Here is a 72,089-nt window from a genome sequence, read left to right on the forward strand (position 1 = left end):
TTTACCGCTGAGCCACCTAAGAGACATGTGCTAGCCGTCATGAGAAAGGAGACATGACCCTAGGGACAGCAGTGAGGCTGGGGAGTGGCGCCTTGGACCACAGAGAGGGGTGCCGTGGGCCCAGAGCGTGGCCTTATGGCCACAGAGGATTATTCCTGGGCCTTGAAAACTAATGGAGTTTGCCCTGTTTGATTTCAGAACTGGTTGGAACCAATTAAGTCCATTTTTTCCTTCCAGTTTCTCTCATTTTGAATGGAAATGTCTTTAACTGTTACGCTATGCCTGTCCCGTTGTGTGTGTTGGGAACAGACATCTTGTTTTCTAGTTCTAGGTCCACAGATGGAGAAGAATTTTATCCTAGCATAGGCCTTTATTTAGATAGTTTGGATGATGAGATTTGGGACTTTTGAACTAATGATATTTAGAGGAGATTTTTGGACCTGAGTTAATGCTATAATGAGGTGAGGCTTTGGGGGGTTTGGAAGAGGGTGAATTTATTTTGCATTTCAGATGTGTTTTAAATACAATTGTCAAAAGAAAATTTAGAGAACTTTACTTGACATGAATATTTTATCAAGCAAGAAACTCTAAGCAGAAAGGGAGACTTCTAACTGAAAGTGATTTGAAGCTCAGAGAGACATGTTGTTTAATACAAGATGGCTTATAACATGAGAATGGAGAAGTTGTTTAACTGATACAGTGATTGGTTATTCCAGTGGGAATTTCCAGATGAAAGAGGACTTGGATAAAAGGTGCTATACCGCTTCAGGGAGGTGACTTACATTTTATTTATGATTATCAGAGACAGAAGGAAATATCTAAGTAGAGTTTCACTTATATTCATGAAATAAGCTAGATTACGTTTTGCTTACATGGCCTAACCGATTTTGTCTGCTCAGGGAATTTTCAAGTCTAGTCTCCATTTTATCTTACTTTAACACAATGAATTCCTTACCTTCCCCCCATCCCCTAGTCCTACCCAAACCTTAGACTCACTGTATTTATGTGACTGGGAATCAAAGATAAAGAGAAAAAAATGTACCTTTATGTGGGTAAAAAAAAACCCACAAAACCGCAAATGATTTCTCATCAGAAATATGAGAACCAGAGGCAACGGAATGACATCTTTAAAGAGATGGAAGAAAAACGGTCATTTCTAGAATTCTATATTCTGGGAAAATATCCTTAATATTAAGATAAAAATGTAGAAGACTACTTTTAGAATACCTTTAAAAATGTTGACTATTTAAAAGAAAAATGAAAATGTATGATGGAATTTATAAGTAAGATGTTATAATAAGAGCACCAATATGGGGGCAGAAAATGGAATTAAACTGTTCAAAGTTTCTTACCCATTTACTTCAACAGTGTTATAGCAATCCTTGGTAGGCCATGATAAGAATGCAACTACAAAGTGTGAAACAAAAAATATATCTAAAAAGCTGATAGAAAAAAATGTTCACAAATCCAAAAAGAGGCTGATGAGGAGAAACTAAGAAACAAGACGACAGGTGAATAAAGTGTGCACGGAAATATGGCGAAATGTCTAAACTGTCCAATCAGGATTGAGAAGAAAACGTATAAGAGCCATACCTTATATATGAGGAAATACAGGTAGAAGTCAAAAGGAAGAACAATACGTACCATGAAAATGTTAATCATAAAAAAGATAATGTGAACAAATTAAGATCAGATGTAGATTTCTGGACCAGGGATATTACCAGCAATAAAAATGAACATTGCTTAATGATAAGATGGTTAATCCATCAACAAGATATAATTATGCTAAATATATATACATCTAATAACAGAGCTTCAGAATACGGGGAAATAAAAGAACCAGAACAAAACAAAAATTGTCAGGACTAAAGGGAGAGATTGACAATTGACAGTCATAGCTGTGGATTTTACCTACCTCTGACAGGGATGGATAACACAAGTAGAAAAATATATATAATGATAGAGATTAGAACCATACTATTAGCTACCTTAACTCAACTGACTGCACTCAGCAGGATACACATTCTTTTCAAAGGTACTTGAGACATCATAATAAAACAAGAGTCATAAGACAATCAGTGATAAAAATTATAACCCAGACTCAGAATCCTGAATCTTTTAATTAGCATCCATTCCCAGTTTGGACAATAGTAGACACTTTTCATTCAAAAGGCATAGAAGAGGCACAGAGTGTTCACTGTGGGCAGTTGAGTCTGACTCTTTGCAGCCCCATGGACCACCAGGCTCCTCTGTCTATGGAGTTTTCCAGGTAAGAGTACTGGAGTGGGTTGCCACTCCCTAATTCAGGGGATCTTCCCAGTGGAGGGATGGACCCGTCTCTCTTGTGTCTCCTCCATTGGCAGGCAGATTCTTTCTGGTGCCACCTGGGAGCAGTCATAGATATGGAAGCCAAGAGGAAGCAGTCGGCACTGCCCAGTCCCACGAAGAAGCCCATCTGAGTGGCACAGCCCAGCGAAGTGACAGTCTTCTCCGACCACAGGATATTGGCCAGTATGTGGGCGCCACCACAGCAGTGTAGCCAATTTCTACTCCCGAGAGGCTGCCCAGGAAAGAGTACATGGGTGTGTGGAGGCGGGCTTCGGTCTGGATGGCCACCATGATGAGGACATTCCCAGTGATGACCCATGTATACACCAGGCTGACCCCAAGGAAAGACAAGACGCGCGGCTCTGACTGGGAGGGATAGGCCAGGAACACGAATTCCGTCCACACTGAGCGGTTTCCTCAGGATATGGAGTCAACAAATTTTCTGTCGAGAATTATTAATACAAAGAAAGATGAGTCAGATTAACAATACATTAGTTCATACTCTGAGCCATGATGCAATCTAATTAAGACTGGAGTTAGAAACTAGAAGTATTAAGACTTATTATCTTTTTCCTCCCTTTTTAACAAGTTTCTTCACATAAATAGCCACAGCTTAACTTCTAACAATGTCACTTCCCTGGTGGCTCAGATGGTAAAGCATCTGCCTACAAGGCAGGAGACCTGGGTTCAATCCCTGGGTTGGGAAGATCCCCTGCAGAAGGAAATGGCAACCCACTCCAGTATTCTTGCCTGGAAAATCCCATGGACAGAGGAGCCTAGTAGGCTACAGTCCACAGGGTTGCAAAGAGTCAGACACGACTGAGCAACTTCCTTTTCTCACTTCTAACGGCCAAAAGTTGGGCTAAATAGTGTAAGCATGTTGAGGAAACATGGCAGAGAACTTTATGGAATTCAAAGCTATTTTCAGTAGATGTGGAATGAAAATTCAATTGCTTTAGTAAATTCACAAGAAGGTGTCAAGAAATTCTTGAGAGCCAGGGCTGTTGAGAATAGGAAGTTATTTATTCATTCACATGTTTACACACAATGCCTCCTGAGGTATTGGCCCAGGGAGATACACAAATGTGACTCTGAAAAACTAGTGATATGATGGAAAATGAAGGAAGAAAAAAACCAATGGCTAAAGGGCCGACATAGGCCTAATGTTGACAGTGTCAGGCATCAACCTCAAAAGCCAAAGCCCTCCCAACTCCTGGGTGTTCTATCCATGTCCAATCAGGGAGTTTTATCACAGGGCTCCTCCTGGCTTGTGGCGCTATGGGAAAATATGTGATCATAAGCTGTCAGAGAACTGAGCACCCTTCCTGTGAGTGTAGGGATGAATTGGAAAGACCAAGCCCGTTTCCATCTGCTTTTCCTCTCATCTAAGAAGCTAAAGTAACATCCAAGAAAAACCATCTAGCTTCCTTGAAAACTTTCTAATGAAGAGTCCTAACTCTCAAAGGGCATCCATTCCTTTACTTTTCCAAGACCAACTCATTAAAGAAGATGGAAGAGGCCTCCTTTGGTGGCCCAGCGGTGAAGAGTCCCCTGGCCAATGCAGGGCACACGGGTTGATCCCCGCTCGGAATGTCCCCCTTGCCGTGGGGCAGCCAAATCTGGGCAGCACAGCTGCTGAACCCACACGCGGCGGCCTCGGAAGCTGTGCGCCCTGGAGTCTGTGCTCGGCAACAAGAGAGGCCATCACAGTGAGAAGCCTGCGCACCACAGCCAGAGGAGCCCTCACTCACCACAGCTAGAGAAAAGCCCGCACAGCGCCGGAGACCCAGAGCAACAAAACAAATAAATACGTAAATCTTAAAGAAAGATGGGAAAGAGGCAACGTTCAACCTTAATCCAAATTTCCCTAGTTTAATATGTATTATTTACTGTGAGCTTTAAAGAGAAATCATATCCAGAAGCACTGCTCTGATAAGTGCTATTCACATAAACCAGCTTAGGGTGATTAGAGATCGTCATAAATAAATGTCAAGAGCCCCTAGGGCATGAATGCCTCTCCTTTTCCAACAGTTAGCAAGCAGTGCCCATTTCATTCATTCTCTTCCTCTCTTCTGAACTTCATTAATGCTTTGAATGATTTCTAATGTTACCTAGCATATTCAACATCATATTATAACATGAGGAGGAGGAGCAATGTGTGAGTGTGAAATTAGTTTTGATTTTAAATGATGTGATTTTAGTGATTCCATCTCCTGGCTCTGTAATATTAGGCTATATATAATGTCTTTGAGTCCCAGTTTTTTTTATTTGAAAAATGGGGATAATAATTATGCTTAGTGCTTGAGATCTTAATGTAAAGTGTCTACCGCCAAGATCAGTCAGTAGTAATAACAACCTCATAATGGATAACCATGATTATTATTTTTAAGTTCCAGGGCAGCCATTCTCTCTTATTTATACATTTATTTCCCATATAAATCAAGCCTAATGTTGCACAAAGATTAGGCATTCAATAAATCTATGTTGTATGGATGAACATACTATGCAAACATGTCTTTTACCCTTTTTCCCATTTTATCTTTCACTTTTAAGATTATTTCATGATCAAAACCTTTGTATAAGAGCCCTTTATGGAAAACAGCTTGGTATCCAACATTTGAGTTGCACTCTGGAAAAGATTATGTCACTCAGAAACATAATATGTAAAAGGCTTCAGCAAACATGTCTAAGGCTTGTCTACCATCTGTGTTATGATACAGGGCTTTGGGATAATGATTTTAGTATAGTCAGTTACACTCATGTCATCTTAATGGTGCTCTCCAGGATCTGTAACAAAATATTTATATGATAGAGTTATCTACAGGTCATGAATTCTTAGTGCTGGAAAAGACCTCAGAATGTGTCTAGTTCAGTCGTTTGTTAGATACTTGAGTCTCCTATCTCTATCTGAACATCAGGTCACCTTCAACGTTTAGAAAATCTCACTTCCTCCTGACTTGCCTGTTCCACTGTTGGATGACAAAGTTCTCAAAAGTTTTGTCTTGTAATGGCTGAAATCAGTGCTTAGCTGCTCAGTGTCCGACTCTCTGCGACCCCATGGACTGTAGCCCTCCAGGCTCCTCTGTCCATGGGATTCTCCAGGCAAGAACACTGGTGTGCATTGCCATTTCCTTCTCCAGGGGATCTTCCCAACCCAGGGATCGAATCTGCATCTCCTCTGTCTCCTGCACTGCAGGCGGATTCTTTACCTGCTGAGTCATCAGCAAAGCCCAACGGAAGCCCCTCTACCTCTGTGCAACCTCTACATGTTCATGCTGTTCTACACAAGGGGGCCATGTCTACATCAAACTCTAGGAATCAAAGAGCTCTTATCACGCAGTCCAGTAAATTTTCCTCCTACTTTCCTTTTTTCTGTTCCTCACATGGGCATAGTTTTGGTGTGTCTCACAATTTTAGCTCTGGAAGTGCTCTCATTTTAAATACCTTACCTAAAAGTGTACTGCGTGTGACAGATCACAGAAGTGGTCAACCATAAAAAGATCTGGGTATCAGCTATCTGTTCACTGGCAGTCTATTTCTTTAATTTAATCAAATTAAATTAATTCCTGTGTTTGATTGTTTTCATGATGTCGTCAGACTTGGACTGATATGTAACTCTCTGGACACTAAAACTCTAAACGTTTTTTTCCCCTCAGAGAAGCAGAGCATCCTCCATTATTCCTTTAACGTTGGTCCGTAGCTTTAATCTGTTGAGACTGACATTTAAAAAAAAATACTTCGATCTGTGATGCCACATCTTAACTATCCTTCCTATAGTCAGTCACTCACATTTTTTAAAATAAATTGATTGCCAAGCCCACATACAATAATGATCAAAATGGCACAGTTGTGCCCAATGGTTATATATCTCACCAAGAGAGACAGGCACTGTTAAAGAATCTGGCATATACTTGCACAAATATAGTATATATTTATATATATATTATGACAAACAGGCTTCCCAGATGTCTCAGTGGTAAACAAGTCTGCCTGCCAGTGCAGGAGACACAAGAGACTTGGATTCGATCCCTGGGTCAGGAAGATCCCCTGGAGAAAGGAATGGCAACCCACCCCAGTATTCTTGTCTGGAGAATCCCATGGACAGAGGAGCCTGGAGGGCTACAGTCCATGGGGTCGCAAAGAGTCAGCTGAGGGCCCATGCGCTTCATGGCGTTTATGGATATCTAGGTAATGAAAACTGTGACTGAGCATTGTAAAAAAAAATTAGTGTGTTGATAAGATTGTGCAACATGTGACTCTGGCATAGTTGTGATTAAGAGTTTCTTCAAAAATCTTCCTAGAGGATGCAATATTCAATCTTAGATCCAAAAACATAGAGATTAAGAGAGGCAGGTAAAGCAGTGAGGTTTATATTGTAGACCGGTAAGATAGTGAATTTAATGGTTCAAAGAGAGTGAAATGTGTTATATCAACATATTGTCAACTTGCTATTCCAGGTTGATACTAAATATACTGCATAAAACAGAGGCAAGATAAGAGCACTTGGCATCATCCCGAGAAATCTACCCCAGGCTGGCATCTGTTCTTTTAATCCACACCCGTCTCAGTGCCTCCAAGTCACATCCCACTTTACATTCTTGTTTCCTTCTTACTTCTCCAGCAAGACCAGCCCTAGTTGGCAAAAGTGTCATGAAAAACCTTGTCCCTGTGCAGTCAGGAAATACAGAAACTGTATGCTGGACTGGCTTTCCAATTGTCTAGTTAGCATCATGTGAAAAAGTTGGTAGATTTAGCAAAACCAGACTCGCGGTAGAATCTCAATCTATTATTGTCACCTGGGCAGATCATCTTACATTAATTTCTCTTTCCACCTATTTAAAAGATATAAATAATAATACTTACCTAATGGAGTTGTGATGAGATTATATGAGATGAAGTATTTAGAACACTTGGTGTGATGTATGAAATCTTTTAAATTGCATAATAAATGTTAATTCTTCTCTCCTTTGAATCTTTTAAGGGGATGATAATAATAACTTCTTGATAGCAGAGGATTAAATGAGGTACCTTATCAGGAAAAGTTTTTTTTCTAAATCCTTAAACTTTATCCAGATTTATATTAGTCATTCCCTCAATATTTCTTGGACTGAGATTAGTAATTATCATTTTAAACAGAAGATTAAGCCTTCCAAGTGAATTCAGAGAGCACTGCTAAGTCATGGGGTGAAATAGTTCTGAAATACTTGCAGAGCCATTACATGCTTTCCTAGGGAGCATCAGCAAGTGCTAAATATGTTGCAAATCTACAAGGAGGTAGAAAAAACTTACCTTTTACCTTTAGCATGAGAAGGGAGTGCGCCAGTGTTCTCTGTTACATTCATAAAAGACGGGACCTAGCAGGTGATATCTTACCGTGCGATGGCTGGAGGAAGGAGGACCGAGCCCGGAGAGACTGCCCAGTGGACTGAGACTCCAGGAACCTTCCTAAATTAGAAACCACGGCAGCAGTAAATTCCCTTTCTGTCTAGGATCTTGTCTCATAAATTCCATCTCCCAGAAGAAAGTGGTGTAGTGATTGCCTAGCTCCTCCCCTGTTACTGGATAAATAGGCCAATTAAAACAGTCTCTCCACTTGGGATACCGGTCAGTGGAAGATCTGGGGTATGTTTGTCAGAGTAGAGGCCACTATTAAACCCTTTATCAACATTCTCAGTGCTTGAAATAATCTTCCAAGAATTAGGAAGTTACATAATCAAGGTCATTTGAACCTCCTGTTCCAAGGAGCATCCTCCCACCAGATGATTACAGCTGGGTTCAGCCCAAGTGTCAAATTATTATCAAATTATTATCACCCTGGAGAATTGAGACCATATTTTGTATCTTATCTAGCTTTCACGAGAACTAGCATATTGCTGTATATTTAATAAGTCTTCAATGAATATTTACCTCAATGAATACTTACCATGGTATCTTTCTTTAACTCTGTGAGCAGTGACACTCCCTTAGGTCTTAGCAAATTAGCTTATTTCTTGAAAAAGTGTTGCTTGGTCGTATGTATACAAATGCTTAAATATCTGTGTGTGAGTGTATGATTCCATGTGCCCCATTTATTCAAGGGCAAGTGCTCTGCAAGGGTCTGGAGTGATTAATGTAGTTCTTGGTGTGTGTGCATGTGTGTGTATGTGTGTCTGTGTGTGTTTCTGTAGGACAGTCAGATCTCAACAGCCAAACAGGGCTGAGCTACCTGAGTCGCTCGGCTACTCAGCGGCTTTTGAGGTATTTTTTGTGCCAAGGATTGCAATAATTACAATAGCTAAGTCTTATGTTGTACTTACTATTAGTATATTTCACACACGTTGCATATATTAACTCATTTTATCCCCACAACAATTCTAAGAAGCAGGTACTATTGGTATTCTATTTACATATTATGAAATGAAAGTACTCGGTCGTCTCTGACTCTTTGTGACCCCATGGACTGTAGCCCACCAGGCTCCTCTGTCCATGGGATTCTCCAGGCAAGAATACTGGAATGGGTTGCCATTTCCTTCTCCAGGGGATCTTCCCGACCCAGGGATTGAACCCAGATCTCCCACATCGCAGGCAGACTCTTTCCCGACTGAGCCACCAGGGAAGCCACTCACATATTATATTATACTATTTAATCCTTATAAGAACTCTGCAGAGTGAGTGCTATCCCTATCTTATAGGTGAAAGCCAAAGGTAAAAGACTGACAGAATTTGAATAATTTATGAAAGGAGATGCAGCAAGCCGCTGAGGTGAAGTTTGCTTAACCCTAAAGCGTATTCTTTTTCCTTTTCATCAAGCTTCATCCAACCACATTGCTCTCAGTCACCTCTTAGCGAAAGCAAAACCTGGCTCTTGGGTTCAGGATGGGGGACCCATGTACACCCGTGGCTGATTTGTGTCAATGTATGGTGAAAGCCACTGCAATATCATAAAGTAATTAGCCTCCAATTAAAATATATTAATTAATTAAAAAAATACTGGGATGGGTAGCTTTTCCCTACTCCAGGGTATCTTCCCAGCCCAGGGATTGAACCCAGGTCTCCCGCATTACAAGTGGATTCTTTACCAGCTGAGCTAGAAGGGAAGCCCAAGAATACTGGAGTGGGTAGCCTATCCCTTCTCCAGAGGATCTTCCCAACCCAGGAATCGAACCGGAGTGTCCTGCATTGCAGGCAGATTCTTTGCCAACTGAGTTATGAGAGAAGCCCAATAAGAGAGTAACATCATATGAACTCTAAGAACATGTGCTGTTTGATCATCTTTGTGCTAGTTTGTCTGCCCTGAGGGATTGTCATATAATAGTCTTAGGTGCAGTTTTTTCAGGCATTGTATCAAGTCGGTTGTAGGTGCTTGAGGGGAAGGGCCAGATGTATTGTGAACTGTGTGCGCGCAGTGATGGTGTATCGTTTGGCATTGAGTTTTCTTGCTAGTTTACTTCCCACCTCAGCAAACACAGTGCCTGAAAGCGCCCACCTACATATTCTTTCTCTGCCTTTTGTGGAATTGTGATCAAGTTTTCACCATATATCACGGCCATTTGAACTGTCATTTTGTGAAGGTGTATATAAAATAAAATTAACTTTAAGACTTCTGAAAAAAACAACAACAACCTGGCTCTTACGTCAAAGATGAACCATGATGTTTCCTACAAGGCCGTGCGACGGCTGCCCCTACTAAGCTCTAGCCTCTTCCTGGTTCTTTGCTCCCACGACCGTGTTTATTGCAGCTCCTTCTCACCACGCTCCTTCCCAGCCCCTGGACCTCTGCGCAGGCTCTTCACTCTGCTGGGGCTCCCTCTTCTCTTTTCTAATAAATTAGCTCCTCTTACCCTCTGTCCCAGTTTCATGACAAGTTTCTCAGGGAAGGTTTCCCTGACCTTGGTAATGTCAGGGTCAAGAGCACTTTTTGGAACGTTCCTTTTTGGAATCTTCAGTATCCATCCATCACTGTAACTATCACTGCTATACATTTATAGGGTAGCCTCTATTTCCACTGGGCGTGTGTAAGCTCAGTGAGGGAAAAGGCTGAGTCTTCTTTCCCCCAGCTTGTGTGCTACTGTGTCTATGATGGAAGGTGTTTTCAGCCTTGCTGCTGTTTTCAACTTGGGCCGGATGATTCTGTTGTGAGGGGCTGTCTTGCGCGCTGCAGGCTGTTTCTCAGTGTCCTGGACCCTCCTTACTTGGTGCCAGTGGCATAGCTTCTGCTCTGTTTGTGACCAAACCTTTCTCCAGACATTATCAGTGTCTCCCTGGGAGGCTCAGTTGCCCTCAGTTGAGACCCTTTGGGCTAGGCATATGGAAGGTGCTCAAAACTCTTTGTTGCTGGGACTTCCCTGGCAGTCTCATGGTTAATACATCACACTTCCAACGCACAGGGCACAAGTTCCATCCCTGGTCAGGGAACTAAGATCCCTCATGACACAGAGAGTGGCCCCAAACCCCTCAACTGTTTGTTGAATATTTGAATAAATAGCTCAAGTCTCCCAGGACTGGAACTCTATGGGAATGAAATTTTCAACTCAAGATAAAGATTGAGAGGTTAGTATACGAACCCAGAATTGTAGTTAACTGAGCCATGAACGGAATACGTCTTTCTATCCACCTAAGATTGTCTGATGCATTTTCCTCAGTGTTGTAAAGATACTTCAGTTAAAATCAGAGCACCTTCTTCTCCATTCATTTCTAAGGAAGCATCAGTTCTTTCTTACCAGCTCTTCATTTTAAGTAACAGATTAACTTCTGTGTGAAAGTTTTCTTCAGAAGCAAGTTAACAGACTCACAGACATAGAGAACAGACTTGCGGTTGCCGAGAGGGAGGAGAGGAGGGAGAGGAATGGACTGGGAATTCGGGGCTGGTAGATGAAAACTACTGCATTTAGAGTGGGTCAACAACAGAGTCCTAATGTAGAGCACAGGGAACATTTTCAGTATCCTGTGATAGACCATAGTGGAAAAGAATATTAAAAAAGAATCTATAAAAATAGAAGTGAGTTGTCTGTGTGGATCCTTGTTTGGGGGGAATGAGGGAACAAGTGAACAGTTCTAAGCTAAGATCGGGGTTCTCTTGACCCGGGTTTGCATCCTGATTTAAGCCATCGGCTGCCTGTCAGAGCCTGGGTGCATTGTTGGAGCCGTTGCCCCCAGTCCCCAACTCCCATTCATTAACCCTCAGGGGAAAAACACTCGGAGTAGATGAACGAAACCCACATATTTGGTTACCTAAGAATGTGTTTCCCATATTTTATCAAGAAACCATTAGGAAACACTGCAGTGACGGACCAAGGCCTGCATGGAATGAGAAGTTTGTTGCTGCAATAACTCTACTTCTCTTCCCTGATTTTCAGGGACTGGACTTAATTAATCCCAAAGGGAGTTTGGGTGAAGAAGTAAAGCTTGCTAGTATACTTTCCTTCAAGAAAAGTATTTTTAGAGAGCAACTTGAAAAAAAATTAAAGACTGTGAGTGGGGATATAAATTATTACTGCAGAAAAATTCCTTGTGGAATTCCTATACATGCCATCTTTCAGGAACTTTCATGTCCTAGTTGAGACAAGCACAAAGCAAAAGTAAGGACTTCAGAGAGAGGCTTAGCAGAGGGTCGCTGGGGATGTGACCTCAACAGCTGAACCCTCAGAACTAGCAGCGATAACGGAGGAGCATCAGTGAGAAGGAAGATGAACAGGGTCTGTTATCTCAGTGTGGCTCAGTATGAGAAGAGTGGTCTGCACATCTGTGATATGGAAACTTGAGTTTATGTAGAGTCACTGGATATTTGTTCCAAAAGGATATTTCTCACTCTCTATAGAAGTTCTGATTGGGTGGCATTGGGTAAGGGATGTCGGGAGCAACAATTTCCCCAATTACTGCTGGTGATTCTGATGCAGGAATCCAGTTTACTGAGCCCTTAGAGATACATTGCTCTAGAGGAACTCAGGTTTGTACCACAACCTATGTCTGCTTATTTCATTATTTTGTATTAGGCATTTTTAAAGAGCCTTCTCATAGCCAAAATACCTGTCCCTGTTCAATGAATTCTCTGTCCAAGACACCTGATACAATGGGTACTTTACTGGGACAAGGCAGGACACATCCATCTTTGTATTCCATGCTCACATGGCTCAGCTTTGGGTGAGTTTGTGCAGACTAGACTGCTTGCTATCATCATCTTACTTCTCTTTTAAAAAAAGTTTTATTTTATATTGGAGAGATGTGGGTTTGATCCCTGGATTGGGACGATCCCCTGGAGGAGCACATGGCAACCCACTCCCGTATTTTTGCCTGAAGAATCCCATGGACAGAGGAGCCTGGCGGGCTTCCGTCCATGGGGTTTGAGAGTCGGACACGACTGAGCGACTAAACACAGCACAGCACGTAGTTGACAACAGTGTTGTGTTAGCCTCAGGTGCACAGCAAAGTGATTCAGTTATACATACATATCTACACACTACCTATTCTTTTTCAAATTCTTTTCCCATTTGGGTTATTATAGAATCTTGAGCAGAATTCCTTGTTGTATACAGTAGGTCCTTGTTGGTTATCCATTTTAAATAAAGCAGTGTCTATATGCCAATCCCAAACTCCCAATTTGTCCCTCACCACCACCTTTCCCCTCATGCTGGGAAAGATTGAGGGCAGGAGGAGAAAGGGATGACAGAGGATAAGATGGTCAGATGGCATCACCAACTCGACGGACATGAGTTTGAGTAAACTCCGGGAGTTGGTGATGGACAGGGAGGCCTGGCGTGCTGCAGTCCTTTGGGTCGCAAAGAGTCGGACACGACTGAGCAACTGAACTGACTCACCTTTCCACTTTGGTAACCAGAGGTTTGTTTTTCTAACTCTGTGAATCTGTTTCTGTTTTGTAAACAAGGCCATTTGTATCTTTTCTTTCTTTCTTTTTTTACATTCCACACATAAGCAATATTATATAATATTCATTTTTTCTCTTCCTGACTTATTTCACTTAGTATGATAAAGTCTAGGTCCATCCATGTTGGTGAAAATGGTGTTATTTCATTCTTTTTAATGGATGAGTAATATCCCAATCTCAAAGAAAGGCAATGCCAAAGAATGTTCAAACTACCACATAATTGCACTCATCTCACGTGCTAGCAAAGTAATGCTCAAAATTCTCCAAGCCAAGCTTCAACAGTACGTCAACCAAGAACTTCCAGATATTCAAGCTAAATTTAGAAAAGGCAGAGAAACCAGAGATCAAATTGTCAACATCCGCTAGATCATTGAAAAAGCAAGAGAGTTCCAGAAAAATATATACTTTTGCTTTATTGACTTTGCCAAAGCCTTTGTGAGGATCACAACAAACTGTGGAAAATTCTTAAAGAGATGGAAATACCAGACCACCTGACCTCCCTCCTGAGAAGTATGTATGCAGGTCAAGAAGCAACAGTTAGAACTGGACATGGAACAACAGACTGGTTCCAAATAGGGAAAGGAGTACATCAAGGCTGTGTATTGTCACCCTGCTTATTTAACTTATATGCAGAGTACATCATGCAAAATGCTGGGCTGGATGAAGCACAAGCTGGAATCAAGATTTCTGGGAGAAATATCAATAACCTCAGATATGCATATGGCACCACCCTTACAGCAGAAAGTGAAGAGAAACTAAAAAACCTCTTGATGAAAGTGAAAGAGGAGAGTGAAAAAGTTGGCTTAAAGCTCAACATTCAGAAAACTAAGATCATGGCATCTGGTCCCATCACTTTGTGGCAAATAGATGGGGAAATAGTGGAAACAGTAGCAGACTTTAATTTTTTTGGCTCCAAAATCACTGCAGATGGTGACTGCAGCCATGAAATTAAAAGACGCTTGCTCTTTGGAAGAAAAATTATGACCAACCTAGACAGTGTATTAAAAAGCAGAGACATTACTTTGTCAACAAAGGTCCATCTAGTCAAAGCTATTGTTTTTCTAGTAGTCATGTATGGATGTGAGAGTTGGACAGAGTTGGACTATAAAGAAAGTTGAGCACTGAAGAATTGATGCTTTTGAACTGTGGTGTTGGAGAAGACTCTTGAGAGTCCCTTGGACTGCAAGGAAATCCAACCAGTCCATCCTAAAGGAGATCAGTCCTGAATACTCATTGGAAGGACTGATGTTGAAGCTGAAACTCCAATACTTTGACCACCTGATGTGAAGAGCTGACTCATTTGAAAAGACCCTGATGCTGGTAAAGATTGAAGGTGGGAGGAGAAGGGGATGACAGAGGATGAGATGGTTGGATGGCATCACCGACTCAATGGACATGAGTTTGAGTAAACTCCGGGAGTTGGCGATGGACAGGGAGGCCTGGTGTGCTGCAGACCATGGGGTCGCAAAGAGTCGGACACAACGGAGCAACTGAACTTAACTGAACCGAACTCACCTGGTTAAGGGGGAAGTGGCTGATTCACTTTGCCGTCCAGTAGAAACTAACATGACATTGTGAAGGAGCTATACTCCAATAAAAATTTTAAAAACTCCACCCATTATACACCCAATTAAAATTCCCTTTATGTGGATGCCAAAAGACCCACCTCACTGGAACAAAAAGAATCAAAGAAGAAACAAACTTAGGAAGGCATCCCCCACCCCCAAGGCTGAGATTCTGACCTACCTGGAGAGTATGCGATTGTAGTCTTCTAGAAAGTTTGAGAAATTTGCTGGAGTCACAGAAACATACTCCTTGAAATGCAGGTGAAACTCTTTGGGAAGCTGTCCACTGAGGCACTGGTGATACTTGCTAGGAAACCAGCTGGGATGTTGGAAAAAAACTCAGTGCAAAACCATTCTTTAGAGTTCTGGCAAGAGCCACTGGAACATGAGTGTCTACGGGTGTCCCACACGCACTGCAGCCTTGACTTACAGGAATGAAACAGAAGCAGCCTACGAGAAGGCTTCCCTGGTGACTCAGTGGTAAAGAATCCACTTGCCAGTGCAGGAGAGGCAGCAGACACAGGTTCGCTCCCTGGGTCGAGAAGTTCCCCTGGAAGTGGACATGGCAACCCACTCCAATATTCTTGCTGGGAAAATCTCATGGAAAGAGGAGCCTAGTGGGTTACAGTCCAGGGGGTCACTCAGAGTCAGGCTGATCAGCAGCAGAGCAGAGCCTTCCAGAACCAGGAAGGATGCCACTTCCTCCAGATGTGTCCCTCTAATAAAACTCTTTACAGAGGACACTCCATAATGCTCCAGTTGGCAAAGCAGACGTGGTACGTCATGAAGCAGAATAGTACAGAGTGAATCTGGAGCTGAGAGGCAAGAAATTGATAACCATTGCATTGTTTAATCCAAATTATTAAGTCCAAGAATTGGTAAAACAATTCCATGAGAAGAATAATATAAATAGTGGTTGCCTCCGATGTGGAGAATTGAGTAGGAAGAGGTACAAGGAGCTTTCTGTGTTATCTTGGGCCGAGCCAAGTTTATACAGCTGGATATACTTATCACAGTCCATTGAGCTCTGCAATTTCAAATGTGTGCATTTTAGGGCAAAGATGCTATATCCCAGTAAAGGACCATTAACCCAAAATAACAGAAATGCAAGACTTCTGTCTGCAAACTATGTAACTTCACTGAAAGATAGTGGTTAAAATCTGAGTAAATGAAAAAGTATGCCATGGTCATGGATCATAATACACTATTTTTAAAGATATGAGTTCTTATGAAATTGATTTGTAGATGCATCACAATCTGAATAAAAGTTCCAGTAGGGGTGTGTGTGTGTGTGAGAGAGAGAGAGAGAGAGAGAAGAGGGCAGGTACTTGACAAGTTGATCTTAAAATCTTAAGGATTTCCAAAGGACCAAGCATAGCTCCTACATTCTTGAAGAAAAACCCACCCACAATGATGAGTTGGCTTGTTCTACTTTGTATCACGAGTTACTGTGAATCTACAGTGATTAAGAGAATGTGCTTTTGATGCAGAGATAGATGAAAAGTTTATTCTTTAGTTACCACAAGGCGCTGACTGTACTTCTCATTGAGGATTCCCTTCCAAACTAATGGGACTTGGGTGATAAAACTGCCGCAATTTGAGGGTTGAAGCACAAAGAAAAGAGTGACAGAACCACAGGTAAAGACCCAGGAGAATCACTAAGGAGACAACTGAGGTGAAGCGTCATCAGGTCCAAGAGTGGTTTACAAAGCCAATCCGAATAAGCTTCACATGCACGCACGCTGAGTCACTTCAGTCGTGTCCCACTCTGTGAGACTCTATGGACCGTAGCCCACCAGGCTCCTCTGTCCATGGGATTCTCCAGGCAAGAAGACTGGAGTGGGTTTCCATGCCCTCCTCCAGGGGATCTTCCCGACCCAGGGATCGAACTCGTGTCTCTTACGTCTCCTGTATTGGCAGGCAAGTTCTTTACCACTACTGCCACCTGGGAAGCTCCACAGGGTAGAGTAATTTAGGTAAGAGTCAATGATACACATACAAGAAGACTTGGGACAAGGAAAATAATAAGAAGCAGAATTTAGAGCCTAGGAGGCACTGATATACAGTCAGAGAGCCTGTTAGTTATGTGTTTATGGCCCCATCTCTAGACAGAGGAAGTGCTTTTCAGACATTTATGATCATAGGTGTCTAGTTTATCCAGTCAAAGAAAAAGAATCATGGGGCACCTATTATGATTGATAAAATATAGGCTTTATGAGGACCTAATGAAAAAAAACACCTCCAGGCAGACATAGGCATGCTTTCTTCCATGGTTCTATTGTACTATGTACTTTTGATGGTTAATTATTCTATGAAAAGACTCTTGTTAACTAGACACTAGACACATGAGTTTGCCAAGTGATTTTCGTTAAGCAAGTAAACCTCATCCTTTATTATATGTCTGGATGATGGGGGACTGGAGCTACTCAATAATTTGGAATCAATCCTTCAATGATGTTTCTCCACTTGCCTTATAATTCATCCTTTCTTTCTTGACTTACCTGTTTTGAGTAATAAGTTAATGAGAAATATGATTCATGGCATCAAATGTCACACTGAAATGTAACTGAAAACCTTGCCTTCTCCTTCCTTCCCTCCTTCCCTCCCATACCTTTTTACATTCTTCTCAACACCCAGAAAAATGTTGCAGATGAAATTGATGCATGATATCTTGAGAGGATAGGAGGAGAATGCCTTACACTTTACAAAATGTAAAGTCCTTCTCACTATTTCTATGTCAAATTATATATGAAAATAATTATTCTAATTTTAAGAAATCATCAAAGGTTTGAAGAGAAAAAAGGAAACATTAAAGATAAAACTATCAATACAGGGATATATGAAAGGTAGAAGAGCATTCTTGCAGGAATGGAAGATTTAAGCTCAGTAAATGCACTAGCTTGCAACATGTGATATCACTGTCTTGTAGATCACAAGTGGTCAAATGGTAGTAATGTCACATGGTTTGAGCTAATGCATAAACATCAGATTCTTTATGAAAATGCTTTTCAAAAGTTATTCTTTTCTGAATTAAAAATAATAGTTTTGTAATACAGAAAGTGTGGAAAAAGATAAAGATGGAGAGTGAATATAATGAAGATCATCCATTATCCCTCAAACTGGAGATGACCATAGCTAACATTTTGGTACATTTGTGCCCACTTTTTCCTAAAATGTGCACATGGTGTATTTTTCAAATATTGGATCATATGCTGTAGAAGCAGTCTTACAACTTTTGCCAATTGTGTTAACGTTGCCTCTGAAGTTGGAATCTGGGCTCAAATCCCAACTCTACCGCTCATGAGCTATCTGACATCTACCAGTTATTTAATCTCTTTGATTCACTTTTATCCTTAGAAAATGAGGGAAGATGCTTAAATTCTACCCCAAATTAAGATAGATAGGTAGATAGATAGATTGAGATGGAGAGGGGTAGGGAGAGGGAGAAGGAAAGGGAGAGAAAGTGAGTCCCTTAGCACAGTTTCTGGTAGACAGAGGCACTTAATGCTAACCATTACTAACAACTAGCATTTGAAAACATATTTCAAGGCTTTGTAATATTATCTCATAAGTAATTGTTTAACCAATCCTTTATTATGGGGAAACTGAATTGTTAATGTATCTTCATTGTTATTTCTAACATGCTAACAACCAACTTCTGTTCTGATTATTACCTTTTTGCCCTAATTCTCAAGGTCCTTCTCTGGTCCAGTCTGTCCCCAGAGTCTAACTTCTGTGGACTGAATCACTCAGTCTCTCTGCCCTCCTGCTTCCAGATGGACTCAGCCAATGGGAGAAAAGGCAAGAGACAGGAGGGCACAGGCAGAGAGTGGGGTAAGTATTTATCTCCCTGCTTGGGCATTATTCTACAATAGGCTTTTCCCCCTGAGGCCACAGTTCCAAGAGTCTTTTCAATAAATATCGCTCTTATTGGGCTCAGATAATACTCTATCATCCTTTTGCCTTTTAGGTGTAGGGGTGATAATGGCTTCCTGCTACTGTTCGCACATACGTGCCTTGACTACGATTATTGGTTCCCTTACTCATATGTCTCCATATAAACAGAATATTTTTTTTTCAGTTACAATCTGTTGAATGGGCCATCTGCTTCCAACTGATACCTGGATATCACCTTATAAGTACCACTCTATATTACTTTATGATGATTTGCTTAGGTATGTAGTTCATTCATAGAAATTGCTCAGTCAGGACTTCCCCAGTGGTCCAGTGGCTGGGACTCCTTGCTCGCAATGCAGGGGCTCCAGTTCCATCCCTGGTCAGAGAGCTAGATCACACATGCACAATTAAAAAAGAAAAAAAGATTCTGCATGTTGCAAATAAAGATCCTGCATACCCCAACGAAGATCTAAGATCCCGTGTGCTGCAACTAAGACCCAGCACAGCCATATAAGTTTAAAAAAAAAAGGAAAGAAATTACTAGTCAAATGGCAGAAACATTTTAAAGGTCTCTGGTTCACATAGCTAAATAGTGTCCAAATAACTTGTACCCTTTTAAAAGATTGTTTTAACATCAACTGAGAGAAATTCCTGTTGCATGGAATTTGCGTGAGCTGGAACCTAATCCTTGCCTGAGAGATAAGACCCTCTCTTAGTTTTTCAGTTCAGTTCAGTTGCTCAGTCGTGTCTGACTCTTTGCGACCCCATGAACCGCAGCACGCCAGGCCTCCCTGTCCATCACCAACTCCCAGAGTTTACTCAAACTCATGTCCATCGAGTCGGTGATGCCATCCAACCGTCTATCTCATCCTCTGTCGTCCCCTTCTCCTCCCGCCTTCAATCTTTCCCAGCATCAGGGTCTTTTCAAATGAGTCAGCTCTTCACATCAGGTGGCCAAAGTGTTGGAGTTTCAGCTTCAGCATCAGTCCTTCCAATGAGTATTCAGGACTGATTTTCTTTAGGATGGACTAGCTTTTCTGGGAGAGGCAATTCCTGGTAAGAACTCTTGCTATGGCCCCTTTCATCTCACTGTTCCTCAGGGTGTAGACAAAGGGGTTCAGCAGTGGGGTCCCCAGTGTGTACACCAGGGAGATGAACTGATCGAGTTCGGGGTGGTAGCTGGAGCTGGGCCGCAGGTACACGAAGGCGCAGCAGCCGTACTGCAGCAGGACCACCGCGAGGTGGGAGGAGCAGGTGCAGAAGGCCCGGCGGCGGCCCGCGGCCGAGTGGGCCCTGAGCACCGCGGCCACGATGCAGGCGTAGGAGGCGGCGATCAGCAGGAAAGGCACGGCGATGGCCAGCGTGGCCGCCACCAGCACTGACTGTTCATGCCTGTGGCTCCGGGCGCAAACGAGACACATCACTGGGGGCACATCACAGTAAAAGTGCTGAATGCCCCGAGCTGGGCAGAAGGGTAGAGAGAAGACAAAGGCCACCAGCTGTAAGGACAGGCAGAGGCCGAGAACCACGGAGGCCGCCACCAAGCGGGCGCAAAGCATCCCCGGCATGATGAGAGGGTACTGCAAGGGGTGGCAGATGGCAGCGTAGCGGTCGTAGGCCATGGAAGCCAAGAGGAAGCAGTCGGCACTGCCCAGTCCCACGAAGAAGCCCATCTGAGTGGCACAGCCCAGCAGGGTGATGGTCTTCTCCGACCGCAGGATGTTGGCCAGGATGTGGGGCACCACCACAGCAGTGTAGCCGATTTCTACTCCCGAGAGGCTTCCCAGGAAACAGTACATGGGCGTGTGGAGGCGGGCTTCGGTCTGGATGGCCACCATGATGAGGACATTCCCAGTGATGACCCATGTATACACCAGGCTGACCCCAAGGAAGGACAAGACACGCAGCTCTGACTGGGAGGGATAGGCCAGGAACACGAATTCCATCCACACTGAGCGGTTTCCCCAGGACATTGAGTTAACAGATATTCTCTGTTGAGAAGTATTAATACAAAGAAAGAATCAGACTAACAATACATCAGTTCATACTCCCATGATGTATGATGTAGTCTACATCATGATGATGTAATCTAAGATTAGGTTCCATGAGCCATGATGTAATCTAAGACTGAATTAGAAACTAGAAGAATTAAAACTTACTCTCTTTTCCTCCCCCTTTTAACAAGCTTCTTCACATAAATGTCTACAATTACACTTCTAACTGCCAAAAGTTGGCTAAATTGTGTAAGAATTTTTTGAGGAAAAGAGACAGAGGAAGTTTGTGGAATTTCAAACTGTTTTCAGTAGAAGTGTAATGAAGATTATTTCAGTTAACTCCCAAGAAACTGTCAACAACTTTTAAAGTTCAGAGATTATGAAGGGGAGGGAGGAAGCTATTCATCACTTAATTCATTTATATTTATACTCAGTACCTCCTAAGACATTCAGTTGGAGATATATGGGTACAATATTCAACAGTTCACGATATGGTGTGAAATACATGTAACAAGATTGTAATAGAAAGTAGATAGAGTCATAAGAAATATATAAATTAGATAATTAAGTTTTATAGATAGAATGCATTTTCAATTTTGGGAGTCAGTCAAGACTTCATGGGAGAGAAAGCGTGTAAGGATGATTAAGGAAAGGAAATTTATGGAAAACACAATTTAAAATTGTAATAATGGGAGGGTCATGAGAAACTGATTCATTCTGGATGGAGTGTAAGATGCTACAAGGGAGAATGGAAAGAGGAGATCGCCACAAGTTTTTACAAGGTTAAATACTGGGTGTAGTATGGCAGAAGGGTATGTACTGTTTGGCCAGGGTAGCAGTGATGGTATGACATCATCAGAGCTCTGCTTAAGAAAGATTAGTGCTGAGTGCAGCAAAGAGAACAGCCAGCAGAGTGAAACATCAACTGATGGATTCAGATGAAATATCTACACACTGTATATCTGACAAAGGCTTAATATTCAGAATATACAAAAACTTGCCTAACTCAGTAACAAACGGTGCAATTAAAAATGGGCGAAAGGCTTGAATGCACAGTTCTTCACTGAAGACACACACACGGCCAATAGGCATATTAAAAGATGCTCAACATCACTAATCATCAGGTTTACAGAATCAACATGAAACATTACCTCACACCCAGTAAGATGGCCACTATAAAATAAAAAATGTCAAGTTTTGGCAAGTATGTGGAGGAATTAGAAGTCTTTTGCATTTTTGTTGGGAATGTAAATGGTGTAGCCGCTATAGAAAACAGTATGGAAGTTTCTCAGAAAAGTTAAACATAGATTTATCATATGATCCAGGAATTTCACTTCTTGGTATATTTCTAAAAAAATTGAATATTGGTTCTTGAAGAAATATTTGCACACCTGTGTTCATTGCAACACGGTTCATGAGAGCCAAGAGGTGGAGGCAATCTAATTGTCTACCAACAAATGAATGAATAAGGCTAATGAGATATAAACATACAAAGGAATATTATTCAGCCTTAAAAAAGTGAAATCTTATCATACGTTGCAACATGGTTAAACCTTGAGGACATTATGCTAAGTGAAACTAGCCAGACACAAAAGGAAAATTGCAGCATGATTCCACTTAAATATAGTATCCGAAGTAGTCAAACCCTTAGAAACTATAAATAGAATGTGGTTACCAGGGGTGGGGGTGATGGGGAAAAGCAAGTAGTTCAATGGATAGAACTTCAATTCTGTAACATGAAAATTTTGTGGAGATCTTTTGCACAACAATGTATATGTGGTTAATTGTAATATGCTGTACACTTGAGGATAATAAATTTTATGTCATGTGTTTTTGATGACTCAAAAATGTAAAGATCCAGCATTGGACATCTAGTAGAATTTCCATTCATTACCTCCCGGTTCTCTTGCTACACTGTTGGGTCAATGCTCTAAGTCCTTTCTCATAATGAGCAGGCAGACTCTTCTATGCAACCTCTACGTATTCATTCATTCTGTTCCACACAATAGGGCCATTTCTACGTGAAATACTTCAGATACTAAATAGCTATTATCATGCAGCTATGCTGATTTGTTTAGCTATTCATCATGTGACATAGTTTTGATATTTTTCACAATTTTAGCTCTGGAAATCCTCTTATTTCAAATATCATCCTTATAAGTGTGCTGCAAGGGACAGATCACAGAAATGACCATCATTAAAAAGATACGGTAGAATAGATAACTAGAGAACCTTCTGTATGGCACAGGGACCTCTGCTCAGTGCTCTGCAGTGACCTAAAGGAGAAGGGAATCCAAAAGAGAGAGGATATATGTACACATACAGCTGATTCATTCTGCTGTACAGCAGAGACTAACATAATATCCTAAGGCAACTATACTCTAATAAAAATTAATTAAAAATATCATAATAGGCAGTCCATATCTTCACTCTAATAAAAATCAGGTTAATTTATAGCTTTGTGTTTGATGGTTTTGGTGGTTTTCTCACACTTTGACTGATACTAACTTCTTGGTGCTAAAATTCCTAATTATTTTTCTCATTTTCAGAGAATCAGAACATCCTCCACCATTCCTTTAACACTGGCCCATTGTTCTGGTCTGCCAATGTTGAGACTTTAAAAAGTCATGAATTTGCCACTTCACATCTTAGCTATCTTTTTGAAGTCACTCACATTTAATTTTTATGTATTAAGTGCCAAGTACCACATACAGTGGTGATCAAAATGGGATGATCGTTTCTCAACTGGATAGTCTAGCCTAATGAGAGGCAGACACTGTTGATTAAACAATCTGTCATATATATATGTATATAATTAACTGCTATCTAGAAAAAATAGGGACTTCCTTGGTGGTCCAGTGGCTGAGACTCATGCTCCCAATGCAGGGGGCTTGGGATTCAATTCCTGGTCAGGGAACTAGGTCCCAAATGCCCCTACTAAGGGTTGACATGCACGCATGCCACGACAAAGATTGAGGATCCCGAGTGCCACAACTGAGACCTGACTCAGCCAAATAAATATTTTTAAAAGAGAAAAATAGTGCATTTTAAGACTGTACAACATGGGGCTCTGACACAAATTTTGATTAAGCAATCCTGAAAAGTCTTCCTAGAGGGAATCATATTTAAACTTAGATCTGAAAAATAGAAATTAACCAGGAGCAGAGGGATAGGCTGAGTCATGGGGTCCATATTCTGGACCGATGAAACAGGGGATGCCTTGGTTCCCAGAGGAGAGAAAATATGTTGATATTATATCAACATAACATCAATTTGTTCATCATGTTGCTCTCAAATATTGCATACAACCAAGGCAAGATAAGAGCACTTTAGCACCATCTCCAGAAATCTGCCCAGAGTGATACCTGTTCACTGTTCCACCCCCATATCAGCACGTCCACATCATACCCTCCTTCCTTCTTACTTCTCCAGCCAGCCCAGCCCTAGTTGGTAAGGATGTTAGGAGAAAAATTACCCTGTCCTTTGCTATCTCCCAGAATTTGTTCAAATTCATGCCCATTGAGTCGGTGATGCCATTCAACCATCTCATCCTCTGCCACCCCCTTCTCCTCCTGCCTTCAATCTTGCCCAGCATCAGGGTCTTTTCCAATGAGTTGGCTCCTCACATCAGGTGGCCAAAGGATTGGAGCTTCAGCTTCAGCATCAGTCCTTCCAAGGAATATTCAGGATTGATTTCCTTTAGGATTCACTGGTTTGATCTCCTTGAAGTCTAATTATCATTATTTTAAAAGAGAGTTAGAGAATGTGGCAATAAACAGATTGGTGCTAAAATCTCAGTTTCCTTTTAATAGCATTATCCTCTGGGGAGATCACCTTGCATTACTTTTGGTTTCCTTGTTTAAAAGGTGCAAATAATAAACCTTACCATATCCAGAATTTGATGAGACTAAATGAGAGAAAGCTTTTAGAACACTTGGCTTGATGTGTGTGTGTATGTGTGTGTGTGTGTTTGCTTTTCATCTCTGACTCTTTGTGACCCCATGGACTGTAGCCCATCAAGCTCCTCCATCCATGGAATTCTCCAGGCAAGAATACTGGGGTGGGTTGCCATTTCCTCCTCCAGGGGATCTTCCTGACCAGGGATTGAAGTGGAATCTCTTGACTCTCCTGTATTGGCAGGCATATTTTACCACTGAGCGATCTGGGAAGTACGAAACTTATTAATTTGCATAAAATGCTAATTCTTCCCTTATTTCTTTGAATCTATAGAAGATATAATATTAAGAGATAATATCTGCTTCATTTTCTGTCAAGATTAAATGACGTACCATATGAGGAGAGGGTTTTTATAATCTTAAGCTATACCACAATTTATATTATTTATTCTTTTGCTGTTTCTTTGAGATTAGCTATTGCCATTCTACTCAGATAAACTTGGCTTCCAAGTGGATTCAGAGAAAATACCGCAAGTCATGGTCTGTACTAGTTCTGAAATACTGGCATCTTGACTTCTAAAGCCATTACTCACTTTTCTAACTCAATGTCAGCTGGTGCCTGGAACTTTGTAAATCAAGAAGGAGGTTGCCAAAGGCTTTGAAGCTCTTGGCTGTACCATCAGAAGAGAAAGGAGTACTCGGGACCAGTCTTCTTAGTTGTATTCACGAAAGACAGGGCAAGGCAGGTGATATCTGACTGCTCTGGTGGGTAAAGAAGGGAGAAGCATGAGCCTGGAGAGATTGCCCAGTGAGACTGAGACTTCAGTAATCTCCCCAAACAAAAGCAGTGGAAGCAGAAAATCGCTTTGCTCTTTAGGATCTTGTCTCATAAATCTCATCTCCCAGAAGGTGTTTTGGTGTTTGCTCATCTTCTCCCTTGTTGCCTATAATTAGTCCAAACTAAATCTGTTCTTCCCGGTATGATCCGCTGTCAGTGGGAGTCTGGAACGTGCTCGTCAAAGTCAAGGCCAGTATGTAACCATTTATCAACATTCTCAGTCAGAACAATCTCCTGAAAAATATAAAGTTGGAGTTAATTCCCACCAGGTTTGTCATAGCTGGGTTCAGCCCACGTCTTACATTATTGTTGCTCAGGAGAACTGACACCATGTTCCATATTTTTTATGAAAAAGGAGGCACTGGTAATCTTGGCCATGCATAAAGGAACAAACTGAGGGTGTACGCTAGGCAGATAGTTAACTCTCCTCTGTTACTTAAAAAAAAAAAAAAATCTTTTATTATAGTCTTCCAGAATTAGAAGAAAATATTCATTTTCACTCATGTACCATGTAGATTTTATAGGCTTGATCATGTTCCTTTTCAACTACTACTTTGCCATATTAAAATTGCTAATGAAAATTTTTTTACCTGTCTGCTGATTATTGAGTGATAAAACCCATCAGCTCTTCAGGGTCACCAAGGAAGTGGGTGGACAATAAGTATCTATTTTTAAGAGAATATCATATGACTTTCAATAACTCATTAGACCAAGGATTTACTCTTTTCCTAAAAATTAAAACTAATTAGAGTACAAACTTGTTTGAAATTAAATATATTTCTAAGATGACTCAGTGGTAAAAGAATTCACCTGCCAATGCAGGAGATGCCGGAGATGCAAGTTCGATCCCTGGTATTCGACAACGTAGACTGATACTTGACAAAATATTTGGGTACTGTGGCTAGCCAAGTCAACACATAAAACTGACCATCACAACCCAGGAAATAAGAAAAGATCTGATATAAAAGATTGATCCCTGGGTTGAGACGATCCCCTGGAGAGCAAGGCAAGCACTCCAGTATTCTTGCCTGAAAAATCCCATAAGCAGAGAAGCCCGGATGGCTGCAGGCCATGGGGCTGCAGAGTCAGACATGACTGAGCCTGCACATACTTATTTGTAAGACTCAGAAGATGACTACATGTTTTGAAGCAACACTTGTCTAATGAGTATCTGGCAGAATAAAATAGTGTTAAAAGCATTTCATCACAGTTTTCTGAGATAGAAACATAACACAATTGAGATTTAAAGTTATATCAGATCTTTTCTTATTTCCTGGGTTGTGATGGTCAGTTTTATGTGTTAACTTGGCCGGCCACAGTACCCAAACATTTTGTCAAATATCAGTCTACATGTTACTGTGAAAGTATTTTTAACAAATGAGATTTACAATTACAAAAATATTAGACTTTGGGTAAAGCAAATTACTCTCAGTGATGTGGGTGGGCCTTATCCAATCAGTTGAAAACTTGAAGGAAAAAACAAAGGTTGAGGTTTCCTGAAGAAGAAGAAATTCTGCCTCCAGTTTGCCTGTGCACTCAAGCTGCAAAATCAGTTCTTCTCTGAGTCTCCAGCCTGCTGGCCTACCCTGCACGTTTTGGACTTGCCAGATTCTTCAACTAGAAAAGGAAAATCCTTAACATCAAACGTTCTTTCTTTTTTTCTCTCTAAATAAATCCTATTGGTTCTGTTTCCTGGAGAACCCTGACTGATACAACTTTTGACAGCAACACATGAGTGCATGCCAAGTTACTTCAGTCGTGTCTGACTCCTTGTGACCCTATGGACTGTAGCCCGCCAGGCTCCTCTGTCCATGGGATTCTCCAGGCAAGAATACTGGAGTCGGGTGCCATTTCCTCCTCCAGGGGATCTCCCTGGCTCAGGGGTCAAATCCTTGTCTCTTGCATCTCCCGAATTGGCAGGTGAGCTCTTTACCACTAGCACCACCTGGGAAGCCTTTTGAGAGCAATAACTGTTTCTAAAGGAAAGAAATCTTAAGAGTGAGTTTCCTGAATTGTTTTTGGGTTTTGTGGAAATGGCTCTCTCTTATGATTAGATTTGAAGGTACTGATGCCTCTATTCCCAGTAGCAGAGCACCGAGAGGGCACGGTAGACAATGGGAATAGAGATACGCAGAGTGTGACATTGGGTGCAACAATCAAATGCTTATAGCAGGAGAGATTTGGGGTAAGCATGCATGTGATACCTTCAAACGCTTTTGTCAAAGTGACAAATGTGATGAGATTGGTGGGTTGCTTCTAATTGCACAAGTATGAAAGAAAAGGATGAGCTGGAGGATTCAAGTTCTCAGCTCAACTACTGAGTAAATGATCTGGAAACTTCTATGTCTGCCCTGAAAGAGACTAGTACATAGTAAGCCCTTCATATTCAGTGGTTTCACATTTGCAGATACAACAAAACCACTTATCAAAATTATTTCAAAAAAATTCCAGAAAGTTTCAAAAGACAAAACATGAATTTGTTACATGATGGCAACAATTTGCATAGCATTTATATGTACTAAGTATTATAAGTAGCCTAGAGATGAAATAATATATAAAATATATATTATATAATAAATTACATAATACATATAATGTGTTATAATATATATGAAGTAATATATATATAAAGATTATGGGAGAATGTGCACATATTATATGCAAATACTATGCCAATAGAGAAGACCCTGATGCTGGGAAAGATTGAGGGCAGGAGGAGAAGGGGATGATAGAGGGTGAGATGGTTGGATGGCATCACTGACTCGATGGACATGAGTTTGAGCAAGCTCCGGGAGTTGGTGATGGACAGGGCAGCCTGGCGTGCTGCGATCCATTGGGTTGCAAAGAGTCAGACATGGCTGAGAGACTGAACTGAACTGATACCATTTTATATAAGGGGCTTGAGCAACCACAAATTTTGCTTTCTGTAGGGAGTCTTGGACCCAATCCCTTGCAGATACTAAGGGATGACTTCACCGTCCTATAGTTGCAGAGCTGAAAACCCAACCCAGAATCTCATCCTTTGAGTGGCTGATTTACAATGCAAATTCAATTCCTAACCTCACAGGGCTTCTACTGTCAACTGAGGGCATTAATTGTAAAAGAATGGGATCCTGAAAATTGCAAGGGGCACCAATGAGATAATCCAAAAACTGGGGACACAGAATTCCTGATTCGGATGAGTCCTCTTTGCTGAGGGAGCAGCTGCTTCACTCCCATCTGAGAAGATCACCCTTATTGTTGTTCAGTCGCTAAATTATGTTCAACCCTTTGTGACCCCATAAACTGTAACCCGCCAAGCTCCTCTGTCCTCCACTATCTCTAAGAGTTTGCTCAGATTCCTGTCTGTTGAGTCGTTAATGCTGTCTAACCATCGTATCCTCTGGTGGTCTCTTCTCCTCCTGCCCTCAATCTTTCCCAGCATCAGGGTCTTTTCCAATGAGTCAGCTCTTCGCATCAGGTGGCCAAAGTATTGGAGCTTCAGCTTCAGCATCAGTCCTTCCAATGAATATTCAGGGTTGATTTCCTTTAGGATGGACTGGTTTGATTTCCTTGGTGTCCAAGGGACTCTCAAATTTTCTCCAGCACAGCAGTTCAAAAGCATCAGAGGAGGCAGTGACCAAAACCATCCTGAATAAAAAGAAACGCAAGAAGGCAAAGTGGTTGCCTGAGGAGACGTTACAAATAGGTGAGGAATAGAAGGGGGAAAGGGAAAGATGCGCCCGACCGAATGTAGAGCCCAGAGACTTGCAAGGGGAGAGAAGAAGGCCTTTTTACATGATCAATGCAGAGAAATAGAGGAGAACAATGGGATGGGACAGATTGGAGAGCTCCTCAAGAAAACTGGAGATGTCAAGGGAACATTGCAAGAGAGATCAGTCCTACTTTGCCTATAATAGCCTTTCTTGTGGTATTTGCCAAAACACTGGTAATTCTCCATGGGACCCACACCCATTACCCTTTTTACTTCTGGACCTAAAACTAGATTCAAGTCCCCGCAGGCCCTGAAAGGTGACTGACGAGAAGTTGCACAAAACTACAAGAGAATCACATTTCCCTCCACCCCCACCATTTTACACAAACAAAAATCTGGGGAATATGTGCGGAAATGCATATTAAATGTGTGGATTAATGATGAAAGAAACACAAAGCTGAATCGGCTGAATTTATTGAGATGAGCCCACTAAGAATTAAAACATGATACTGCCCTGCTTAATTTCTTTGTTTCCTATCATTTTTGGAATAAATGCTAGTCTTACGAGCATGGCACGTGTATCTTTGCAATCATCTACCCAAGCCTACACTTCCGAGCTTATTGTGAACACCGTTTACTCGCATGTTCAACATATTCCAGTCACGTGTGCTCAGCTGCTCAGCCGTGTCTGACTCTCCGACCCCATGGACTGTAGCCCAGGCTCCTCTGTCCTTGGAATTTTTCAGACAAGAATACTGGAGTGTATTGCCATTTACTACTCCAGGGGATCTTCCTGACCTGGGGATAGAACCCACATCTCTTGTGTCTCCTGCATTGGCAGCCAGATTCTTTACTACCAAGCTACCTGGGAAGCCCTGGTGTGCTGCAGCCTATGAGGTCTCAAAGAGTCAGACACGACTTAGCAACTGGACAACAGCACTAAGCATAGATTTCGAAATTAATTTTGCAGCTTGAGGTGTTATAAAGGACTTTAATCGTTTGCTTGTTTGGCTGAAACATGGACCACAAGGTGGCTTACACCAGAGAAAGCAGAAATACCAGAGTGCCTTGGTATAACATTGAGAGAGCAATTCACAGATTTTGGGAGCTTAGAAAGTTAGAGGATTTGTCATTCAAGACCTACTCACCCACCCCAGGAGAGTCCAGAGGACACGCTTTTCACCGTGACCGTGAGAAACAAATTCATAAGCAGAATTCCAGAGTCCCTGAAGAGTTCTGTGATTGCTCTTCTCGGAAATTACGGTGGGATCTTCTGCCACTGACTTGAGAAGCTTAAATGTAATGGGGATAATTGGATTCTTGGTGGCAAGGTCCAAATGTGGTATTTAATTGCCGAAGGTAAGGTATGATTATCCTAATGCACACAAAGTCACAGCAGCAATCAGGATGTTATGACTCAGACTTCTGTGAATGACCTTGGCTAGCTGATTATAGCACTCCTAGAAGTAAAACAGATGCAAAGTCTATTAAGTGGAAGAGCTTTAGGTCAAGTGATCAGAAGTCTTAACTTGAATCATAAAACAGAGAATCAATTCTCAGACTTGAGCTAGTTTATAGACCCAGAACTCCTTGAATTAAGGGCAGGCTGGGTCCACATAAAGAAGGAAATGAAAGTGAAAGTCACTCAGTCGTGTCCGACTCTTTGCGACCCCATGGACTATACAGTCTATGGAATTCCCCAGGCCAGAATACTGAAGTGAATAGCCGTTCCCTTCTCCAGGGGATCTTCCCAACCCAGGGATCGAACCCAGGTTTCCTGCATTACAGGTGAATTCTTTACTAGCTGAACCACAAGGGAAGCCCAAGAATACTGGAGTGGGTAGCCTATCCCTTCTCCAGCGGATCTGCCCAACCCAAAAATGGAACTGGTGTCTCCTACATTGCAGGTGGATTCTTTACCAACTGAGCTATGAGGGAAGCCCCTGATACTGCCAACCTCTCCCCCCAGTACCGCCTAATATTATGGTACTTTCTGAGGACAAAGGGAATATGGAATGGCTACTGGAAGAAATGCTTTACAAATATCAATTTTGAGTACATGACCAGTTACAGAAATGAGGGCTGTAATTATTACCCATATTTCTTCTTTATTTTTTAATCCATATGTTTGTGGATTCCATCTCTTAAATGTTTGCCATATAACAAAATGTGTTGACTTTGCACCATAATGTTTAGTATTGCTAACTTTACATCATAGTACTTAATAAACAGGCTATCAAGGAGAAGGATGACCATCACCCAAAGACTTTGCATTCCCCTCATGTGGAAACAGCTTGTGTGTTTTTGGTTATATGCAGTATAATTGTATCAGATTAGGCAGAAGTATGCTTTTTACTATCTTTACTTGGAGATCAGGTATGGTTTAAGGAGATGAGTAGGCATGCTGAGTTGACAAGGGATGGATTGTGATGGTTATTTTACATGTCAACTTGGCTAGGCCATGGCCCCCAGTAGTTTGGTCAAACGCCAGTGGAGTTGGTGCACTAAGGTTTTTTTATGTGTGTGTTTTTGTTTTAAGATATAATTCACGTCTAAGTCAGCAGGCTATCAAAGAGGCTGTCATCAGCCCTCTGTGGAAGAAGGGACACAGCACCTGGAGGAGGGCTGTCCATGGCGGCGTGAATGACACAACCACTCTGGGAAAAAGCCTGACAGCTTCTTCTAGAATGAAACATACATGTACCCTATGGCCAGCAGTTCCACATAGAGCTATTTACCCAATATAAACAAAAGTATGTTCACAAAAAAGACTCAAGATGTTTATAACGGCTTTACTCATACAGCCAATAATAGAAAGAGCCATAGTGTCTTTCAAGAGAAAAACAGATAACTATCTGATGGTAAACCATGAAACCAGCGACGCAAAAGGACAAGTGACTGACACATGAAAGACTGTGGATAGAGCTCACAAATATTACGCAGACTGAAAGAAGTTTTGCACAAAAGAGTACATATTATGCAATTTCACTGACATGATGCCAAAATATATAAAACTTATCTACTGTGTAAAAAAGTTAGAACAGGGGTTACCACTGGGGCTTGGAGGAGGGATTCACTAGAAATGGGAGTGAGGGAACTACCTGTATTCTGTGTCTTGGTAGCTTATACTTGTATATGTTTGTCAAAATGCAGCAGATGTACTTTTAAGATGGTGCATTTCATTGTAAATTTTACATCAAAAGAAAAATGTCAGCAAATATTAAACTCTAATATTAATGATATGCCTCGGAAGGATTTGGGGGAAGTATACTGATGTCTTTGATTTACTTTGAAGTACATCACAAATAATAAGATATGTTAATGGATTTGTAGTTATGTAATAAGGCAAGTATAATAAAACGTTAATAGCAGAATCTAGGTGCTGGGTATGTGGGTGTCCACGGTAAAATTCTAACAACGTTGTTACTTGTTTGAAAATTTTCATGACAAAATGTTAGAAAACATGAAAAAATATGAAGTACAATAAAACTAAATCAGTAGACTATATGTAAAGCAACTTAGTCTTCTTAATGTCGGTGGGCCTCATCCAATTGACTAAAGATACTTAGAGAAAAGAAGGGGAATCTTGAGAAAGTAGCATTGACATACACACATCACCGTGTGTAAAATTCGTAGTTAGTGGGAAGCTGCTGTGTAACACAGGGAACCCAGCCTGGTGCTCTGTGATGATCTAGAGGGGTGGGGTCGGGGGGGAGGCTCAAGAGGGAGGGGGTATATATATATAATTATGACTGATTATCGAGGTTGTGTGGCAGAAACCAACACAACATTGTAAAGCAATTTCCCACCAAGTAAACAATAAAAAAGAAAGGGATTCTGCTTTCAAAACGCTTTCAGATTTTTGCTGTTCAGTCACTCAGCCGTGTTCGACCCCTTTGAGATCCCATGGACTGTAGCCCACCAGGCTCTTCTGTACATGGGGTTTTTCGGGCAAGAATACTGGAGTAGGTTGCCATTTCCTCCTCTAGGGGATCTTCCCGACTCAGGGATCAAACCCACGTCCCCTGCGTATCCTGCATTGGCAGGCAGATTCTTTACCACTGAGTCTTCCGGGAAGCCCTCACTATTCTTGTATATAAAATTAAAAAGAATTTTTCTCAGATTTGCCAATTCTGTGGAATTATATTGTTTACATCTATGCTGGAAACAGTAACTCAGTAACTCAAAAAAATCTAGTTTGATAAATAATTAAAAATTATTTGTGGGGAATTTAAAAAATTTAAAAGTCAAGAGAATTAAAACAGTAAAACACACTTGTGTCTAAATAATTATTTCAAGTATTTTATAAAAAATTCATTATGAAAAACAATTTTAATAGCAATCTAGATCTAAAATTTCATGTGATAAAAAATAGAAAATGTGGGTAAAAGAGAGGAGAGACAGGCAAAATTATATTAATTTCCTCAAACTGTATAGTGATTCAGTAAAAATCATGTTATTATTTAGATGTGGATAATTAGAGAGTTCATTCTTTTCGTATTCTTCAGTTCAGTCAGTCAGTTCAGTCGCTCAATCTTGTCAGACTCTTTGCAACCCCATGAATTGCAGCACGCCAGGCCTCCCTGTCCATCACCAGCTCCCAGAGTTCACCCAAACTCATGTCCATTGAGTCAGTGATGCCATCCAACCATCTCATCCTCTGTTGTCCCCTTCTCCTCCTGCCCTCAATCTTTCCCAGCATCGGGGTATTTTCAAATGAGTCAGCTCTTCACATCAGGTGGCCAAAGTATTGGAGTTTCAGCTTCACCATCAGTCCTTCCAATGAACACGCAGGACTGATCTCCTTTAGGATGGACTGATTGGATCTCCTTGCAGTCCAAGGGACTCTCAAGAGTCTTCTCCAACACCACAGTTCAAAAGCATCAATTCTTTGGCGCTCAGCTTTCTTTATAGTCCAACTCTCACATCCATACATGACTACTGGAAAAACCATAGCTTTTTTTCATATTCTTAATAGCACTTAATATTAATACAAGTAAAATGTATTTTTCCAATTGTATGAAAAATATTTTTCCAAAATTAAAGAAAAATCCATCACTAAAGCTTTTATTGAGGGAGATGGGAAAACTCTATACTTTAAAACATGTATCTTCAAAGTAATGTATATAGCTGGTGTGAATCTGATAAAATCCCAAGAGAAGTAGAATGTATTTATGTGTGTTTGTGTGTGGGCATGTCCATGTGCTTCATAATGTGATTTTAAAATTTATTTGGAAGAATAACCAAGTGAAAATAAATAGACAGCCAAAGAAAGAATAAGAGTAAGGCTTATATTAAATACCAAATTGTAGTATATTATTATCATATGTCAGAAATATATAATATTTTAAATTATATCAATTCAAAAAAAGTGCGGGATAGGGAGATATTTCAATAAAACAGAAAATACCCTCGAACATACGAGTCTTCAAAACATGACACAGGCAAGGCAGCATAGCAGAGTGATGAAGAGCCTGCTTTCTGCCATTAGACTTCTTGGATTCAAAGTAATATTCGACACAGATAAAATCTCAACAACTCGATTTCCTCATTCATGTTATAAATCGATGTGATCACAAGTGTGCTTGCCCTATAGGGTTTCTGTGATGATAAAGTAAAAGTAAATGAAAGGCACTTAATATAGTGCCCGTCCCTATAAGCATTCAGTAAATGTTAACTCAATTATTTTTCAAATAACCGCGGTATGGAACAATGGAGTAATACTCATTTTGCCATGAACTTCCTAAGTTACCATATACTGAAATTTATTTTAGATGGCCCAAAATTTATATTCTTAGGAAGCAAAATCACAAAGAAATTAGAAGACCACGTGCACGCATGCTCAGTCGTGTCTGACTCTGTGCAACCCTATGGACTGTAACCCTCCAGGCTCCTCTGTCCTTGGGATTCTCCAGGCGAGAATACTGGAGTGGGTTGCCATGCCATCCTTCAGGGGACTCTTCCCCACCCAGGGATTGGACCTGCATCTCTTACGTCTCCTGCATTGGCAGGCGGCTTCTTTACCTCTAGTGCCACCTGGGAAGCCCGTAAGATGACATAGTTGAAGGCAAAAGTAAGACCTCAATCCAACAAAATTAACCAATTAGGAGGTAGAGCCTACCCATACTCTCTGGTTCTTGAATTCCATTTCTTATTCTATACCAGTTGCTTTGCAATTTAGTCAAGACAGACCTACACAGAAAAGACAGATTAACTGGTCTGAGATTAAACAGCCCACAGTGGAATCAAGATTCAACTCTAAGCATTTTGGGTCCAGAAAAGAAAGACTTGTGTCTGAACCTTGGTTTCACTACTTCCGGTTATATGGGGTGGACAAGTCACAATCTAAGCCTTGCTTTCCTCATCTGGGAAATATGGGTATTTATCCAATCCATTATGTAATTTCATTCCTCCAGCTCTTCTTTCAGGTACTAGCAAATTATCTTTACTCTCTAAAGTAGATTGGCAAACTTTTATATAAAGGACCAGATAGTAGATAGTTTAGGCGCTGCAGGTCACAGTAGTTTTATTATTGTTATTATTCTTTTAAAATTCTTTTCTTCCTCCCTCTGTTCATTCCTCACTTCTTTCCTCTCAGTCTCTGTTTTGATCTCTCTCTCTTCTCCTTCATTTCTTTTTTACATTCTTTTCTCTTTAAGGATAATACACATGCTTAGTTCAAGGGCCATACAAAAAAAATAAGACTAAATGTGATTTGTACATCTAGTTTGTCTACCCTTGCTCCTAATTATTATACACAGTAAATTAAGATCACTTAGGAAAAAGGATAGCTAATTCATTTTTAAAGGTTTCTTAAGATGTTTTCTTACCTTTTTGAAATTCACTTCATTCCATCAGCCATCGAACAATTCATACAGGCAAACTTTTTTTTTTTTTTCTGAAATGCTAAGAGTTTCTGCCTTAGATGATTAAGAGAGCTCTCTTGGAATGTTTTCTGATCCTATGCGTCCTGTCTTTAATGATAAAGTAAAATAGGAATACATAGGCTCCAGATGTGTGCAATTCCCTAGAAATGGAAAGTGACCCATAGGTGCTGTCCTTGTAATATTTAGGTATGGGTGGGAAGGCATCTGATGGTGTTCAGGAGAAGCATCAGGTTTTGGAAAGCCATCCTTGGAACAGGGCAACATAAAGAGGAATGGCCTGAAAGTAGGGGTGCTCAGGGGTTATCCGAAGCCAGTCCCGCACAGGAAGACCAGTCTCCTGCATTCTCATCTTCACTAAGATGCCATTCTCACCTGATTTAACCAGAGAACTTAGTGCCCTAATGGATGCAGGAAAATAATGGGTCCCAAAGAGGAGAAATTTCCCCAGTGGCCTTTCATACAACAAATCCAACTGAATAAATTTTGGGAATGTTTTCTTGGGTTGATCGAGGGTGACAGAGTGAGGGGGCAGCTTTCCGCCTGAGGGTCACAGGTGACCGTTGTCTGGGGCCCACGGGATGGTGCCCCCTTCCTCCCTATCCCCGGCAGGGGCCTATGGCGTTGTGTTTTGGTAAATCCAACACGGGGAAATGTGACGTCAGGCACAGAGAGTGTTAAAACGACGCTTGCAGAGAATATTGGAGGCTGTGAATTATTGGAGGGTGTGAATCATTGGAGGGTGTGACTTTTAGGTATGGCTTTGCCACTCAGATGCTGAGTTATCTCAGGAAAATTGTGAAACTGTAAAATTTGAGTTTCCTCATCTGTGTTATAAATGGTTGGACTAGACGACATTCGCAGTCCTTCTGATTTCTAGAAACTAGGTTTACCTATTTTTCGTCTGTGCCGGGCCTCAGCTGTGGCATGCGGGGTCTTTAGTTGCTGCAGGTGGTATCTAGTTCCCTGATGCGGGTTCAAACCCGGGCTCCCTGCACTGCGAGGGTGGAGTCTGAGCCACTGGACCACAGGACAAGTCCCTCACGGTCCTTTCTAACCTCAAAATTCTACAGTTTCTGCTTCTCTCAAAAGGCACAGAGCAGGTCGAAGAATTGCGTTCCATCCATCACTTCCGGCTTTCTCATTTCCCGTCAGTCGGGTCTATATTCTCTCTGCTTAACCCTGCCCCGTTCCTACTCATTTCTGTGATGATAACTAGCATTTTAATTCTCATTCCACCAAGTCGTTCCATTCCTTCTCCTTAGTGACCTCTCTTTAATTTCATGTACCATTTCTACCCTGATTCTGCTAAGAGAATTTCCACTTTTCAACCTCTCCACCTAATTCTGTAACTCTTTGCAAACCTTCCATTTAAGTCAGGATTATCAGAGATTTTTCTGTGTTAGATACATATTTTTAAAAATCAACATATTGACTTGAATGCTATTTGTTATGATGGTCAATCAACAGAGTCTTCCTTTGAAGAATAACATAGATGACTCATATATGAATCAAGGGCTTTGGTTAAATTAAAAACTCTTCTTATCATTCATAAAATCATACTTTTTCAATATGCTAGATATATTACAATATCCATAATACTTTAAAAACAACTTAATTATGTTCTTAAAAACTAATTATGTTCTTTAAAAACAATTAGTTATGTTCAAGTTAACTATTATAAGGTTCAAATTGTCTTGTCTGGTACTGTGGAACCTGTCTGTGGTCAGTGATTCATATAAAGATTGCCCAGAATGTGTAGTATTTACGAGTCAGACATTCACTGTAAGGCCTCGGGATATATTTTGACCCATGAACCTAGATGAAATCTAATTGACAGAGCAGAGGAGCGAGGTCGGAGCACTAAGCTGTGGGCCACACTGACATTAAGGTTTGGGAAGATAATGAGGGTGAAGCAAGCAGAGTGAGAAGGAGCCAGCATCCTTCAGGTAGGATGAAAAGCAAGAGAGTGTTGATGTGAACACTAGTACGTGCTAACAATTCACAGAATTGTGGCTTTGTCACAAACCTGCCTAACGAACTTTAGAAAGTGCATATGTTGTCTCCTCTACTTCTCTATGTCACATTGTAACTTGGCGTGTCTAAGTTAGCCCTTGATTTTTCTCACTAACCTGCTCCTCTCCACTTCTCCCTTTGTGAGGTAAACGACAATTCTTTTCAAGAGTCATTTCTTTATTTTCCACCTGCACACCCAACCTGCTCCACGTTTTAGCTCCAGACTCCCAATGATTCAGAATGTGATTGCTTCTCCTACATCATCTCTGCAGGTCTGCTCCGATGTATCATCATCTATTGCTTGAATTTCTGCATCTTTTTTCATAATTGGTCTCCTGGCTTCCACCCTTTGCTCTTAGAGTATTTTTTCCTTCTTTTTAAAAGTGCACATGATTAATTAAAAATTAAATTGAGATACAATTAATTTGAAAAATGTACATATTTTATTATTTAAATTTATAAGGGTAAACTCACTTTATTCATTTATATTGTGGTAGAATACATATCACATAATACTTACTCTCTCAACCATTCTAAGTGTTCAGCTCTGCAGCGTTAAGTACATGCATATTGTGTAACCACCCCCCATCTTCAAAACTCTTTCTATTTTGCAAAACCGAAACTGTGTGTCCATTAAACAATAAGCTTTCCCTGCTCCCCCCCCCACCTATTGGCAACCCCAATTCTACGTTCTTTCTTCTTCTTTTAAAAAATTGTTTCTCCCCCCCCCCCCACATCTCAGTCTCTGGTAATCAACACTCTACTCTGTTATCTGGAGTTTGGATTTTTAAAAAATGTTTCCCATACAAGTGTGACCATATGATATTTGTCTTTGTATGGGTTATTTCACTTAGCATAACATCCTCCTGGATTATTTATGTTGTCACAGATGAAAGGATTTCCTTCTTTTTTAAAAGACTGAATAATATACTATTGTGTGTACATCAACAGACACTTTGATTGTTCCCATTTTTGGCTGTTGAAACTAATGCAACAATAAACATTGGAGTGCAGACATCTCGTCAATATACTGACTTCATTTCCTTTGGATTTATACCCAGAAATAAGATTGCTGGATCACATGGAAGTTCTAATTTTAATTTTTTTGAGGAAACCTCCATCCTGTTCTCGATAATAGTTGCATCAGTTTACCTTTCCACCAACAGTGCACAGTCAGTTCAGTTCAGTCGCTCAGTCATGCCTGACTCTTTGCAACCTCATGGACTGCAGCACTCCTGGTCTCCTTGTCCATCATTAACTTCCGGAACATACTCAAACTCATGTCCATTGAGTCAGTGATGCCATCCAACCATCTCATCCTCTGTCGTCCCCTTCTCCTCCTGCCTTCAATCTTTCCCAGCATCAGGGTCTTTTCAAATGAGTCAGTTCTTTGCATCAGGTGGCCAAAGTATTGGAGTTTCAGCTTCAACATCAGTCCTTCCAATGAACACCCAGGACTGATCTCCTTTAGGATGGACTGGTTGGATCTCCTTTCTGTCCAAGGGACTCTCAAGAGTCTTCTCCAATACCAAAGCTCAAAAGCATCAATTCTTCAGTGTTCATTATGATCCAACTCTCACATCCATACATGACTACTGGAAAGACCATAGCTTTGACTATGTGAATCTTTGTCAGCAAAGTGATTAAACCATATCCCAACTCCAGCTGGGTTTAGTTAGTGAAAAGGAGCATGGTTTATACTTCTGTGTGATGATGGAAGAGACAAGTCTATGGGATGATCTGAGAGATATCCTCTCTTTGGGCACAGAAAGAGCAGATCTGGGATCCTGTAACTGGCCATTAGGTACCCAGCTTGGTGCTGACTCATTTATTCAACCTCACTTCATTCACTTGCTTGTTTACTAACTGATGTTATCATACAGGCACACATATCCTCATACATCCATTTATTTTTTTTCATTGAATAAACATTTGACTACTCATAAAAACCCAAGCCTGGTAGAGAATGACAGGGCTGATGTGTGAGCCCATCCCAGTCTCAGGAGTGTAAAATTCCCATTAGATGTCAATTTCAGAGAGAATTTTTTAACTAGAATAAATTTCATTTTAGCTTGATTGAACTCCTCTGGATGAAGAATAAGTGAAAGTGAGGTCACTCAGTTGTGTCCGACTGTTTGCGACCCCGTAGACTGTAGCCTACCAGGCTTCTCCGTCCATGGGATTTGCCAGGCAAGAGTACTGGGGTGGGTTGCCATTTCCTTCTCCCGAATGAAGAATAAGGAAATTAGTTAATTCCTCTGCAGTCTGCCTAAAAGTATTTCCCCTCATTGATTATCCTGAGTTCAGAGTCTTATTAGAATCAAAGTCACAGCAGTTTGGGGAAGGTTTGATCTTGTTCTGCCGCTGCTAGGGCTTCCATCTTGGTTTGCCCATGCTTCAGAATACCACAGACTGGGTGGCTTATTAACAATAAAGACGTATTTCTCACAGTTCTGGAGGCTAGGAAGTCCAGGATCAAGGCACTGGTTTATAGGCTGCCGTCTTTTTGCTGTGTCCACACGTGGTGCAAGGGACAAAAGAGCTCTCTGGGGTCTCTTTCAGGAGAATGCTAAGCCCACTCATGGAGGCTCCCCCAGACACCGGATCCGCCTCCCCTCAAAGACCCCACCTCCTACTACTCACACTGGGCACTAGGGTTTAACAGAGGAATTTTGGTGACGCACAGATATTCAGTCTACAGCAACCTCCATTCTCAGAAATAATCCAGACAGGAACTTTCAGTTGTATTAATATATGTTCATTACTCATATTTAAAAAGTTACAGTAGCATATTTGGCGGGAGATGGATGACTGTTATAGTATTCCGTTGTCGTCCAGCACCGAAGGTTCAACGCGGTTAGACTGCTGTCTGGACTTGTCTGCTGTGTGTGCCGCACTAGATGAGTAATGCCACACACCAACCCATTAGGACGTCAAAGGTCAGGGCGTGCAGGCATCCTGGGCATGCATTTGTCTTTCACGGCACTTTACCTATGTCTTCTCAGTGAGGCAACGGTACCTTTGGGAATTGATGAAGGGGAGCATATCATATTTTAAGGTTCGTGTTCTTCAGCCCTCCTAAACGTGGATGTTTACTGGAGCGTGCACATTTTCTAGCTTAACTTTTTATCCAAGTGAAGCTTCTAATTATGCAGTTCAAAAATTCTAGAAAACAGGGACGACAAGTCTTCTCAGTTAGCAAGGGCTTCATTGTAAGAACGTAGCAACACATGGACAGAGCACAGGGGTTTCAGTCCCTTTATATGCCTCTGATGACCTCAAAAATCATGTTGTTTAATGTACTCCTACTTAGAGCTGTGATCAAGTGATGGGGATTAGGGGAGTCTTCAGAATATCAACAAGGAAGGAGATATAAACAGATTCAAGAAAGATGCTAGATTAATAATATTCTGACTTTCTCTCTTTCAGTCCTTCTAATGTCTTAGTTATAAAGATAATTATGCTATTTAAATCACTTTGCTGTACAGCAGAAATTGTCACAGCATTGTAAATCAACTCTACTTCAATAGAAAAGGATATTTTTGTTATACTGAGAAGACTAGTGTTCTTTGATAAAGAGATTTTTTTTTGTCTTAATATACTTTATGTATCCTACAGTCTGCCCTGGTATTAAACAATTGTTAGCTGAACTAAGCTGGAAAGGATTTCCTTTGGGATTCTACAGACTTAAACTTCTCACTTTGCCACCATCTACCCACATCCTCCCAGGTGGCTCAGTGGTAAAGAATCTGCCTACAATGCAGGAGACGCCAGAGATGCCGGTTCGATTCCTGAGTTGGGAAGATCCTTTGGAGGAGGAAATGGCAACCCACTCCAGTATTCTTGCCTGGAGAATCCAATGGCCAGAGGAGCCTGGCTGGCTACAGTCTATGGCATTGCAGAATCAGACATGACTGAGCCACTGAGCACCCATTACCCACACACCCAGGTCTGAGACTCCATTCCTCCTCTCTACCTGGTTGACTCTCTCAGGGCTAGTGTGAGACCTTAATGAGATAGCATATGCAATACTCGGAAAGGTACTAGATTCTAAATGAATATTACCTCTTTTTTGGTCCTAATCTTTTTGTATATATGAAGCTCCAGGGAAGTGACTGCACTTTACAATCTCCTGGTGCCCAGGTCTTATCCCAGATCAAATTTTGCTAAATCATATTATTATATCATACTCTCTGAAAGTGGGATCCGGGCAGTAGTATTTTAAAAACTCCCCCAAGTTATTGTAATGTGCAGCTGAGTTTGAGAACCACTGCTGTAGGCTAAATGTTTCTTGGTTGCTTGAATGCATTGGTTTTCAAACCTGAGCCTGCTTCAGAATCACCAGGAGGGCTTGTTAAAAAACACAGATAGCTTGGTTGTACTTCTGGAGTTTCGATTCTGTGGGTCTGGGATGAGGGCTCCTATAATTGGCATTTCTAAAAAATTCCAGGTCATGCTGTTGCTGCTTGCTTGGTAATGATGCTTTTGAACCACTGTTCTAGGGAAACAGTTTTCAAAGTGTGATCTGCACCACAACCTCATCTGAAATAGAGGGGAAGCTTGTTAATAATGCAGGCACTTCTCCCTAGCCAGACTCTTATATGAATTTTATCTATTAGAACTCAGGTAAGGAATAGATACGGATATATTTCAGCTTTTGAAGCATGTTTTTCTCTCTGAGATTCAGGAATAAAATAGATCTAGCTTATATAATATCCCTCATTATCCAGATTTACAACTGGCATTGTCACTATCTAAGTTCAGGATACACGTATACGTGGATAACAGGGCATAATTCAAAAGGTTTCTGAGCTCTACCAGAAAAATGCTAAGTTATATTATCTGGATTAGATCCCTAAATTCTATTTTTTCAGCAGTCTTTCAAGGTAACTCTTAGGAGTATAAACGTCTAAGAACCATGCCCCTGTGCTGTGTAGAAGATTTGTAGAGTTCTCTTAAGTCTAGAAATTGAAAATGGAACTCTAGTGTCAAACACCTATGAGATTTACCTGCAAAGCATTTTAAACCAATAGACTGATGTAATGTGGGGTCCTATAGTATCAAGGATTATAATCTTTATCTCAAGATAGAAGCAATGTTACATTTCTGGAAAGGGACATCCGGAATTTCTTCTACCCAGTTACAGTCATGAAGAGTGAATAGAATCAGTTTTATTTGGGAAGGAACTGCTCAAAGAAATAAAAGACAAGAAAGAATTAACCTTCAAACAACATTCTTGGCCGTAGAAGTCCAATAGAAGTTTCACATGGTTTGCATGCGATTTCTAATTAGTAAGCTAAGCCTAGCGAAGACTGCTTTTCCAACCACCCTTTTAAAGGCACTCTTGACCTCTTTGTTCCTCAGGCTGTAGACCAAAGGGTTCAGCATGGGGATGACCATGGTGTAGAACACGGACGCCATTTTGTCTGAGCCCATGGAGTGGCTGGAGCTGGGCTGTAAGTACATGAAGATGATTGTCCCATAGAAGATGGAGACAGCAGTGAGGTGGGAAGCACAGGTGGAGAAGGCCTTCTTCTGTCCCTCACTTGAGTGCATCCTCAGGATAGCAATAAAAATGAAGAGGTAAGAGCCCAAGATAACCAAAAGAGTGAAAAAGGTGTTGAACGCTGCCAGTGTGAAGAGCACAATCTCGTTTGGGTAGGTATCAGAGCAAGAGAGAGCCAGCAGTGGGGGAATGTCACAGAAAAAGTGATTAACCACCTTGGAATGGCAGAAGGAGAGGTGGAAAGTGAGGGCAACGTGGATGGAAGATTGTAAGAGTCCACAAACATAGGAGCTGATGACCAGTAAGGCACACATCATTCTAGTCATGGTGGAGGTATAATGCAGGGGTTTGCACACGGCCGCATGGCGGTCAAAGGCCATTGAGGCCAGGAGAAAACTTTCAACGGTGGCAAAGGCTGCAAAGAAGAACATCTGGGTAGCACATGCATCGTAGGATATAATCTTATCTCCTGTGAGAATCCCCGCCATTACTTTAGGAGTAACAGAGGAGGCATAAACACAATCCACTAGGGAGAGGTTACCAAGGAAAAAGTACATGGGCGTGTGAAGTCGGGAGTCCAACAGAATCAACACGATCATCCCGAGGTTCCCAACCAGGGTAGTGAGGTAGATGAGAGTGAAGGTTGTAAACAGAGGGACCTGCATCTCTAGAGCATCTGTTAACCCCACGAGAAGGAATTCAGTCACCTCTGAAAGGTTCTCCATCAGCTGGGGAGTCAACGTGAGCAGCACCTATGACAAGGTAAGCAAATACAAGATGATGCTATTTGATCATCTTCATGGGAAGTAAGCTGTAAATGGGGTCTCTAGTTCAGCTTCTTGTGGAGGGAAGGAGCTCACGGGTAAGAAGCTGAACCAGATGCGTAGTGGTGGGTTGAGTGAGGTTGTTCATCTAGAAGTGGAATGGAAAACGCTAGAATGCCCTTACTGACTGTGGCTGCCATGAGCAGACCATATTATGACTCTGGGTCACATTTCAGCTTGCTTGCTTGCTTGCTTGCTGTATGTTATATCCTCTTACATTAAACCACGTAGGATTCTTTTTCACTATTTCTCTCTCTTACAAGCACACTTGTCTAAGGTATACATAGAAGGCTTAAATCAATAGAAAGTAAGATACAGGAAACATTTTGTCAGTCATCGGTGTATAACGCTGACAGGCCCTCCTCAGTTGCCCTTTCCATCTCTGAGGGACCCCTCATTCACTTCACTGGAGATATACAGTGATTCAAAGCCCTGCCTTAGGAACACCCAACCTTTTTTTTCCTTCTAATTCATGGGGGCCCTCAGTTGAGTGGCCCTCAGTTTTCTGTCTTCCACTGTCATCTACACCTTTGCCTTATTTGTGTGTAAAGAGAATAGGGGAGATGGAAGAATTAGTTTTGTCCTCACCTAGAGACTCTGTACCGTCAACCAGACCACAGACCTCCTGCCATATCACGTAGTATATCTGGTTGTGCTCACCTCCAGTGGTAACTCAGCAGATAGCTCATTGTAGCTGCTGTAATTATAGTATGAGAGACTGTCTTGACCCGAGAGATCCTTCTGACTCTGGGATATTAGGTCCCATTCATTTCTCCTGGATTAACTATTATTAAATATTCAGCAGAGGATGTGACACAGCACTTGTCTTTAAGGATTGCCTAGTGGGAGGGACCTCATCCAGAAGATACATTAGTCATCATGTATTTCTGAAGCGGAGGTACATTCATGGCCTTTGAAATGAGAAAGGATGTTTGGTTTGCCCAACACAAGAGCTCAGGAAGGGTTTATGGAGATGAGAACGCCTCAGTTGTGGCTTGGAAACTAAAGAAATAATAATAACAATATATTAGTTACTATAACAGCAGACACATAACATTTACTTTGGGTCAGGAAACTGTTCTAAGCTGGTCACATATATTAACTCATTTAGTTGAGTCAGAAATTCTGTTAGGCAGGTACTATTATTACCTCCATTTTGCTTCAAATGGAACCAAAATTTAAAGAGGTAAATTACTTGCTCAAGTAGCAAATTTGGTGGTAGAACTGGGATTGGAATCCAGGCAGCATGATCTAAAATCTGCAATATTAAGCACCCTTCTAAAAACAGTAGGTCAAGTTCATTAATCTCCCTATATTTCAGTTTCTTCATCTTCCAAGTGGGAAATTCGGTTTTCAACTTTTAAGGTAGATGAGTAGGATAACTTAGATCATGTAGAACATTTAAAACTATGTTAATTGCACAGCAAGTACTCAAAAAGTTTAAGATGTCACTACTACTATTATTGCTACTACTACTACTATACCAGGCAGAAAAAACATCATGGATAAAGGTATGAACTGGCAAACACCATTGCATACACAGACAATTATAAGTATATAAGTATTACTAAATCAAATCTCAATTAAGAGTGATGTACAAAAGTAATTGGTAGACATGAAACTGTGATTAAGACCTAAAAGAGAAAAAATGTCTCAGATTATAGAAGTAATACAACTATTTAGAAGAGTCTAAAGTGACTATTTAGATCAAATATAACAAGAATATGCCTTTTACAGGAATCCCTCCTACAATGTTGGTGGGGCTGTAAGTTGGTGGACCTCTATGGAGGTTCCTTAAAAAACTAAAAATAAAGTTGCTGTATGATCCAGCAATCCCACTCCTGGGTATAAAGCCAAAGGAAGAAAATCCACTGATTTGAAAGGATACATGCAGCTCAATGTTCACAGCAGTGCTACTTAAAACAGCCCAGACATGGAAGCAACATAAAAGCCCATGGACTGATCAATGATTAAAGAGAATGTAATACACAAATACAATAGAATATTATTCAGCCATAGATAAGAATGAAATAACACCATTTGCAGCAACATGGGTGAACTTAGAGATTATCATTATTAAGTGAAGTCAGACAGAGAAAGATAAATATGATATGATATCACTTATATAGGGAATCTTAAAAAATGTCATAAATGGACTTGTTTACAAAACAGAAACAGACTCGCAGACATAGAAGATGAACTCATGGTTATCAAAAAGGAAAGGGGTGATAAATCAAGAGCTTGGGATTAACAGATACGTACTTCTATATATAAAGCAGATAAACATCAAGGACCTACTGTATAGCACAGGGAAATATATTCAATATCTTATAATAACCTATAATGCAAAAGAATCTGAAAAAGAATATACACATGTATGTATATATAAAAAACGAAATCACCTTGCTGTACACCTTAAACTAACACAGCACTGAAAATCAACTATATCTCAATAAAAAACCGAGTAAAACCACAATTTCAAAAAAATATTTACTTTTTTCAATAAGTGCCAGCAATTAGTAACTTAGACAGGATGTGGTTATGGGAACTTTACTTACACTCTGTGAATCTCAGTCTGATTGCCTGTGAAACACCCAATTCATGTAATACCCACAGCATTTATTTTACCGATCTGAAAAGTTGAGGCTAAGTGACCCGCGGAGCCCTGCTAGCACAGCTCCAGCCCTGGACCGTGTCCAGGGTCCCCTCCCTCTCTGTCTCCTTCCCTTCCTAGTTGGCTTTGCCCGTAAAGCAGCCCTGTGCCGGGAGCAAGTGTCACAAAACAAAGAGCACGACTCCTGACTTTTTAAGGAGGAAGAGACAACCAGATCCACAAATTACCTCCCCAAAGTGCTAAGTGATACAATAAACGTGTGTATAAATCTGGTGAAATGATCAGCAAAGTAACCACAGTATGCCAGAATACCCTGCTCCCCGTGAATTACCTTCTCCTGAGGCTTATTCATCAGTTCTTAGACGTCTGTGCTTGCTAGAGTTGCCAGATTTGCCCCAAATACATAAACATGTAAATCTGGTTAAATCTATTTTTGAAAAAAAAAAAAGTTAATTTTTGTTTTCCACTGATGTGATAAGAATGGCCAAATACATTTGTATTGACAAAATACATTATTTATACTACTTACAGGTACAAATGAACACAAAATATCTCCTTTTGATCCAGAAATTCAGGGTGTGGGAGTGTGGATAGGATTGTACTGCAAACACAAGACCAATTCTAATCCTAGTTCTGTCGATAACCAGCTGGGTGTAGGCCTGCCACTGGCCAGATCTTATTTCACAAGACGAAAAACATTCTTTATGTCTCTTGTAAGCTGCTGTCCTGCTCTGATGTGACAATAGATATAAAAATTCTTTAGAAACCATAAAGGTACTAACATTTAAAAATCAGACAATTTGAGACAAATTGCTTTCTGTAGTCTATCACACTTTTTCTTGGTTACTGCAGGATATTCAGTCAATAATATTGAATGTCCAAACTTTGATGTTTCTGAGGAAGATGGCTTTATATTTGAGATCACAAACAGATGTTGAAAGTTTCCTACAAGCCCTGAAATTCAGAAAAGGAACTATGATGTTTCTACCTAGTCCTGCAGTACATTCTAAACAAACAAACAAAATAAATCAGGGGATGCAGTCTCCCTTTGTGAGTCTAACCATCACTCCACCATTTGTATAACACACCTGATTATAATGAGCATGGAAGTATGGATGCTGGAGGGTGGCATAGCAGAGGGGAAAGAGCAGTGAACTGGGAGGGAGATGATGCCTGCTCACAGGTCTAACTTTAAACTCTCTGGGCCTTTCCCATCCTCATCTGCACGAATTAAAACAGGTGGGACCTCTAGAGGTCCTTCTGGTTCTAATCGCCTGTGATGGCGTGATTTCTGGTTCCTTACTTTTGTCCTAGGCGTGACAAATGAAGGTACAAGGCAGACAGCAAGGACGACCTTCTTGCTCAGGCTATTGACTACAAGTCCCCATCCAGAAAGGCTTCACGCTGGAGAAGCTCCTTTCCCATCCTCGGAGCTCTATATGGTGGAACATAACTTGGGTTTGTGCTCTTGCAAATATCAAGGCAGAGAAAAAGACCTTGTCACAACAAATCTCAGGGGAAACATTTAGTAGCAAGTGAGTGGATATCTCATGAGGCTCCGGGTCCCAGATTGGTCCTCCTAACCTGAACCTGACTGGGAGATGCCGGAGGATAATATTTGCATGCCCTCTACCTGAGAGTGTTTATGAAGGCAAGGGAGGATGGAAACTTAGAAGGAGGAGCAACTAGTCAGCAAGTCAGCAGGCCCCAAGCAAGCTGCCTGCGTGGATGCTGAATCACTTCAGTCGTGTCAGACTCTTTGTGACCCTGTGGACTATAGTTCACCAGGCTCCTCTCTCCTTGGGATTCTCCAGGTAAGAATACTGGAGTGCGTTGGCCACGCCTTCTCCAGGGGATCTTCTCAACCCAGGTATCAAACCAGCATCTCCTGCAGCTTCTGCACTGCAAGCAGACTCTTTACCGCTAAACCATCAGGGAAGCCTCACAGACAAGTTAGGCAATGCAGATTAAAACTCCCTTAAAATCTCTGGCTTATGTGGTGTCAGAACCTTATGCAAGCTTTCTCTATCTCTTTCATAAAAATCTGGAAATCTGTCTTCTCCTCAATTCTTTTAAACAAAATACCCATTTGTTTTACCACTGCAGAGCTGGATTGGGTATATTTTGGGAAATCTTTGTTCTTATTTTTTAGAACTAAGACGGTGGATTCATTCTTTCCTCTGCATAGTCCTCTCTGTCCCTAAACAACCAGGTGGAATTATCTCTGTTTTATCAATGCTGTCAATTATCAGTCAGTTTATCAGTGCTTCACAATTATGAATTTGGGCTATGTGGTAACATGGTCTCCCTAGCTCTATCATCTGTTGCAGGGTGACCTTGGTCAAGTTATTCAATCTCTCCAAAAATCAGTATATCACCTATAAAAAGAGAAACAATAGTATTGTATATCCCTCATATGAGAGTAGGGGCTTCCCAGGTGGCGCTAGTGATAAAGAACCCATCTGCCAATGCAGGAGACATAAGAGATGCAGGTTTGATCCCTGGGTCAGGAAGATCCTTGGAGGAGGAAATGGCAACCCACTCTAGTATTCCTGTCTGGAGAATCCCATGGACAGAGGAGCCTGGTGGGCTACAGTCCATAAGGTCACAAAGAATTGGGCACGACTGAAGTGATTTAGCACATACGTATATGAGAGTGCCAAAGACTACATTAGATGTTGTTGTTCAGTAGCTAAGTTGTGTCTGACTCTTTGCAGCCTCATGAACTTCAGCATACCAGGCTTCCCTGTCCTTTACTATCTCCCGGAGTTTGCTCAAAATCCTGTCCGTTGAGTCAGTGATGCCATCCTACCATCTTGTCCTCTGTTGCCTGCTTCTCCTCCTGCCCTCAGTATTTCCCAGCATCAGGGTCTTTTCCAATGAGTCAGCTCTTTGAATCAGGTGCCCAAAGTATTGGAGCTTCAGCTTCACGATCAATCCTTGCAATGAATATTCAGGCTTGATTTCCTTTAGGATGAACTGGTTTGATCTCCTTGCAGTCCAAGGGATTCTCAGGAGTCTTCTCTAGCACCACAATTCAAAAGCATTAATTTTTCAGCTCTCGGCCTTCTTTATGGTCCAAGTCTTACTTCTGCACATGACTGCTGGAAAAACCATAGCTTTGATTATACGAATCTTTGTCGGCAAAATGATGTCTCTGCTTTTTAAGATGCTATCTATGTTTGTCATAGCTTTTCTTCCAAGGGGCAAGAGTCTTTTAATTTCATGGTTGCAGTCACCATCCGCAGTGATTTTGGAGTCCAAGAAAATGAAATCTATCACTGTTTCCATTTTTCACACCATCTATTTGCCATTAAGTGATGAGATTGGATGCCATGATCTTAGTTTTTTCAATGTTGAGTTTTAAACTTGCGTTTTCACTCTCCTATGAATAACAGAATTCACCATTTTAAAGTGTGCAATCAGTGTTTTTTTTTTTGTATTTACAATGTTATGTAATCATCACAAGTATCTTATTCCTGAATATTTCCATAGCCACAAAAATAAACCCCAAATATGTTAGTAAGTCCCATTCTTCCTATTCCTAAATCCCCTGTCATTGAGTAATCAAAATTTTTTACTTGTATTCCTAGTCTATATATATTATTAAAGTGAGAACATATAATTTTTGTCATTTTATGTCATTTTCTTTCACTTAGCATAATGCTTTTGAAGATCTTCCATGTGGTAACATTTTTTAATCTTCATTTCATTTTATGGCTGAATAATATCCCATTGTATAGATATATCACAGTGGGTTCATCATTTGATGGATACTTCAGGTCTGTCAACCTTTGGGCAATTGTTAATAATGTTTCTATGACTATTCATATACAAATTTTTGCTGAACATACATCTTCAGTTCTCTTGGGTATATATTCAGAAGTGAAGTTGCTGGGTTATATGGTAGCTCTGTATTTAACTTTCTGAGAACCACCAAATGGTTTTCAATAGTAGCTACATCATTTTTCATTCCCACCAGCAAAGTATTAGAGCTATTCTTCCACAACTATTGCTTTGACATTTCTGGATTTTTTTGCAATTCCATATGAATTTTAGGATTGGCATTTTAGATTTTGCAAAAAAAAAAAAAAAAGCTACTGGGATTTTGAAAGAAATTATATTGGTTCTATAAAACAAAGTTAGTGGAGGTGATGGAATTCCAGCTGAGCTAGTTCATGTCCTAAAAGATGATGCTGTTAAAGTGCTGCACTCAATATGCCAGCAAATTTGGAAAACTCAGCAGTGGCCACAGGACTGGAAAAGGTCAGTTTTCATTCCAATCCCAAAGAAAGGCAATGCCAAAGAATGTTCAAACTACAGCACAATTCCACTCATCTCACACACTAACAAAGTAATGCTCAAAATTCTCCAAGAAGGCTTTAACAGTACATAAACTGAGAACTTCCAGATGTTCAAGATGGACTTAGAAAAGGCAGAGGAACCAGAGATCAAATTGCCAACATCCATTGGATCTTCAAAAAAGCAAGAGAGTTCCAGAAAAACATCTACTTTTGCTTTATTAACTATACCAAAGCCTTTGAATGTGTGGATCACAGCAAACTGTGGAAAATTCTTCAAGAGATAGGAATACCAGACCACCTGACCTGCCTCTTGAGAAACATGTATGCAGGTCAAGAAGCAACAGTTAGAACTGGACATGGAACAACAGACTGGTTCCAAATAGGAAAAGGAGTACATCAAGGCTGTATATTGTCACCCTGCTTATTTAACTTATATGCAGAGTACATCATGAGAAATGCTGCGCTGGAGGAAACACAAGCTGGAATCAAGATTTCTGGGAGAAATATCAATAACCTCAGATATGCAGATGACACCACTGTTATGGCAGAAAGCAAAGAGGAGCTAAAGAGCCTCTTGATGAAAGTGAAAGAGGAGAGTGTAAAAGCTGGCTTAAAACTCTGCATTCAAAAAATGAAGATCATAGCATCCAGTCCCATCACTTCGTGGCAAATAGATGGGGAAACAGTGACAGACTTTATTTTCTTGGGCTCCAGAACCACTGCAGATGGTGACTGCAGCCATGAAATTAAAAGATGCTTGCTCCTTGGAAGAAAAGGTATGACCAACCTAGACAGCATATTAAAAAGCAGAGACATTGGTTTCCCAATAAAGGTCCATCTAGTCAAAGCTATAGTTTTTCCAGTAGTCATGTACGAATGTGAAAGTTGGACTCTAAAGAAAGCTGAGTACTGAAGAATGATGATTTTGAACTGTGGTGTTGGAGAAGACTCTTGAGAGTCTCTTGGACTGCAAGAAGATCAAACCAGTCCATCCTAAAGGAAATCAGTCCTGAATATTCATTGGAAAGACTGATGCTGAAGCTGAAATTCTAATACTTTGACCACCTGATGCAACTAACTGCCTCATTGGGAAAGACCCTGATGCTGGGAAAGATTGAAGGCAGGAGAAGGGGTTGACAGAGGATGAGATGGTTGGAAGGCGTTACTGACTCCATGGACATGAGTTTGAGCAAGCTCTGGGAGTTGGTGATGGACAGGGAAACCTGGTGTGCTGCAGTCCATAGGGTTGCAAAGAGTCGGACACAACTGAGTCACTGAACTGAACTGAGATGAGATTACTTTTGGTAATATTAATATCTTAATAATGTTGTTTTCCTTCCCATGAACATCAGATACCTTTCTACTTATTTACATCTTTAATCTTTCCACTTATTTTATGTTTATCATAATTGTACAGCCACTCCATAAGTGCCCACACGCAGGACACTGGAGCCAATATTGCAAAAGGCATGGCCTCACCCTGGACCACAGAGCAGCATTTGCTCCCTGCCTGGTTGCCGGAGTCCAGCCCCAGCAGGTCAGGATTCCCTCAGGATGGACGGCGTTGGCGATACGAATGAGAAGACACAGCGAGTCGTGGTGTTTCCAAGTGTCTTCTGACTTCATTGTTTTTAAGACAGCTTTTATATTTTTAGTGGTACATAGAAACAAATGTAAAGTGTAGAGTCATGCCAGATCAGCTCGATGGATCAGCAGTTTTTGATCCATATCGGAACCAGAACACTGTTTGTGTTTCTAAGTTATAAAAGGTTTAAAATTGTTTACATCATCTTCTGGCCCAGAGGCCTGCTAACATCTTGTGACTCTTTTATTGATAAGGGTTGATCAGCCAGGACACTTTTGTATCAGGCACAGCAGGAAAGAATTCATTAATAGAAAGTTTCAAGGTAAAACCTGTTTTCGGTAATTGACTCTATGCCTTGAGCTTAACAGAAAAGAATGTGGTTCCATAAAGTCATAGTACAGCAAGCTGAAACAATATAGCACAAAGGTCAGTTCTTAGCAAAATCACCAGCTGAATTAATGATTGTCTTATTATTTGTATTGAGGCTAAACTTTTATTTATACAAATCTCTAATTGTTATGTTTTCATTATATAGGCTAAATACGTTAAGAGTAGAAAAGGCATAATGAGTAAGTATAGACTAAGTTACAGTTTTATAAAGCAACATTTCTTATATTTTCTAACAAGCCTTTTTTTCCTACAAAGGTCTCTGTGCCCATTGGGGCTTTCTGTGTGGAGGCTCTCAATGCTGTTCTGTTGTTAAGGGGCAGTCAAGCACATTAGCTCCAAAGGCACAGGTACATTTATTAAACAAACCAATATGCTAGCAAGAGGAATTTAGATTAGCATATTTTATATCCCAGATAATTTTATTTAGGGTGCTACCATTCAGGGGCCTTGTCGATTGAGATTTCAGATTGATCTATTTTGAAGAGAATCAGGAAAAGCCTTTTTTCTAAGTCACAGAAAATAAGAAGAGGTTTATTGTAGCAAACATCAGAAAGACAGATATCATCTTTAAGGTGAGTGCAGGGGGCAGCCTTCCGAGAATTCCTGAGGGCTGAGAAGCCGTACTCAATCAGCCCTTTACCTCATGACTCTGTCATGGGTGGGATCTCGTGAGCTGGCTCCCGGCACCTGGTCTTTCTCCAGACACTAGCTCTGTGGCTGTTCTACAGGCGCCCACATCTAGAGCAGCAGTGCCCACGCCTCACTCCCTGGAGCTGCTGCAGCTTGGCCAGTGCCCACCCCCCCCCCATCGATGCCCAAGCTCAGGCCATGTAGTTAGGCAACTTCAAGCCAAGGATCTCCACAGTGTGCCATAAAACCACTACAAATTAAGAAGAACAGGACAAATTTCCCTACTGGTTTCATAAAGAATGTAGTCTTCCTGACATCTTGATTTCAGACATGTAGACCTGTGTGATAGCTGAAATTTCTGTTGTTTTACACTATCGAGTTTGTGGTACTTTGTATAGCAGCCCTAGATAACTAATACAGTGGCTTTGAGTTTGGCAGTTGGTTCTTACATACAACAGCAGAAACTTAAGTACTAAAAGAAAAAACAAATTGGACTTTATCAACAGTAAAAACATTTGTGTTTCAAATTATACCATTGCTGAAGTGAGTATATAACCCAAGGATGGGAGAATATATTTGCAAATCATGTATCTGATAAGAAATATTATAACTGCATAGCAAGAAGACAAGTATGTATGTATATATGTATAGATATAGTTTTTCATAGATTGGAAGACTGTAATATATCATCTTCTTCATATTTATCTACAGATTCAATCTGATCTCAATAAAAATTCAGCAAGAATTTTGGAAACATTCAAGCTGAAAGATTCATATGAAGCAGTAAAGCTACTAGAATACTTAAAGTAATTCTTAAAAAGAAGAACAAAATTGAAATATGCTCCTTAACTGATTTCATGACTTACTAGAAAGTTATTTTAATCAAGAAAGTGTATATTGGTGAAAGAACAGACACATAAATCATTTGAACAGAATAGATATTTCATCAAGAGAAATATATAATATAGCAAACTAATTTTTGCCATAGCAGTTAAATGGAAAAGTGATATTCTTTTTAACAAAATACTGCAGCAACAGTTGATATCTATATACAAGAACAAATGAACCTCAGAGTATCCCTTACATCTGAAACAATAATTAATTCAAGATGGATACCAGTTAAATGTGGGACATAAAATTGTAAAACTTTTACAAAAAAATATAGAAGAACGTCGGAAATTTCTGAGTTTGGCATTGAATTTGTTAGTGCTGTGCTGTGTGCTTAGTTGCTCAGTCATGTCCAACTCTTTGTGACCTCATGGGCCCCAGGCTCCTCTGTCCATGGGGATTCTCCAGGCAAGAATACTGGACTGGGTTGTCATAGCTTTCTCTAGGGGATCTTCCCAAGCAAGGGATCAAACCCAAGTCTCCTGCATGGCAGGTGGATCTTTACCGTCTAAAGGATGGTCTACGAAAGAACAAAGTGACAAATTTTACTTATCAAAATTAGAATTTTTGTTCTATAAAAGGAAGCATGGGTTAGGAGAAAATATTTGCAAATCACATTTCTTTGCATATAATATTTTCAATTTACATATAAATGGTTCTTTACATTTTTTCCAGCTTTATTGAGGATAAAAGATAAAAATTCAGTATTTTTAGGTGTACTATGCAATGTTTATACATGTGTAAAATTGTGAAATTATTACCATGATAAGATAATTAGCATATTCATCACCTCACAGAGTTACCATTGATTTCTTTGCATGAGATCACTTGGGGTCTGCTATCTCAGGGTTGTGCCCTGAGCTCTATATGAGCAGGGACGTTCCTGTTGCAGTGATGTTTCTAAGCGTCTTTGATGTGGGCACTCCCTAAGTGGCTGTCTGCTGGGGGTCTGGGGTGCAGGTGTGTGCAGAGCTCACAGTCCTAAAGCCCTGGGTACAGGTTAGCCTTCACCCACAGTGGGTGTGTGCAGAGCAGCTCTGGAGCCAGAATCTTGAAGGCAGACACGAGGAGAACTGCCCCAGAACCGGTGTCCCGAGTAGAGTTGGCTCCAAGGTCCACGGCAAGTGGAGGGTTGGAGGAGAGAGTGAGCCCAGGGCCCAGAGAAGTCCAGCTGTGGCTCTTTCTTTGGGTGAGGGGTCTGGGGGTGGGTAGCGATGCCTCCCTCTCCAGAGTCTGCAGCTGCAGTGGCTGTTGGTTACCTCAGTGGCTTAAGTGGTAGGAGTCCTCTGTGGAATCTACATTAATGAACACGGCAGGGTTCACAGGGGTCCCCCATCGCAAAAGCTGGAGGGAGTGGTAGTGTTGCTGCTGAGACCCTCAGTGGCAGAGGTTGCGTGGGGTCCTCAGAGCTTGGCACTGCAGCCCAGTGGTACTCAGCCTGTGCCTGACCTGACATCAACACTCCCCTTTGTTACTAGCCAGACGCCTCATCTCTGCCACTTTCCCCTGGTGACCTTTTCTCTGTACTTCCTCTCCAATTGTTTTCCTCCCCTGTGTTACTGCAGATTCTTAATTGGACTCCTGAGCCCTCCCAGAGCTATTTCTGTCTGCAGATGTCTGTCTAATTGTTGTTTTATTTGAGAGGATAAAGATACTCTCTTATCTTGTTGATGTCACTGTATAAAGGATTTGTTTTATAGAATATATAGAGTGTTCTTTAAAGGCAAAATAAAAAAAAAACTCAATTAAAAATGTGCAAAGGATCTGAACCTTTACAAGAGAAGATATACAGATGGAAGTACACATAACTGTGCTCAATAGAATTTTTCATTAAAAAAATAAATATTGAAACCACAAAGATATATTACTCTGCATTTGTTAAAATGGCAAAAAATCCTGATAGTGTTAAATATTAGTAAAGATTTGAACCTCACTCATTGATTTGTTGAGTTCAGTTCAGTTCAGTTCAGTCACTCAGTTGTGTCTGACTCTTTTGTGACCCCATGAATCGCAGCACGCGAGGCCTCCCTGTCCATCACCAACTCCTGGAGTCTACCCAAACCCAAGTCCATCGAGTCGGTGATACCATCCAGCCATCTCATCCTCTGTCATCCCCTTCTCCTCCTGCCCCCAATCCTTCCCAGCATTAGGGTCTTTTCCAATGAGTCAACTCTTCGCATGAGGTGGCCAAAGTATTGGAGTTTCAGCTTCAACATCAGTCCTTCCAATGAACACCCAGGACTGATCTCCTTTAGGATGGATTGATTGGATCTCCTTGCAGTCCAAGGGACTCTCAAGAGTCTTCTCCAACACCACAGTTCAAAAGCATCAATTCTTCGGCACTCAGCTTTCTTCACCGTCCAACTCTCACACCCATACATGACCACTGGAAAAACCATAGCCTTGACTAGACGGACCTTTGTTGGAAAAGCAATGTCTCTGCTTTTTAATATGCTGTCTAGGTTGGTCATAACTTTCCTTCCAAGGAGTAAGCGTCTTTTAATTTCATGGCTGCAATCACCATCTGCAGTGATTTTGGAGCCCAAGAAAATAAAGTCTGACACTGTTTCCATTGTTTCCCCATCTATTTCCCATGAAGTGATGGGACTGGATGTCATGATCTTAGTTTTCTGAATGCTGAGCTTTAAGCCAACTTTTTCCCTCTCCTCTTTCACTTTCATCAAGAGGCTCTTTAGTTCTTCTTCACTTTCTGCCATAAGGGTGGTGTCATCCGCATATCTGAGGTTATTGATATTTCTCCCGGCAATCTTGATTCCAGCTTGTGTTTCTTCCAGCCCAGCGTTTCTCATGATGTACTCTGCATATAAGTTAAATAAGCAGGGTGACAATATACAGCCTTGACATACTCCTTTTCCTATTTGGAACCAGTCTGTTGTTCCATGTCCACTTCTAACTGTTGCTTCCTGACCTGCATACAGGTTTCTCAAGAGACAGGTCAGGTGATCTGGTATTCCCATCTCTTTCAGAATTTTCCACAGTTTACTGTGATCCACACAGTCAAAGGCCTTGGCACAGTCAATAAAGCAGAAATAGATGTTTTTCTGGAACTCTTTTGCTTTTTTGAAGATCCAGTGGATATTGGCAATTTGATCTCTGGTTCCTCTGCCTTTTCTAAAACCAGCTTGAACATCTGGAAGTTCACGGTTCACGTATTGCTGAAGCCTGGCTTCCCATGTCAATACTGTTAACTTAATCACAACTGCAAAGGTTTGTCAGAGAAGATAACGGTATCAGTCAGCTTGGACTTCCATGACTGCATGCCACAGACTGAGTGACTAACAACAGACACCACTTTTCCTACGTTCCTGGAGGCTGGAAATTGCAAGATCAAAGTGCTGGACAATTCAGTTCCTGGTGAGGAATCTCTTCGTGGCTTGCAGATGCCCATGCTTTCACTGTGTCCTCACATGGTAGAGAGAGAGCTCTGATACTTTTTACTCTATTTATAAGGCAGAAGCTCTACTGGATTAAGGCCCAATATAATTTCATGACCTCCTTGTTGTCCCTGTCTCCAAAACAGTCACATTAAGGGCTATATCTTCACTATGTGAATTTTGGGGAGGAGGGACAGGATTCAGTCCATAACAGTCACCATGTAAAGGTTCAAAGTATTAGGGACTCACATCTTTGGAGACATTATTCAGCCTCTCACAGATTTGTTTCCCAATATGCTACTCTGCCCATTACAGTTTGCTTCAGGGAAAAGAGAGCTTCTGAATGTGGTCACTAGAAGATGTCAGTTAATGAAAGTGTCATCATCCTCAGCAGCAACTGCTAGAAAATTGAGCCTCCTCAGTCTGTCAGGAGAAGAGACAGCTTGTGTGTTATACATATGCTTTCACCCACCCTGACATGCCACATTTTTCCAAAGTCCATTGTCTACAATTAGTAAATATCTCTGCTGAGTTGCGATGGAGCAGTCACATGTGAGGGAAAGCTAACAGAAGGTTTGAGCACCAGTATATTTGTGAAACTTGCTATACCAATTTTTGAGAATAAGAAAAGAGCAATATTTAACCTTAAGGGACACCTGATATGTACTGGAAATTGTACTCCCCTTGGTATAGATGTCATCTGATGGTCTTCCTAACAATCCTCTGAGGATTACATGCTATCATCTCCCTCTTTACAGATGAGAAACTAGAGTTTGGAGGAGTTAAATAAATTACTTAAATTCAGGGTGACACCATCTGCATGCATACAACAAATGCATGACCACTAGATCTGCTGCACTAAAAATGTGTGATGTCTTTTGGTGGAGTATGAGATCAGAAGCAAAAGAACAGACGAAATCATGGATCTAATTCCTTTGTTGAATAAAAGTTCCTAGGACAGAGCTGCGGTGGTAAGGCAAATGCAGTTTTTAAAGAGGATTTTCTGAGATTTTTTGAGACATCTTTGTGAAAGAGCAAGAAAAGATATGAGACAAGAATTAAATTTTAAAAACACAATAAAACATCAAGCCCTGGGAAAGATATGAAACAAGTGGAATGCTTTGCAGGTGAGAACCAGCTAGTAGAACAAATTCAGAAAACAGTTCGACATTCTTTTGCAATTAAGCATGTATTTACTTTATGGCCAAGCTATCATTCTCACAGATATTTACTTAAATGAAATAAAAACTTATATTTACAGAAAAAATCTTTAGGGTGTATGTTTAGATCAGCTTTATGCATAATCACCAAACACTAAACCAACATAATGCTCCTCAACTGAGTAATAAGCAATCTGTAATGTCCAAAAAATGGAGTACTACTAAAAAATTATATACACAAAACCATTAAGTAGTTTCCAGGGGCAGTGGCTAGGAGAAGGAGTGGACCACAAAGAATCGTGGGTTTCATTTACAACGTAGATGTGTTCTATAAACACGTTAGATAACTATACATATTTAAATTATTAGAATAATACACACAAATTTGTGGATTTTGCAGTTTTGCAATTATGCATTTAAAGAAAAAAAAAGAATGGCAAGTAATACCAAAATATGCATGCACACTCATATGCAATAGGCTCTTCAATTGCTTCTTCCCTGGGAAGGTGGGTTGAGGAACTGTAGATGGTCCCATAGGGGCATCCCCTGAGAGCTCCATGACTCTATAATTTACTCCTAGTTCCCTTGCACCAGCCTCTGAAATACCAACAACACTCCACGTGACATCATTTTAGAGGGACCTGACTGCATGCCAATCTCCTTGGTCGTCGTATATTCACCCAAATGTTAATCATTGTTATTGCACACAGGTCTCCCTCCTATCTGAGGAATTGCTATGAGCCTACATTATTGCCAAGGAAATCACCCCAAGATAAAAGTTATGTTGAATGACTTTAAAATGGTAACCCTCTCTACTGAGTTTTTCAGTAGACCTTCCCTATTTGCTATTTACAGACACAATTCTGTAAGCTACATGGGAGGAGTAATTTCACAATGTTTACAGACTAGGAGAAGGTGACCCCTCCAAGAGTTCAGCAAGAATTAATGGTGGATTTGGGACTTGAACCTTGGTCCTTGGGTCCTTGTTAGTGTTTTGTCCTTGATCTTTCATTTTCTTAAGGTACTTGGAGTCTTTTGACCACTGCCTACAGTACAGCTTCTTTATCATTACTTAGGCATTATTTCAAGGCTGAATTTCTGATTTCACACTCACTATTCAAGGTTGACTGTACCTTCTCTTCAAGGAGTGAGATAATTATTCCATAAACACTATCAGCGAAAAGTGTAATTCATGCAAAAACAATGGGAAGCGTATACATACTATGAGTTTTTTGAGCATAGAAATGATGCTTTGAAACTTTTTTCCAAAATAGTGATTTGAGATTGGAGTCTTAATATGAAAATTTCCATTGGTGAGGAGTTTGGTGATACTTACGAAATCTCCTGTTGCTTCCCTCAAGAAGATGAATAGCAAATAATACAGATGGTGCTCTGACTGAGCAGGTAGTAATTTTTTTCTTGTACATTAACAGTTGGTCTCTCATTAAAGGTAAAAAGTGGATAAGTGTGAAGTGACTATTCTCTAAACTACACAGAGAACAAAAGGAAATAAATAAATTAGCAAGATCTAACAGCAATTTAACCTTTTACCATCCTTATATTTATTGGTACCTTTATATGTGTTGACAGTGAGGTGACTAAAAGCCCCTGGCTTTTGATTAGATGAAAATTAGGCTTCAGTCTTGAATTTTTTATACTAGCAATAGAATTGTGGAATATCATATAATCTCTCAAATCTCTCACTCCTTTAATGGCAAAATAAAAATAATAGTACTACACATTATACACACACACAGAAGCACACACATACTCATACACACATTTTACATGTAAAGTTCTTAATATTAGATCAGGATACTTTTGAAGTAGAAATTGATAATGATAATGCATTTAAATTTCAGTGCAATTTCTTTTTCGTTTGTCGCTTTCCCCCTTTATTACAGTACCTCTCAAAATTCCCAAATAGCACTGATGGAGACCAAGATCGAAGTGACACAGTCCATTCTCCTTTGACTGATCAGTGCCCCCAAACTGTAGATCCTCCTGTTTATCATATGCGCTATCATTTACCTCATCAATGTGATTGCAAAGCTGGGAATGATCACAGTTCTTCTCTTGGACTCTCGTCTGCACACTCCTATGCACTTTTTCTTCAGGAACCTGTCTCTGGAGAACCCTGGTTACTCCTCAGCTCTCACTCCCATAGTAACGGCTGGATTACTCACTGGAGACAAGGCCATCTCCTACAATGCCCATGCCGCTCAAATGTTCTTTTTTGTAGCCTTTGCAAGGGTGGAAACTTGCCTTTTGGCTTCAGTGGCTTATGGCTGCTACACAGCAGTATGGAAGCCCTTGCATAACAGCACCACCACAACAGCAAATGTGTGTGCACGTCTGACCATAGGATCCTACGTCTGTAGTTTTCTGAATGCCTCTTTCCATGTTGGGGACATATTCGGTCCTTCTTTATGTAAGTCCAACACAGTCCATCACTTCGTGATGTTCCAGCGGTCCTGGCTCTCTCTAGCTCTGCTAAACACATTAGTGAAGTGGTTCTTGTTTTCATCATGAGCTTTAATGTCTCTTTTGCTCTTCTGATTATATTGATTTCCTATCTATTGATATTTGTAAACATCTTGAAGATGCACTCAGCTCAGGGGCACCAAAAGGCTCTCTCCACCTGCGCTTCCCACCCCACCACCGTCTCCATCTTCTGTGGGGCCGTCATCTTCATGCACTGGCAGCCCCGCTCCAGGCACTCCAGGGACACCGACAAAGTGGCATCTGTGTTCTACCTTCCGCTCATCCGCATGCTGAACTCTGTGGGCTACAGTCTGAGGAGCGTGGAGGTCAAGGGTGCATTCAAGAAAGTCATTGAGAGGCGACATTTTCTACAGAATTTGAACATTACAGTATGTCCAGTGTGTGGGCTCAGTTGCTCAGTTATGTCCAACTTTTTGTGGTCCCACAGACTGCAGCCCACCAGGCTCCTCTGCCCACAGAATTTTCCAGGCAAGAATACTGGAGTGGATTGCCATTTCCTAAAACGGGATCTTCCCGACCCACAGATTGAACTCACATCTCTGTTTCTTGCATTGGCAGGTGGATTCTTTGTCACTAGCGCCACCTGGGAAGCCCAGTAAGTACTGCTGCTGCTGCTGCTGCTAAGTCGCTCAAGTCGTGTCCGACTCTGTGCAACCCCATAGACGGCAGCCCACCAGGCTCCACCGTCCCCGGGATTCTCCAGGCAAGAATACAGTAACCTTTATTAATTCCTCTCAGATTTTCCCCATGCAATGAGTTATTTTTTTAAGCTCCATACTATATTTAACTTTTTGAGATGACATCCTTATCTTTTCAAAAGATAAGATAAAAAGATTTCTGGTAAAAAGAAAGCATATTTGGAAATTCAATACCTGAATGAAGATAGCTAAGGAAAAGCATTAGAAAATTTGGGACCTGTTTGTCAAAACTTACTTCTGATACTTGATTCATTATGTTGTAATGTACTAATTATGTACTGATGTATTTGATTTTTCATTATTATGGGCACATACACACTGGAATGGGAAATTTGTCAGAGGTAAACGGAGCATGGCTAGTTTTTAATAAAAATAATTTAAATTGTTAGTTGAGATATTCAGTATAAAATTGTGTCTAATAGCAATTATTTCTTCTGTGAAATAACTGTTTTAATATTCTGAATAGAAGGAGAAATTATGGTCTTTTAAATGAAAGTATCTGCTCTTTTGGCACATTTTGTTGAGAGATACATAAATATCATATCTTAAATGAATGAGTATTTCTGTCTTGACTGAGTCATTTTTGTTAAATCAACATGTTGCCGTTATAAACTTTAAAAAGATAAAATAATCATCCAAACTCTATAGCTTGGTTCTCTCTTTGTGTTCTACACACTATGGGTTTGGACATGCTGTTTGCTGTCTATTTGCTCAGTCGTATCTGACTCTTTGCTACCCCATGGACTATAACCCGCCAGTTCTCCTCTGTCCATAGGATTCTCCAGGCAAGAATACTGGGGTGGGTTGCCATTTCTTTCTCTAGTGGGTTTGGACATATGCCTAGTAAAATGAAAGCTTTCCAGGTGGCTCTAGTTCTAACGAACCTGACTGCCAATGCAGGAGATATAAGAGACGATCCCTGGATCAGGAAGATTCTCTGGAGGAAGGCATGGCAACCCAGTTCACTATTCTTGCCTGAAGAATCCCGTGGACAGAGGAGCCTGGTGGCTACAGTCCATGGGGTCACAAAGAGTTGGGCACAACTGAGCAACTTCACTTTCCCTTTAACAATGCCTTACGGGAGATAATGGAGGACTGGTGTGTCCCTCACCCCAGAGCCTGTCCTCCAAGCACAATGCTTCGCCTTCTTCTCAGAGTCACCTCTGCTGATGTGACGGGGGCTGATGGCATGCCCCCGTTGATCCACTCTTCTACACATGCTCTATGCACATATCTTTCACTTCAGTGTGAACCCTTGACAACGTGAAGTTGAAAATTTGTTAAATTAAATTTGATCTAAATATACTTAAAACCAAGCAACGCTGAGCGTTCATTGGAAGGACTGATGTTGAAGCTGAAACTCCAATACTTTGGCCACCTGATGCGAAGAGGTGACTCATTGGAAAAGACCCTGATGCTGGGAAGGATTGAGGGCAGGAGAAGGGGACGACAGAGGATGAGATGGTTGGATGGCATCACCGACTCAATGGACATGAGTTTGAGCAAACTCCGGGTGACAGTGACGGACAGGGAAGCCTGGTGTGTTGCAGTCGGACACGACTGAGCTGCTGAACAACAATGCAGATCATAGTCTTAGGAACCACTCAATGTAGATTCAAGGGTTGTCTTGGGTCCAAGGAATGGCTTGGCTATTAATACTCTTTATTTTATTCATTTTATTCTTTTGCGTTGAAGTACAGTCGATTTGCAATATTATATTAGTTTTGGGTATACAACAGTGATTCAGTAGGTTTCCAGATTATACTCAATTTAAAGTTATAAAATATTGGCTATATTCCACGTGCTGTATATTATATCCTAGTTTGTACTTAATCTCCCCCCTCTATGTTGCCCCTTTTCCTTGGCCTCTCCACACTAGTAACCAATAGTTTGGTCTCTGCATCTGTGAGTCTGTTTCGATTTTGTTACATTCATTTATTTCTTTTATTTTTTTATTCCACTTGTAAGTGAAAATATGCAGTATTTGTCTTTCTTTCTCTGACTTGTTTCACTTAGCATAATACCGTCTAGGTCCATCCATGTTATAGAAAATGGCAAATTTTAATTTTCTTTGTGGCTGAGCAAACCAAACCAAATAAAAACAAATACACGAATAGAGACAATAGAATAGTGATTATTAAAGTGAAGAGTGCTCGGGGCAGGGCAAAGTGGTTAAAGGAAGTAAACTGTATGGTGATGAGTAGAAACTAAACTTTTAGTGATGAAGGCATCATACTGTATACAGAAGTGGAAATAGAACATTGTATACATGAAACTTGGGGTTTCCCTGGTGGTTCAAGTAGTAAAGAATCCATCTGCCAATGCAGGAGATGTGGGTGCAATCCCTGGGTGAGGAAGAGCCCCTGGAGAAGGAAATGGCAACCAACTCTAGTATTCTTGCCTGGGAAATCCCATGGACAGAGGAGCCTGGTGGACTATAGTCCATGGGGTTGCAAGAGTTGGACATGACCTAGGGACTAAACAGCAACAACAATGATATGAAACTTATATAATGCTATAAACCATTTAAAAGGAATTAACAAGCAGCATTAACTTATTTTATAACAACTGCAAACAGAAAAATATACAATGTTATTGCTATCTCAGTGCATTTTTTTAAAAATGTGAATGTTGGTAGTCATGGATGAAAAACTTTAAAAATTATATTATTTTTCCTCCACTTTTTTTGTACTGTGGCTATTATATCCTTTTGAAAACTGTGATGTGAAAATGCAGCTTAGTAAAATGACTCAATCAAGACAATTATTAATTCAGTTAAGATGGTATGTTTATACATCTGTCAGTAAACTATGCCAACAACATAAGCACATAGTTTCATCAAAAGTTTATTATTTTTTTTCTCAGACTAGGACTTTTAGAACAGTTATTCAACTAAAGAAAGTAATATTAGATATAAATGTATATTTTAATCCACTAAGTCACTATTCACATGATTTTTAATAAAAGCAAACCCTCCCACCGACCTCCTGCTGATTTCCTCCTGTGTTCACGTGCGTCCGTAGGGCACGGGCGTCGCTGCTGTTCGTGGGCCTGCTTGCCCCCCTGCTTCACCTGTGTGCTTGTAGTGCAGGCGGCAGGTAAAATGCATGTGAACGTGTGAATGTCCTTAACAAGCGTAACCAAAATATTTTATGCTTCTCTTTGGCCATCCTCATTTAGTTGTTAGATTTCTGAACACAACGTTTCCTTATTCTAGACAATATACTTTAGAAAAAAATAAGGGTATTTTTCAGGACTTAATTTCTGCGTGTGACTCAGCACATGGGAAAAGTCTGAGAGGAGTCAAACTGGATGATTACGTACTCTGAAGTGTTAAAATGACAATCTTGTCTTCACAATCATCTTCTTGAAAGCACTCTTGACCTCCATGTTCCTCAGACTATAGACTAAAGGGTTCAGCATGGGGATGACCACGGTATAGAACACAGACGCAATTTTGTCAGTGTCCACGGAATGACGGGAGCTGGGCTGTAAGTACGTCGTGATGACCGTGCCATAGAAGATGGAGGCTGCTGTGAGGTGGGAGGCGCAGGTGGATAAAGCCTTCTGGTACCCTGCAGATGAGTGCATCTTCAGAATGGTGATACATATGAGTATGTAGGATGTTAAGATAACCAAGAGAGCAAAAAAGACGTTGAAGCTGGCTACATAAACGAGCACCATCTCACCAATATACCTATCTGAACACGAGAGAACCGTGACTGCTGGAACGTCACAGAAAAAGTGGCGGACCACACTGGACCCACAGAAGGAGAGACGGCAGGTGACTCCAACATGGACGGCGGCATTCGGGAGACCACAGACACGGGGGCCTGTGATCAGACTAGCACCCACGCTCGTCGTCACAGTTGCGGTGTAATGGAGGGGCGTGCACACGGCTGCATAGCGGTCATAGGCCATTGCTGCCAAGAGGAAATTCTCCATAGTGGCAAAGGCTGCAAAGAAGAACATCTGAGCAGCGCACACATTATAGGAGATGCCCCTGCCACCTTTAAGGAATCCGGCCAGGACTGTGGGGGTGACAGCTGTGGCGCAGCCGAAGTCCACCGGAGACAGGCTGCTGAGGAGGAAGTACATGGGCGTGTGGAGATGGGCGTCCGAGAGAACCAACAGGACTATGCCCACGTTTCCAACCACACTGAGCAAGTAAATGAGGACGGATGTTATAAAGAGGGGAACTTGGAGAGTTTTGGTGTTGGTGAGTCCTAGGAGGATGAACTGTGTCACTTCTGTCCTGTTCTCCATCCGGGTTACTTAAGAATCGGATGTTCTGGAGCAAAGAGGAACAAAGGAATGAGTGTCAAATTTAGTTAAGATCGCAGCAACGGTGAAATGGAAATGCTTATACCTCATGAACACTTTCTCATTACAAAAATGATATGTGCTTCAAGATTCTCCACATCTAAAGCAAGCACTTAGCGAAATTTAGTGTATTATTCATCTAGAATTCTAAAGTATAGAATGAGGGATCATAATGAATCGTCTCTCCAGTTTTTAATTATTTTAGATATGTCAAAACATGATCATTTTGGAATTAATGACTCTGACAATTCAGCTTTTTCCTAGCCTATTAAATTCATACACTTCTTTGCTGTTCATATTCCAACACCCGCTGTAGACACAAAAGGATGACTAATTCGTTTTTCCACAAATATTCATTGGCAAGCCAAATTCTGTTCTCAGACAAAGTGTTTCTCAAGTCTGATGTGTCTTTACTAAATTTAAATTAAACTGAATTTAGCTCTGTTTGAATTATTTATTGTCTTCATTGGTCCAAACTCAGTGTTAGAGGTTGCACAGTGAAGTAACTGAGACTTACATACACAGTGTGTGCAGTGGGGTAACTGGAGGAGTCGGGCCATGTACAACCAGCAGAGGCAGTTCTCAAGGGAGACACAGCATCGGGTATAGAGTTTGGACTCTGAGAAGAGCCCTAAGTTAACGGCCTGAGTCTTTGGTCATCAACTAACATTCCTGCAGCAGTTTTTCTCCAACTGAAAAATTAAGATAGTAAGGAGACCTAATTCAAGGTGTTATTTTGGGAATTAAGTTAGATAATGCATGAAAAACGATGAGCAAAAAGCTAAGTGTTCAGCACAGTCTGAAGAAGATAGATATAACATTAATATTAAACGTGAATAGTGGTTTTCTTTGCTGGTTTGAGAAAGGTGGATGATGGTGTGTAGGGCTCTAGGTGAGGATGAGTTTTGAGGCCTTGTAATTTCCTCTTCATTTTGCTTTTTGCTTATACACCACTTAGGTCCATTAAATTTGGGGGTGCTTTCCAATATATCAGAGTCTGTTCATGCTCTGCCTATATAATTGCCTACTCTGGTCAGTCCATGTGACCCATTCTTTTGCTTAATTTTTTTTTTTAATTTGTATATCAGCTTAAGTTGAAATAATCTCCTTTTCTTCTTTTTTCTTGTTATTGTTTATCCAACAGTTGAATCACAGATGTAGAGGGTTGAAAGTTCATAGTTTGTGGGTTACCTTTAGCTTGTAGATCTATTTTGGTGGCAAGCTTTTTGTTTTAAATATTTTAAATTTAAATGTATACATGGACTATAAACACTTACCTTACTCCTTGACAAAATAGGACAGTTAATCCTGAATAGTAAGTTGGAAGTCAGAAATTTAGCCATGAAATAATGCATAAATGCTGTTAGAGAAGTCATCTCTTAGGCAGGGATAGAAATGTTCCAAGGTCTCTAAGGGAGGGAAGATGAGGGAAAGAACATTAGTATGTGGTCAGGTTCTGAATCTACCATGCATTCTTTCTGTGCCTTTGGAGGAGCCATTTATGTTCTCCTTATTTGTAAAATAAATATAATTAAATTACTTCTCACACATAATTCACAAAATTGCATCTGTAAATGGCAAAAAAAGGAAGGTCTATAAAACACTAAGAGGTTATTATTTTAAGGTTCCTTAGTATAATTTTTACCTTGGGGCATTTTCCCTGATGATTGAAGGCTCACAGCCAATCCTTAGGTCAGCTGAAGACCTGTCAGACTAACAGCCTGCATTTATTAACATGCAGATTAATAAATGGTTGTAACAGGGGCTCAGCCTGCAGTCTGCTTGCCTGAAATGATGTTGAATGGAGTCATGGTGGGATTTCAGAGACTAATGCGTGGGAACCAGCAGGGAATTATAGAGACGTCTGTCTCTCCAGGGATGGCCTCCTGGGAGAAAATGAGGGTGTCTACAGCTCGTCATCCCACTTTCCAAAGGAGGAAGCAATTTGACTTCCTGTGGGACTAAGCTGGATATTTTGAGGGTCAATACATTTGTTGGTATTACTTGTTATGTTTCTTGTTATATTCCCCATTTAAAAATGACGTATAACTTACACACAGTAATATGCATACTTCTTAGTGTATGGTTTTAAGACTTTGGTCAAATGTAGAGTCATGTAGCCACTACCACAATTGTTGTTGCTGTTGTTGTTGTTTATTTGCTAAGTCGTGTCCACAATTACTCTTAATAAATTTTCCTAAACTTCTTTGTGGTCAACCCTATCTCTGACCTATTTCCCCTCATAGCCTCTTCTTGTAAGTGGTTTCTAGTGTCATGCCATTGTGGCTGTGAAAAAAACCAGAAAAAAACGTTAACACATGGAAGATAAACAACGTGCTTCTAAATAACCAATGAACCAAAAAGATTCAAGGGATTAGATCTGATTCAAGGGATTAGATTAGATCTGATTCAAGGGATTAGATTAGATCTGATTCAAGGGATTAGATTAGATCTGATTCAAGGGATTAGATTCAAGGGATTAGATCTGATAGACAGAGTGCCTGAAGAACTATGGACAGAGGTTCATGACATTGAACAGGAGGCAGTGATTAAGACCATTCCCAAGAAAAAAAAATGTAAAAAGGCAGAATGGTTGTCCGAGGAGGCTTTACAAATAGCTGAGAAAAGAAGAGAAGCTAAAGGCAAAGGAGAAAAGGAATGATATACTCATTTGAATGCAGAGTTCTAAAGAAGAGCAAGGAGAGATAAGAAAACCTTCCTCAGTGATCAATGCAAAGAAATAGAGGAAATCAATAGAATGGGAAAGACTAGAGATCTCTTCAAGAAAATTAGAGATACCAAGGGAACATTTCATGCAAAGATGTGCTCAATAAAGGACAGGAATTGTATGGACCTAACAGAAGCAGAAGATATTAAGAAGGGGTGGCAAGAATACACGGAAGAACTATACAAAAATATCTTCATGACCCAGATAACCACAATGGTGTGATCACTCACCTAAAGCCAGACATCCTAGAATGCAAAGTCAAGTGGGCCTTAGGAAGCATCACTATGAACAAAGCTAGTGGAAGTGAAGGAATTCCAGCTGAGCTATTACAAATCCTAAAAGATGATGCTGTGAAAGTGCTGCACTCAAGTTCCACGTTTTTACTTTTTAGTTTAGATTTGGAGCATTTGGAGTCTGTTCAGTCTCAGGCAGTTCTTGTCTCTAAAGTCTTTCTCTGCCCATGCTGCTATTTAACTTTCCATTCCTAGTCTCTAGAGGCATTTGTGCTTGCCAATTTCTGACAAACATGGTAAAATAACCTGTAACAATTTATTGTATACGCTGGGTCCTATGATCTCTAATAAGAGAATTATATATTTAGATATAGATATGTCTCAATTGTCACAGTAAATGTTAACTCTATTATGAATGTTTTAGAGATACTAAAAATGAGAATTTGAGAAGGTATTTCCTAAATTAATTATCTAATACAACATAAATTTCAAATTTAAATGAATATATGATTCATTTTACAACCTTTGCTTCTGAATGACTGCTCCGTCAACTTTTCTGAAAAGGGTGAGATTGTGAGGTAAAGAATAGTAAATAGCATACAGATCTAAAAAATCTCATGAGGACTCTCCTGGAATCTAAACAACTGTTAATTCAAACATTGTAAGCTTCCACCATAATGACATGAGAAGAGAGAAAACAATGAAATTACCACCTACTCAGTCAGAGCATCACCTACTGTTTTTGTCCATCCTCCTTAGGAACGTAACACAGAGCTGCATGAGCATAACTGGACTTCCAACCAGCGGAATTATTTTGTAATGTGGCTCTATCCCAGTTTTTCAGGAAAATGTTTATGACATTCCAATTTGAGCTCAAATAGCTCATAGTATCAGCTTCATGACTGCTTTTTACATGTACTACTCTTCTTGCTCAAGATGTGTATTAAATATAGAAGCTTACCTGTCTCTTGAAAAAAGAGGCTGCAAATCCCGAATTTTCAGTCTGATCTGAAACTCTTACAGGGTAGAATTTAAAAATTCTGTTGAAGAAGCTCTCTCTGTGACACTAATCAAAAGGTGTCCTTATAATTGTCACTTACCTTAGGCCAAACTTTTGCGAAGTAGATACAAAATGATTGACACATCAGCATAATTCACTGACTTGTGACCAAGAAGAGCTAATGAAAGAAGGTCTATAATATAGCTCAGTAAATTGTTGTCATTTTGACTACATTCCATGTAACATTTATCTCGGGGGTTTTCCCTGTCAGTGGTTGCAGACTCACAGAAAATCCTGTTTTGAGGCAGGTGTTTATGTGTACTAACAATTATTCACATTCAGATGAGTAAATAAATGACCAGAGAGGTTCCGTATGGAGTCTGTTCCTTCTAAAACGATGTCAAGGAGAACTATTTGGGGATTTTAGAAGCTAATGAATGGGAGCGGAGGGAATGTTAGGGCCCTGGAGCTTGTCTCAGGACAGGCCCCCATGGGGACAGCCAAAGGCGCCCACTCCACTTACTTCAGAAAGAAGCAAATAAACTGCCTGGAGGACAAGCTTGGCTTCCTGAGCCAGCAGCACGCAGATACATTTACATTATTTTCTTGTCATTTCTTTCTTTTTTTTCAGTTTAAGTGTAATTTATTTGCAACTTCATATTTTAGTGTACAGTTCTGAGAGTTTGGACAAGTGTGTGTGATCATGTAACCACCAACACAATCAAAATAAAGAACAGTCTTGTCTGCCCTCAAATTTCCCTGCTCTTTCTCAGTGAAACTCTCCTGCCGCTCCCAGATACTGGAACCTGAATTTGTCGTATGACTGTTCCTTTGTAAGAAATATCATATAAGTGAAATCATATAGTATGTAGCTTTTGCGGTCTGGCTACTCTCATCTGGGATAACACATAATACATCCATCCTTTTGTTGCTCGTATCAGTAGATTGTTATTTTTTATTTATCAAGTACTATTCTATTATATGGAATATAGCCAGGTTGTTTATTTTTAGTTTTATTGATTACAGTTAAATCTGCTATAAACATTTGCATTTAATTTTGTGTTTGAACACGGGTTTGCATTTCACCTGAGTAAATACCTTTAAGTGGAATTGTTGGCTGATGGGGTAAGCTTATAGCTCACTTTATAAGACTGCCAACTTTTAAAAATAGTAACATACCATTTGCATTCCCACTGGTAATGTATCTCAATTCCTTCACGCCATTGCCAGTCCTTACTACTGTCTACACCAGGGCTGAGTGTTCCCGACAGAATGAACCAACTGAGTGAAAGTACTGAGGCTGTGAGGAAGCTATATTGTTTACAGAACTTAA

The 72,089-nt window shown here is 40.7% G+C and overlaps 3 protein-coding genes, 1 long non-coding RNA gene and 1 pseudogene across 4 annotated transcripts; 1 reads left to right on the plus strand and 4 right to left on the minus strand.

The window, feature by feature from the left end:
- Window positions 1-764: 764 nt before the first annotated feature.
- Window positions 765-7,985, minus strand: LOC145525339 (uncharacterized). The gene is made up of 2 exons (XR_014068120.1): window positions 7,618-7,985; window positions 765-2,770 (listed from the first exon to the last, which is right to left on the minus strand). It is a non-coding gene; the product is annotated as an uncharacterized LOC145525339 (long non-coding RNA).
- Window positions 7,986-19,679: 11,694 nt separating this feature from the next.
- OR10W1 (olfactory receptor family 10 subfamily W member 1) lies at window positions 19,680-20,624 on the minus strand. The gene has a single exon (XM_081538306.1). The coding sequence runs from the start codon at window positions 20,622-20,624 to the stop codon at window positions 19,680-19,682; it is 945 nt and encodes a 314-aa protein (XP_081394432.1).
- Window positions 20,625-43,235: 22,611 nt separating this feature from the next.
- LOC145525299 (olfactory receptor 5B12-like) lies at window positions 43,236-44,213 on the minus strand. Its single transcript, XM_081538093.1, has one exon. It carries the CDS (start codon window positions 44,202-44,204, stop codon window positions 43,236-43,238), a length of 969 nt encoding a protein of 322 aa, XP_081394219.1. The 5' UTR covers window positions 44,205-44,213.
- Window positions 44,214-61,201: 16,988 nt separating this feature from the next.
- Window positions 61,202-65,574, plus strand: LOC145525300 (olfactory receptor 5B2-like; annotated as a pseudogene).
- A 231-nt stretch (window positions 65,575-65,805) lies between these two features.
- LOC145525301 (olfactory receptor 5B3-like) lies at window positions 65,806-66,741 on the minus strand. The gene has a single exon (XM_081538095.1). The coding sequence runs from the start codon at window positions 66,736-66,738 to the stop codon at window positions 65,806-65,808; it is 933 nt and encodes a 310-aa protein (XP_081394221.1). The 5' UTR covers window positions 66,739-66,741.
- Between the last annotated feature and the right edge of the window lie 5,348 nt (window positions 66,742-72,089).

Source organism: Giraffa tippelskirchi, chromosome 11 (genome assembly GCF_054371585.1).
Source record: "Giraffa tippelskirchi isolate mGirTip1 chromosome 11, T2T-mGirTip1v1.2.pri, whole genome shotgun sequence".
NCBI lineage: Eukaryota > Metazoa > Chordata > Mammalia > Artiodactyla > Giraffidae > Giraffa > Giraffa tippelskirchi.

Bases quoted from the DNA above. Each gene is read 5' to 3' on its own strand.
- OR10W1 (XM_081538306.1), bottom strand. From the start codon at position 20,624: ATGTCCTGGGGAAACCGCTCAGTGTGGATGGAATTCGTGTTCCTGGCC.
- LOC145525301 (XM_081538095.1), bottom strand. From the start codon at position 66,738: ATGGAGAACAGGACAGAAGTGACACAGTTCATCCTCCTAGGACTCACC.
- LOC145525299 (XM_081538093.1), bottom strand. From the start codon at position 44,204: ATGGAGAACCTTTCAGAGGTGACTGAATTCCTTCTCGTGGGGTTAACA.